Source organism: Chenopodium album, chromosome 18, assembly GCF_948465745.1.
Source record: "Chenopodium album chromosome 18, dcCheAlbu1.1, whole genome shotgun sequence".
Lineage (NCBI taxonomy): Eukaryota > Viridiplantae > Streptophyta > Magnoliopsida > Caryophyllales > Amaranthaceae > Chenopodium > Chenopodium album.
Genome location: NC_137851.1, coordinates 11,425,197 through 11,497,285, shown reverse-complemented (window position 1 = coordinate 11,497,285; position 72,089 = coordinate 11,425,197). Strand labels below are relative to the sequence as shown.

Sequence of the window (72,089 nt, the reverse complement as noted above, 5' to 3'; positions counted from 1 at the left end):
ACTAATACGGAGTAGGTTATTGGGAAGATAAAACTTTATTAGAGTTGAGTATTAATTTGGTGTAAACTAACTTTGTGGTTGCCTCTAAAATACGTTAATATCCAGTGTTAACTGTTAAGTTGCATCAACATGTACTTTACTACTTAATTGGTAAGCTAATTTCAATACATTATGTTGTTGTACACTTGCACATATGCCAAATGTTAAGGTGAAAAGTATCACGAAATTGTATATTAATATGATACTCCGTATGAATCATATGATGTAGACGAGTTTTAATATATGGATAATGCAAAATTGCAAACAATGAGATTATCATGTTTGAATAGCATTCAAAACTAACTATAATTTGTTTCTGTTTCAATATGCAATTTCCACATTTTAGTTATCATTATAAACCCTATTTGGGATTTTCAAACAATGTGCGGCTTTAATATGTACGTAATAGGAAGACATCTTACATCAGCTCGTGTTCACCTAAATCTTTTCTCTAATCTAACCCTTTGTTTAATTTGTTTTATAAATCAAACAAGATGATTATTATTTAATGCGAGTAATTCAGGGCAAAGTGCATGCATTTTTCAAGATCTTGTGTATAATCTTAGCTCATACACATGCAATTAGAGAAATTTGGATAAAACAAAGCTTGTTTATATGAACATAGCTTACATTAGTTTGGTACCAATTGCAGATTTGCAGTATAGTGGTTTTGAAGCTCTCTAATTCTATGATATCTCATGATTCTCATTGTGATGGCATCTTTTTCTGAATAATAATAAATAAGTAAATGTCACGAATTAAGCCTGCCACTTGCTTATTTGACCCATTGCCAAAACTCATGGCCCTTTATCATTCTAGCGTTGGCCCAAATACTTTTTGTGTAATAGCCAGCCTGGTCGAAAAAATAAAAAAATAAAAAATAATTGATGGTAATATTAAGAAACAAATTTATGAACAAGGTGCATCTTATTTTTAGGGAACTCGTACGCTAAGATTATACTTGTACTTCTTATGTATGGTTCGTAAATTCCCTTTTTTTTTGCTAAATTGGAAGATGTCGAAAATTTACTTTGGAGAAGGCACTTAGTTTATAAATAAAAGTAAATAAATAAAGTAAAATGCTTGTTTTAAGGATTGAACCGAAGATCAAAGGCAAGATAAGAGCATTACTAGTGAACCAAAGCATGTTTAATGTCCTATATTACATTGAAATTGTAATTAAATTATTGAATTGCACCTTACATAAATAAAATAAAATAAAATAAAATATACTGATTTTAGTGGCACCTAGGGCTTGTGCCACTTAGGCCCCACTATAGATCTATCTTTGCTTCTAATAACTCGCAAAAGTGGTTGAATCACTTGTACGATGGTAATGCGGTTTTAATAAGAGTTAGTATTACAAATTTACAATACCATATCTCATTTGCGAATGGTGGGTCCGATATTGCGATAATAATAGAAAATAAATAACTTTACACTTTATAATTTTGAATTATATAAAGAAGAATAATGACATTAGAAAATTAGGATCCATTGAAAACAATAAATAGTTGTCATTATATGATGTGGCATTCATTCGATGGTGCCATATTAGCCTAATTCATAAATTTTATTCACCATAATATTCAATATATCTTATATATAATTGTAGAGTTGTTTTTCCAACTTTCATTCACAGCCCTCCAAATTCTCATCCTTGCAATTCTAGCCCTTTTATTTATTATTATTTTTTTTTTGAAAAAAATAACCAATAACCACCATTTTTACTCATAACTACCCATATCACTCAATTAAAATCTAGCCCTCTATTTTTTCCTTAAAAAAGAGAAAAAAAAAAAAAAAAAAAAAAAAAAAAAAAAAAAAAAAAAACCAATAGCCACCCTTTAATAACTATCACTTCTACCATTTTTTTCTCTTAAATATATATACTACATATATCACGTGCATGAGCACGGGTACACTCTAGTTTTCTACTTCTTCCGTCCCCTATTGATGGTCACTTCTCAAAATGTTAGTCACATTTGCTTTTTTCAAGTACCATTAATATTATTTTTTTACCAAAGTTCTCTAACATTTGCAAAAATATTTGTGGAAATTTAACTTTCCCATGTAAATTTTACTTTCCCATGTACTTTAATTACTTTCTCTCTTTACTTTTTTGCATACCCAATGTAAATTTACTTTTTCAATGTACTTTCTTTATTTCTCCTTAATTCCCTTGATTTTTTAGCAAAAGTGACCATCAATAAGGGACGGAGGGAGTACAATACTAGAGTTCATTTGGTATGGTTGTGGGTTTTTTCACATTTTTTTTCCTCTTCTCAAAATCATGTGTATAAATTTTATATGATGAATCAAAAATTGGTCAAACTTATTAAAATCATGATAATTTTGAAAACTGACAATTAAAAAGTGAAAACACCTTTCTTTTTTTTTTATTTCTTTTTTTTTGGTTTTTTTGTTTTCAAAGAATCAGAAAACTGAAAACCAAAAATAGTGTCAAACAAGTCCTAGATTACATATTTGAGAATTAAAATGATACTCCCTACTCTGTACTCCGTATTAAAGATCAGGGGAAAAAAACCTTGTGAAAAAGATATATTTTCTTGTATCAATCATTGAAAAGATAGGAAAGTAATGAATTCTTCAATTACAAGGAAAATTAAACTAAAATTCCCAATAATGCCTTTATAATTCTATATTTTCAAATATATTTTCCTATCTTTCCTAAGGCTTTTAGTTTTGTTGCATAGATTAGGAATCACTAAAAAAAAAAAAAAATTCATTCTAAAAACCTTATCCTACTTTATCAAATCAATTGGTATTCATATAATATAATTGACGCAATAATCAATCCAATACAATCAGAATGTCTTTTCTAAGAGTGTATTTGTATACAACATGTCTAATTATCCTCTCGATTATCATAGCTTCGATTCCAAACCACATAACACTACACCATTCCCTAAACACCAAAAAAGAAAAAACAGCAATGTCTAATAACTTTCAAAAGAAGGGATAAGAAAATGAATGAAAGCCAAAAAGAAGAGGTAGGAAAGAGACCTAATAGTTTAGAAGCAAATAACGAATATGCGATAGTTAGTTGAATAGTTCCTTAGTCTTTGGGACAGGTGGCTGCTTCTTTTGTTCATGTCTTTCCAAAATGTTTACATCGACAATTACCATTTTATCAATTATCATCAATAATACAAAGGGACCACCTCAATCATGATTAATCCCATTTACTTTATCCTTTCAACCTTTTTACTTTTTTTTTAAAAAAATAAATAAATAATTTTTTTATATTTTATTTGTTGGTGTCTATCTTAGTTTAGGATAACAAAGAATAGGATTGTAAAATTTGTAAGACAGAAAATACATATATATGAAGGGGAAAAGAAAAAAAAAGGAAATGTATATTGGCATCCCATGCAAGAAGACAAGAAGAGCATTAAAAAAAAAAATACTATCTTAATGGGTGTACCAAAATCAATTTTTAATGTGTTAAAATTAATTTTAAAAAAGAATGATACTATGCAAGACCATTATTATGTTTACAAGTGTAATAACTAAATATTTTGCGTATCCGTGTTATAGTGCGAACATTTAAAAAAATCATATATAAAGTGTAAATTGATGAATGAGATCAAGTGTCCATCTTATAAGTCTAAGGAGATTCACCAACGTCCACCTCAAAAACATACAACAAAGAAGAAAGTAGCTTCATAGCCTTATTAAGTTAATACAATTGTCTCTATTCTTTGATGTGGGAATTGGGATACATATGTTAATACTCACTCTTATTTTTATACGCAATTAATATGGGATAATACTTCCACTCATATGTGGATTTGTTCATGAATTCAACATAAATTCATATGTTATGACTTACAAGTAACAATTTTTAATTCGTGTCGACATGCCTAATCAAAGTAGGACATTCAATATATACATACATATATATATATATATACATATATATATATATATACATATATATATATATATATATATATATATATATATATATACGAGTAGTATAAATTCCTTTACAATGGAAAGTTTTTCATCTCGGCATACAAAGACTAAAGCCACAATGAATTATTCTTTTCTGATAAAATTTAATGCATACCAATATAAAGGGATAGGGTTTTTTTTAGTTTAATAGTCTTATTTTATTTTAGAGAAAATAGTTGAATATAATTAGTAGTCATATATACTTCTTAAATCTTAGGGCCTGTTCATATTTACTTAATTTCAGTTCAGTTCATTTCAGTTCAGCTCCAATCAGTTCAGTTCAGTTCAGTTCAGTTCCAATCAGTTCAGTTCAGTTCAGCTCTTAATTTCCCTCTCACATAAAATATTCATTTCAGCTCAATTCAGTTCAGTTCAGTTCAGTTCAGTTCAGTTCAGTTCCAATCAGTTCAGTTCAGTTCAGTTCAGCTCCAATTAGTTCAGTTCAGTTCAGTTCAGCTCAGTTTAGTAAATATGAACAGGCCCTTAATCACGTTGTACCTTTATAAAACAATTATTTTATTTATACATTATTAAATTTATATAGGAAGTATGATTGGATGCATGACTGCATAGTGCATACGGATGGGCGGAAGCCATTGGTTTCAGTGATTTGTAAAAAGTTGATTGATCCTTATTATGAAAAAAAAAAAAAAAAAAAAGAAATCACTACATACAATATAATCTGTTACAAAAAAAAAAAAAAAAAAAAAAAAAAGTGGCAACAAATTATGGATCCCTACAGCACTTGCATTTAACAAACCTTAAAAGAACATTAGTAATAGAAAGGCTACAAAATTAAAAATTAAAATTAGCTTGAATTATATGTACAATAATCCGTTAAAATTTAAATAACTCTCTCCACTCTCTTAAAGTATAGCCTGTAATGTTGTACTCCGTAATTTGGAGGGGTTTCAATCAAATTTTATTGGCGAAAAGTCCCAATCTTTGTTTTGCTTGCACATTTTCTCTTTAATTTTATTTATATAATTCTAATTACGGAGGATAAAATAAAATCATTATTCCTCAACTTGAATTTCATTAGATGCAAATTAAATACAAAAATGTAAGAGATCGAGTTGGAATTTGAAAGGTTAAGGAAGATAGATGAACTAAGAATTGAAGGAAGACAACAAGAATCACATAATTAATAAGGGTGTGTTCTATTCACCTGATTTTTACTTATCTAAACTTAACTGAACTTATCTGAGTTTATCAACCCTTATCTGAACTTATTACACCTTATTAACACATATTTTTCACTTATTTGACCTTATTAAACCTTATTAACACTTGTAAGACTTTATTAGACATTATTTGTCATTCTTGAAACATATTGTGTAACATATTGGTAATATAATATGAGTATATATATAACAATATATTAAAATAAAAGCAATAAAATATGAAAATATGAGCATTTTTATAATTTCAAATATTAAAAAAAAATAAACACTGAAACAATCAAAAGTGTATGTCGCAATAACACCAAATAAAATTTTAATCTTCTAATGCTTCATCATCATCATTCTCATCATTTCCTTCTTCTGTATCATCCTCTACGGCACTTCCAACCGACTTCCATATATCATTTGTTATTTTATCTCGAATACGGTTCATAGCTTTTTTCCTTTGGATATCATACATATTATAATCTGCTCTAGTCTCCATTTCTTCAACCTCTTGAAATATTGGTATCCCTAATTCGTATAGACGGATAAAATTGTGAAGCGTAAATGTTGCAACAATGATAGACAATTGAAATGCTTCATCCATCGGTGGCATCATCTTTAAGATTTTCCATTTTTTCTTTAATACGCCGAAACATCTTTCAATTGTTGAATGTAAAGAGGAATGTCGATAATAATAATGCTCTAAGTTTCCAATAGGTGGACCCCTTTCTTCAAAATCTGGCAAATGATACCTCAAGTCTTTGCCCATATGTGGGCTTAGATATCCAAGAGTATTTGGATATGCTGAGTCAACTAAAAAGTATTTTTCTATTCATTCAGAAGAAAATATTAGTATACACTAAAAATAAGGTAGCATATTTATGTAAGTAACAACAAATTTTAACTTTAAATAGTACCTGAAGGTGGATGGGGGAATTTCTTGGTTACATTACCTAAACAATGTGTCCAAACTATCGTGTCATGTGCACTTCCTTGGAAGCCCACATTAAGAAAAGTAAATAACATGTTAAACGAACGCGCATCCATGACATTCCATGTATTGTTTCCTTTACGTCCTCCATATGGCTTACCACCAACATCATCAACAACTGCTTCTATATGGGTACCATCTAATGCTCCGACACAATCCTAAGAATGATTTTTTGTTATTAATATTAGAATGAAAAAATGTAGCATGTTAGGATAAACATTTTTACTAACTAAATACATTAGAATTATTACCTTGAAAAATGGCCAGTATAATGAATTGTTTTTAATTTTGGTGGTGATTCATTGAAACTCTGATATGGTCGAATAATATCACAAGATAATGAAACCAAAGCTTTCAACACTACTCTGAAGTAGATAGAAATGGTTGATATCGAATGTTGAAATCTCTCCGCAGCATCACGATATGAATCAGCTTTAGCCATCATGAATAGACATATGCCGACTTGCTCTTCCACGAAATCGACCATCAGATAATAGTTCTTTCCCTCTTAATACATCAACAAGCTTTATGAAGATATCTTTGTCAACCTTATTTGCTCTTTGCACAAATTAGGATGTCCAGTCAATAACCTATGTATCCACTCACTTCCAGGTTCACCCCCTACATGTAGAGGCATTCGTTCTATTTGAGTAAGTAATCTCTTCAACTCGTGCAAGGCAATATACATCATACAATTTTGGTGCAATGTTTCGTCCATTCTACAAATCAAAATAAAAGTTAATTTCTCAAAAAAAAAAAAAAAAATCAACGAATACGTAATTAATAATATGCGACTCTTCTTACTTGTCATTGAAACATAATAAAATAAAGTTTCACATATCACAATAAAAACACATTAGTTACCAAAATTTAACTTATTCCATATTGGAAAAAATGAAACTTACACACCCAAACTTTAAAATAACAAGTGCTAAGCATCTTAGACGACTTATGATAGTTTAATAATCATTATCCAAGTTATCATCGAAGCTAGGCCTATAGCAATCATCTGGGAATGAGATTTTTGTCTTCAAATACAAGATTCTAAACTCATTACCCGGAAGAGAAAAAAACAAATCACTTTCATCTGGATCACGTAAGAACTCCAACACTTGAAGAATGAAAGACTTTCCGTAATTGCTAATGCCGGCATTCCTTCCAATATTGAAATCATTTTTTCATATTTTGATGGAGATGGTCTAGGTTGTGTCTTAGAGGAACCAAGTTGCATGTTTCTTCTTAAATAATCCATGCAAGTTTCAATGTCATCCTTCACACTCTTTCTACTAGAGGTAGCACCGCAATCTGAACTCTTACGTTTGTTAGAAGATATGCTCTTGGGAGGGGACCTGCTTTCGTAAGATGACCTTTCAGTATCTTCCATATCATCATCTTTGTTCTAAGTTCTTCATCAGAATCCCCAGCTCCTTCCTTAGAATCATCTTGAACAAGAATCATGGGTTGTTTGTGTTTGGTTTGTATGGTCGGTCCTCCAACGGTGGGAGACCAAGATTTGTTACTTGTCGCATACGTCCCAACAAATATATCATACAACTTATCCTCAAACATCAAGGGTTTCTTTAGAAAGCTTGAAGAGTTCTTATGTTTCTATAAAGCAATACAATAAAAAAAATATTATTGATATTATTCCCGGTAATAATAACAAAAATATAAGTAGGAAAAGCAAAATTCATAACCTAAATACCTTTATAAATGTCTTCTACTTCTCATCTTTTGGATCAATCACAGGGCAACCCGTTTCCTCATTCCAACCAATTCCTATCCAACTTTTAAGTTCGTTCCAAGTTTTAAATTTTCCTCTAATGTCACTATAAAAGTTTTTCAATTGTTTCTTTTCGAACTCTTTCCCTGTTTGTGCATTCAAAAGTAATAGAATTGTGTCTCAATTATACTTGCCACCTCTTGACTTTTTGTTTTCTTTAATTAAATCCAAAAATATCGCAGTATCCTCATTGTTCCATGATGTCCTTTCCTTAGAAGCCATTGTAGTTTTGCTAATAAATAAAATTTTTCAAAGCATTATTAACTATATGAAGTCAATAAGATACTAATATGGGTGATGTTGGGACTTACAAATATAGGTGCTAAGATCAAAAATGCACAAAACAACAAACACTCTAAAGCAATAGTTTAAAAACCAAGGTACACGTACTACTCAATTCCGAAATTCGTATAAGTTAGCAAATCATGTCCTTGTATATGAAATAATAAATATTGTCAACGATAATGTAAGATAGTATAACATATTTCAAATTTAGTAGCTAATATAGACTTACGTATGTAGCTTGTTTGTCGATCAAGTACACTTTTTTATTGAAACTACCTCCGCAAAACCTGAAAAATATTGTATGAAAATAGTATATTAGTATCAAAATAATGAAGTTATCTACAATACTCATAAACAAGCTCTCGTACCTTCTTGGTGTTTTGTGAAGAAACACCTAATTAGTTGTTGAATAAGAAAAAGTATGTGCGTGTATATATATATATATTAGTAATGGTAACTAATCTCATGCATGAAGAAACTAAAACCACTATTTTATAGCTTAGAAATAGTGTGTACTTGACTTTTAACAACATGAAATTAATCACTATTCTATAGCTTATGAATAGTAAAAAGTTAACGGCTAACAACACTACTATTTTATAGTTTAGAAATAGTAAAAATTTTCCTTTGGTTTTGTTGTTGATCTGACTTTCATTCTCATTAATTTCCCTTTGTTTTTTTCACAAAAATAATAAACTTGTTTATTTGCTTGACTTTTATTTAAGCAAAATTTATGTGATTGACATGTTAGTCTTACCATAACTTATGAGTATAACGTTACTTTAATTATATTTTTTATGCAAATGTTACTTTATTCTTATATGAAATAATGATAATAAAACATATAAAATTTTACAAAAAAAAAGTGAAAAGCAATCTTGATTAGTAATAACTCTATATAAATATAATAAGTGGAAAAAAGGTGAGGAGAACGCTAATTTAGATCTTATTAACCCTGAACTTATTAAACTTGAAATAAGTGAAAATAAGGTGAACAGAACAGACCCTTACACAATCCAAAAAAAAAAAAAATGGCATGTGGTAGGGTGACATAAGAAATTCATCGTATAAAATACTTTGTATTACTCTCTCCATCCTATAAATTTCAATAATATAATGCTAATTTCTTTGACTATTAACATCTTCAATTACTCCCTACATATATTAACACAAACTCTAAATTATTGATATTATAAATCTACACATTAAAACATATATCTTACAAAATCTAATATACTTTTTTGTTATTATTAGTATTATTTTGTAATGTATTAAAGAGAATTTATGATTAAGAATTTTTAAGCTTTTTTTTCATTTTGATGGCAAGAATTTTTAAGCTTTGATGACCATAAATTTAAATAGAAATAGACACTATACTATATATTCTAACACAAAGGGTGTAGCATATAAATGATTTTTTTTTATAAAACATTAATATATATTTAAAACAATAAATAAATAAGTTCTAAAAATGCAGGGTGCGTTTTATTCACCTGATTTTTACTTATCTGAACTTATTTGATCTTATCTGAACTTATTAGCCCTTATTAGAGCTAATTTTATTTATAAATTGAATTTGAGTAGCCCTGATTAATCCGTATCACAACTAATTTGAACTTTCCTGAACTTATTTCTCCTGAAATAAGTGAAAATAAGGTGAACAGAACATGGCCTAAGGGCCTGTTCTCTTTAGCTTATTTTCAGTTCTGTTCAGTTCAGTTCAGCTTCAATAAGTTTAGTTTAGTTCAGTACAGTTCTATTCAGTTCTTATCTTAATTTCCTTCAATCAATCAGAAAAGGCCCTAAGTCAATTTAAAACTTAAAAGAATTTGTGGTGGTAGTTGGACACAAATTTGTTGTAATAGTCTACTTCAATTAGTACCAACATTTTTTTATGAAAGCCTCATTAACATTCTTAGCATGTTAGGTAACACCCTAGAAATTCCTTTCTTATAAAATACCTGTTTTGCCCTGTTTAAAACTTAAAATAGGAACATCTAAGTGTAGGGAATATTTCAAGCCATTAACCCCAAGCTTGAACCCCACTGTGATCATACACTTAAGCATGGTGGCGTTCAAAGGGAAGGAAGAGAGAGAAAAAGAGTCGCCAACAAGTTTTAGGAACTTGTAAACCGTTCACAAGGTGAAGATTACACCCCTTAACGATCCATGAGACCGTCAACTCTAAAAGGTCTTGAACCAAATAGGGTTCGGGGATGAAGGTACAAATCCAACCTAAAAGAGATTGAACCTGCCCTAAATAGGCCTCTACTTCATTCTTCTCGTATTCATGTGCGCTTTCTGACTAACATGCAATCAATAGGTTAACCCTAAACCTGTTTATCTATGTTGGTTGAATTTAATGCACAGACAAAACTATTATTGGTGATCACTTGAATTATAATCATATTAACCCTAAACAAGATTATTAATTATCTTATTAAGCGTGATTACAAGTACAAATTCCCTTTAAACATGCATAAAAGGCGTGATCAAGCAATAACGATGAATATCAAGCAACATAATAATCATAAATCATAATAATTATAATCATCATCATAATAACAATCATAATAATCATAATTATCATAATCATGTTAAAGCATAATATTAATAGCAAGATCCTAGGCATGATACTAACAAGATTAATAACAAACCATAGTATGTCACTAAACAATAAAAATCAAGGCTTTAGCCCTAGCATGATACTAACATGATATTGATATGATACTAGAAAGCATAGGAAGCACCCTAAACATGATACTAGAAAGCAATAATAACATCCTAACATGACACTAGGAATTAAACAAATTTAAACATGCTTTCTACAAGAATAGAGCAATGAGACTACATACTTTGATGCCTCGTATCTCTTTCTAATAACAAAATACACGCGTTAGTAACTTCAAGGAAAATATGAAATCAAACAATTAAATCAAATAATTGAAATAGAGATTAGGGACCAAACCCTCAGAAATTATAACCTTTCACGTCTAGGGCGAAGGCAACTTCGAACTTGGCTAGGTGTTTCTAGAACTCGTGAATGCGGAATTTTGTTTGAGAAAAGCTAGATAGATATGAGAGCATAGAGAGAATAGATGATTGATTGATGATTGTGAATGATTGATGAGAATTGATGATTGTGAATGATTGATGAGAATTGATGATTGTGAATTGTAGATGAATAAAAACGAAGGTTCATGACCCTATTTATAAGAAAACAGTCCGGAAATAGGTAGAATTTGATAAGGAATAAAACTCCACTCTGTCGCCGCAAAACCGACTTTGTCGCTTGGCGACAAGCTCTGTCGCGTAGCGACAGTCCTGTCGTTTGGCGATAAGCTCTGTCGCGTGGCGACAGGCCTGTCGTTTGGCGACAGCCTGGATTCCTACGCGCTTTCAAACATGGAGTCCATTTATCAATCAAAATTGACTTGTAAAGTCCGTATGAAAACTGAAATCGTATTTTTCATAAAATAATATTTTATTCCAAATAAAACTTATCAAAATCTAATTATTAATTCTAATTCTATTAGGACTTAAAAGAACCTTCTAGAGAATTCTAGAAGACTATAATTAATTCTAAATAACTTTAGGAATAATAATTATCATTGGGCCATCCCCTAGATCATTAGGCCGCATGTAAAGATCAAACCGGACCCAGTTTAGTATTTTGGCCATAACTTCCTCATTATTCATCGGAATTGAGCTTATAATATTTCGTTGGAAAGCTCTTTGCAAACCCCATCCAACTACACTATTATTGGACCCTTGTCGTGGACCAAACTAAACTGGATTGGCTGTTTTCATAAAATAGAGTTGTTTTCAAAGACAGAAAGAAAGAATTTTTAATAAAACTAACCGCAACACTTGACCTTTCACACTTTGACCTCGTTCGATAATCATTCGACGCAAAAGGTATTCATCACTGGGTTTGGTTTTGGGGAGACACAAATGGGTGTCTACAGAAGCCCCCACTTTGACTGAGTTTGGAGAAACGCAAGTCCCGAAAAACGAAAGTCAAAGTAGCGATAAGGACGGAGAATGATTCAGAACGTTCTGCGATCCTAAATCATTCTTGTAACGCCGATACCTGCAAACTAGCGTTAGTTAAACAGATAAAAGAGTTAAGAAACGCGTATCTTGCACCGTCGAGCACACGTCTCTGAAAGTCACCGGTTTGTTGCATTTGTTAAAGACCGCTCTGCTTGTAGCTGCCTCCTATTTCATCGAAGATGACTCTGCTTGTAGTCATTCTTCGCCGCTTGTGACCATCTTCCACATCCTAGGGAACACGATCAAAGATAACTCTGCTTGTAGCCATCTTCAGTTGTTTGTGACAACCCTCCACAAGCTAGGGAACGCTGTCGAAGATATCTTCGCCTGAAGTCATCCTCATTTGTTGCGACAATACTCCAAAGAATATCACCGATGACCAATGCCTGATGATCCTTTAAAGTTCGCTTGAACTTTGCTTCCGCTGTGCCAGTACGTCGGTGCTTTTGCTGCTTGTGAACCAGTGTGTTGGTGCTTCTGCTGTTTATGAACCAGTATGTCGGTGCCTTTGTTATTTATGAACTATTATGTCGGTGCCTTTGTAATGAGCCTATGTTCAGGCACTTTAAGCGAAGTGAGACAATCTTAAAATAATTATTTACATTCAATAATCCCTCACAAATAATCCATGCTTCATAATTCAATCACCAACATCAACCAAATAATAAATTCCAACCAAAACTATCATAATTTTATTTGAAATCTATTATTCAAAGCCTAGCATGATCCTATATCACCAAATAAATACCAAGTACGCGAACATACCTTGAATACGATCTTAAAATCGCCACGACTAATAGAAATCACTCACTTCAAAGTCTCCTACAATTCAAAATCATAATATGACATTAAAATCTATTCCACACAAATTTCCAGCAATATATACTCTTATTAAACCAATCATAATTTAATTAAAACAAGCTGAAAATTAATTTAAAACCTCATACTTTAATCCCAATTAATGGGTAGTCAAAATCCCTTCAAGAAACTTAATTTTTCTTATTAACAAAAATTCCACCAATATTAATTCATGAAAAATTGATGTAATTATACTTTAAAACCCTCAAATTAAAGGTTTAAACCACCCTAAATCATATTCCTTCAATAATCAATTATTTATAAATTTAGGGTTGTAAAAATTGGGGCTTTTTAATTAAATTTAAAATCTGAAAATTATTTCACATCGTACTTAAAATCAATCATCATAAAACCATCACAAAACTCATAATTTATAATTAGATCTAGAGTAAACAAAAGAAAAATAATAAAGAATATATATATATATTCTTCCGAAAGAGGGTGGCCGGACAGCAGCAACCACCAAGGCACGACTGGGCTGCTGCCAGTGCCGTCGCGGCTGCTGGCCGTTGCGCCGGTGGCTGTGGTGGCGGCCGGTGGTGTGTGGTGGTGGCCGACCGTGCAAAAACAGGAAGGGGAATAGAAAGAAAAAGAAAAATAAATAAAGGAGAAGGGAGAGAAAGTTTACCTTGAGTATTCTCCACTCTGGGCAAAGTTTAATTTGCCCAAGTGTTGAATATTTATACCCCTTTTCTCTAGAAACCCTTCTTACCTAAACTTTCCTTTTTTAATCTTTCCTAATAAAACTTTACTAAAATAAAACTTTCCTAAATTAAATCCCAACTTAATAAAATAATTAATTAAATAAAACTTTCCCTTTATAAAATATTTCCAACCTTATTTGAAATAAATAATTAAAATGCCATAAATAATTTATTTCAAATTATTTAAATATCTCACAAAATACTTATTTAAAATAAAATACGTATAAAAATACGGGGTATTACAGTTTTACTTTGGGTTGACTTTACTTTCATTTGGTTGACTTTTTAAGTTGAATTGTTTTTAAAGATAGTCTTCCGCTGTGTGTCTTTGATAGTTGCCTTAGCCATTTTCATGGTGGCGGTAATATCTTAGATTTTCCTATTTTAATTCTCTAAAAGAGCAAAACAGGTATTTCAAAGGAAAGAAATTTCTAGGGTGTTACACTATTCACTTCACCTTATTTTTGCTGATTGAAATTATTTTTATTAAGGTCCTATTTGGCAAAAGTAGCAGTAACGGGTAGCTTTTAGCAGTCGAGTAGCGGGTAGCTGTTAAGATAGCGAGTAGCTGTCAATTAGTAGTGGGTAGAGGTTAGCTGTCAAAGTAACGGTTGATAATACGAGTGTTTGGTAAAAAGCAGCGGTTGTAATAATAAAATATATCAAAATTCATATAAATATTGTTTAAAAAGTAATAAAAATTTGCCAAACGCTATCCGCTACTTCTAAACGTTGCTATTTTTAACGTTTAAAAAAAACTACCTAAACGCTACCTCTATCGCTATTTGCTACTGGGATCGCTACCTTGCCAAACTCTCAAATTTTCTCAAGTATTGTTTTGACTAGTCAAAACGCTAACCGCTACCTCAAACACTACCACTTGCTGACTGAATTATTTTCACTAAGGTCCTGTTTGACAAAAGTAGCGGTAGCGGGTAGCTTTTAGCGGTCGAGTAGCAGGTAGCTGTTAACGAGCGTGTTCGGCGCTAGTGTTGGAGTAGCTTTTACGTAGCTTGTAATGATTTGACTTGTTCAAACCACTAATAACAAATAAATTTGAAATTAAATTTTGCTAAACGTAAATAATTTTTACTAAATTGAAATTATTTTTTCTGAAGTGAAATTATTTTTATTGATTCTCTATTATATTTTTTTAAAGTTACTTATTTTTACTAAATTGAAATTTTTACTAAATTGGAATTATTTTTTTGCTAAACTATAATTATTGGTAATGAATATTGTTTTTGAAAGGTGAAGTAAACAGGCCCTTGTTCGTCTTAAATTTTTTTATACTTTGGATGAAACAAGATAAAATAAGTTCAAATATGATGAAAAAAAGACCCTAATTAAAAATTATCAATATAAGACCCTGTTTACTTCACCTTAGAAAAAATAATATTAAGTAAAAATAAAATCAATTCAGTAAAAATAAGTTCAGTTCAGTAAAATTAATTTCAGTTCAGTAAAAATAAGTTCAGTTCAGTAAATTAAGTTATCATAAAGAAGAATTATAATAGAAAATCATTAAAAATCATTTCAATTCAGCAAAAATAATTTAAGTTCACTAAAATTAATTTAAGTTCAGTAAAAATAATATAAGTTCTGCAAATATAATTTTGTTACAGTAAAAATAATTTCAGTTCAGCAATAGTAAAGTGAAGTGAACGAGGCCTAACTTTGATTATATGTGAACCATCATATTTTTCCATAAATTTAGGAGTTGATATTTTTGGAATCAAATCAATAATCTATAATACGGAGTAACTTTCAAATCCATAATAATTTCCATATTTCACCTAGGATTATCAGTTAATTATGTACTCTATAGTCAATACTCGTATAATATAAACAAGTCAATCCAAAATTCTAAATTATATACGGATATAATAATCGTGTCGATAATATAATTTCAATAAGATATGTTAAGAAATAATCCTAATTGCTTGAGACAATTTCCAAAAATAAAATTAAAACACGACTCGATGTGTCTAATGACTCATCAATCAATCATCCTAAACCTAACATTTAATCCACCAAATCAACAATTCAAAAAAAAAAAAAAAAAAAAAAAAAATCATTAATTTATTCCCGTCTAACATGGGGCAAGCAAGTGGATAAGTCTAATGGATAAGAACACCACATCGTGTCCTTTTTCTTTTTTTATGTGCAAAATGCACGGGATATATAAGAAAAGATATATTTAAAATATGGGAAAATTAATTTTGATGTTGTAATTTAGACTTGAGCTGTAATGGTCGGTTTTGGACTGGTCGGCTCTGTTGAACCCTAATTAGATTTTGGACTGGTCGGCTCTGTTGAACCCTAATTAGCTCTATTGTACTGAGTATTAATAATCGTATTAATAATGTGCTGATACTTGTTCTGTTGTGCTGACACCTGCTCTGCTCTGCTGAAATATGTTATTCTACGCTTTGCTTAGAAACTCAATAAACATGGTCTTAATCTTTTAAGTCGGTGGCCACGCAATGCTATTATGGGGTTTACTTTGTCAAAGTTATAAAGGTTACCAGTTCAGTGTTATAAGGGTTACTCGTGTTACTCGGTTAGTGTCATATGGGTTAGTGTCTTGCTCTAGGAGTTAGATACTTTGTTCTGTTGCAAGTAAAGTAGTTATTCACTGAGGCCAATTGCACAAAAACGTGTTGTACATTTTTTTTTTGTTTTTGATGATTAGAGTAGTGGAAATTGTTCAGAGGGTAGTCCCTAAAAAAATGCATATAATTGAAGGGTTTGGGATGTAGAGTACTATAGTGAATTGTTGATAAAGGAACCGTATACTCGTGCTAATGCATGACATATATTATACGAAGTACTATATATCAAAAAAAAAAATACTTGTAAAACAAAGTGAAATGTTAGTACGTAGTGCTTAAATAAAAAGTGAAATGTTGGGGATTTTGAGTGCTATAGTGAATTGTTGATAAAGGAATTGTATACTCGTGCTAATGCATGTCATATGTTATAATATGTACCGTAAAAATAAAAATAAAAATAAAAAAAAAAAATAAAAAAAAAAACCACAAAGTGAAATGTTAGTAGTAGTCCATTAAAAAAAACAAAAAGGATATAGTGGATGGGTAGTGGGATTGGTAGTTATTTTATTCTTAAAAAAAAAATAAAAAAAAATGCATGAGAGTGTATCCGTGCTAGCGCACGGAATATACGTATGTCGTGTACTTGTATGTATATATAAAAGAAAAGGAATTATGCGGAAGTTATACTGTTATTGTTTTTTTTTTCTTAAAAAATATAAAAATAAGAGAAGTTGAAGTGATATGGTTAAAGTAATGGAAGTTCGAGAGGAAGTTATCATTAAACAAAAAATAAAAATTTTTAAAAAAAAAAAAAAAAAAAAAAAGTAGAATGCATAGAATTGCTCCATTCACAAATTAGAGTGTTGTGGTTAAAAGAAATAAGAGAAGTTGAAGTGATATGGTTAAAGTAATGGAAGTTCGAGAGGAAGTTATCATTAAACAAAAAATAAAAATTTAAAAAAAAAAAAAAAAAAAAAAAAAAAGTAGAATGCATAGAATTGCTCCATTCACAAATTAGAGTGTTGTGGTTAAAAGTTGAAAAAATGACTCTTAAATTATAATATAGATTGCAATTAATATTCATTTCTACCATTTTTATTTTCTTTTACATAAATCTTTTGGATTTTTATCTCACACCCTATCTTTATCCTCAAATTATCCCACATTTCTCCTCTCTTTCTCTTTCTCTCTCTTAAAAATAAAATTATGTTAGTAAACTTTTCTTCTTTACTCTTCTTCTTCAACATTTCCTCCAAAATATAATAAAAAATCCCAACTTTATTATATTTTCCAAAATTATTTTAATTATTATTTCATTATTATCTATAAATTATCCAAAAAAATCATGTCAATTGCTCTGGGTAATAATCGGGTTGAACAGATTTCAAGTGGGTATTTACGGCGGAATAACAAAATGTCTCCGCCGTATAATCTGCCGTCGATTTTAGATTCCGGCGATCGGACGGCGATAAGGGTGGTTGTGAAAGAGGAGGAGAGAGAAAATGGGTATTCAGATCCATGCAGTTCTTCATCTTCTTCGATTGGAATGAATAGTGATGATGAAGAAATTGATGAAGAAAATGAAGTTGAAAGTAAATTAAATAATACTTCGTTTGATTCTGCTGTTGATGCTTTAGAACAAGCTTTACCCATCAGGTTTTTTTCTTAAATTTTTGATTTTTTTGGTTGATTTTGATTTTTTTTTTGATTTGGGGTTTTGTTAAAAATTTGATCTCGCTTGTTTATTACAGTATTTTTTTTCATTTTTTAATTAATTTATTGTATTGAATGAAGTTTGTCCTGTAAAATTTGAACTGATTTTTTTTTTCCTGGGTATTTTGGAATTAAAGATAAATTTTTGTGATTTGCTTTGATTTGATTTTGTTAGATTTGTTTGGTTTGATTGATTGTCTTGATGAGTTTTGTCCTTTTATATTTTCCAATTAGTTCTTAATTTGGTTGCTGGTCTGAATCTGAAATGGGGCTGAATTGTTTTAATTGTCGTGTTAAATTTTTTTAGATTTTGTTAGGTTTAATTAGAAAATTTGAGTGTTAATTTTGTGAAATTGGAGTTAAATTTTGATAGAATTGAAGGGTTACTAATTTTGTTGGTTGAAGTTAGAATTTTGCTGATTTAGAACAAGATGAACTGATAGTTGATTTTGTGGTTGTGAATGGCAGAAATTTTACCAATTTGATAACAATAGTCAAAATAAAGGTGACAACTTTATTACATGTTCAATTAATTGATGTTTAGTAAGAAGGTACTAAGTTGTTCAATCTATACCCCAGAATTTGGACTGGGAATTCACAATCAAATTGAGATCTTTGAAGTGATAATGTCCTTGATTTTGATTCTTTTTTGTGCATTTGAAAATGAAAATTACTAGGAATCCTTCTAAATGATTCTGATTCGACGGCGGCGAAGAGATTTAGTAAATTTTCATATTGGGTATTCTTTAATCCATTGATTCTGACCATTTATGGTCTAAATGGTCACTACTAATTTGAAGAGCATCCATCAAAATGCTTGAAGGAATGATGCCTTTTTAAGAAAAGGTCATCAAAGAATATTATTTTTGAGGAAAAGAACTTTCAATGCCTCATTTTAGGCTCTATTATTGCTCAAATTTGATGTGTTTTGTTCTTTTTTGTTTTAAATAACGTTGCCTGTTGTTGAATGGTATATATTCTTTGAATATTCTCTTAACATGTTTGAAATTATTTTTCCAATTTTGCAGGAGAGGAATATCCAATTTCTACAATGGTAAATCGAAGTCATTTGCAAGTTTAGGCGATGCAGCTTGTACGTCTATCAAAGAGATTACGAAACCAGAGAATGCTTACTCACGGAAACGTAAAAACCTTCTTGCATATAATCTTCTCTGTGACAATGGCAGGACATCGTTGTTGAAAGGAGGTTCCGGGTTTGGAGGTGGCATAGCGAAAAGACCAACCAACTCTAGCCGAAGCACACTAGCAATTGCAGTTGCTATGAAAAATTGTGAATCTCATGCCAATGAAGATGGTCCCGTTACTGAAACGAATGGGAGGAGCGAGGCGAGAAACACTTCCCCCTCCTCACCGTTATCTCCTCTGCCTCCTGCGCCTTGGCGGTCGTTTTCCCTTGCTGATTTGCAGCATTGTGCTGTTAGTGCTAGTGTTGTGAACTCTAACTTATCTTCACCTTTAATTGGTAAAAGGAATAAACATGATGAAGTATCTTGACAGATAAATGTAGGCTTTTGTTAATGACTATTAACAATCATATATAGTAGGCAGTGTTCAACCTGCATGTTGACTTTTATGCACAATAGTATTAGTATTCGAGGCAAAATCATCTGTTGAAACTTGAAAGTGCTTATTTAGCTTGATAAAGGGTTAAATATTTGACAAATTATCTAATTCTAGGATTACTACTTGTAGAACTAGTTCAAGTTCTATCAACCTGATTAACCGTTCAAAATTTGAAATCATATTATATAGTGCTTGAGATGCTTGTATTTTAATGCTTGATTATAATGCATATTTCAACTATCAATACTTTGAAGTTTTGATAAGCTCTTTAATTATAAATCACCATATCATATAATATATAATGAAAAAAGTGTGAAGATTGTGCTAAAACTCAAATTGTTACAACTTTTAAGACATGAAGCAAGTATTACAAGATGATATGGAGTTGAGACGTGAGAGCAATTATCATAGACATTTTTATGGGCATATCTTACCAAAATAATGTTGGGGGCAAATAATTGTTTTTTTTTTTTTTTTTTTTTTTTTTGAATAAGGGCAAATAATTGTTTCAATCAGATGACAAGGTAATTGGTCTAATTCTATTTACAATATATAAGTTTAGGATAATAAAATTTTGATGAGCCTCCAAGTTCAAATTAGTTTAAAAGTCTAATAAGTTTAGATAAAATAAGTTTAGATAAGTGAAAATAGAGTGAATAAAACACACTTTAAATAGAGATTTCAAATTCAGACTTACAATAATTGTTGGGAGAACTTTTACTTTATTTAGGGTTGGCCCGATCTTGTTCAATCAAAGTCCATATATTCTAAATTACCAATTAGATATACTTAAAAAGCAAATCATAAACGAGGAACGTTAGGTTTTAGTTACTTTGCTACTTGTTGCTTTCTTATTCCCAACTCATATCAAACAGGGAAGAATATTTAATCATATCATCCTTCTCTCTTACAATAATTTCTTATCCTTATCTCACCATTATCTCCTTAATCCATACTCCGTATTTTTCATACCAAGCGTCACATCATGACAATCATTTTGCATGTTACTAGAACAAACATATGCCATGTTACATGCATACATCCAGGTGTATATGGACTTTTTACCTATATAATCAAAGACTTGAAGGTGAAGATCACAAAGTTCATCAAGTTAACTATTCTTGCTATGCATAGATAAACTAAATTGATGGACTCATACTAGAATAGTTCTATAACAAGTTGCCTCAAGGATTGAAATGTGAACCTAACACGACATCAGACAAGTAAAGTGCTTTTTAGGCTACTTTCCTATTTGGGGCCCGTTCTCATTAGATTAATTTAGTTCAATTCAGTTTAGTTAATTTCAGCTCTATTAAGTTCAGTTTAGTTTAGTTCAGTTCAGTTAATTTTAGCTCTATTAAGTTCAGTTTAGTTTAGTTTAGTTCAGTTCAGTTCATATCTAATGATATAAAGCCAAATTTCATACTATTAAGCTTACATTACAACAATGACAATAATAATAATAATAATAATAATAATAATAATAATAATAATAATAATAATAATAATAATAATAATAATAATAACAACAACAACAACAATAAAACAACAATAATAATAATAATAATGACTATTATACGGTTAAACTATATTTCACTTAATGACTATTATACCATATTTCATTATTTGACGAGATAGGAGTTATTATTATACGGTTATACCATATTTCATTTAATGACTATTATACCATATTTCATTATTTGACGAGTTAGGAGTAAAAATAGGATCAAGTTAGTTTTTAAATAAGACCGGTCCAACTCTTTGTTGTTTTTTATTTATTTATATTTTTTTTTCATTTTGAGAATTTTTTAAAAAGTGTTTTGTGTTCTTTTGTCATTTTAATATTTTATTTTTTTAATTATATAGTATATGTTTTTAAAATGTTTTGGGATTCCATGTTTTTAATATATTTTTCATAAATATTTTAATTATATAGTATATTTTTCATAAATATTTTAATTATATAGTATATTTTTCTTAAATATTTTAATATGTATATTTGTATATACACATATATATAATAATAAAAAATAATCAAAGATCATTAATTAGTAGTTAAAAATCACTAATTAATAAGTTCAGTTCAATTCAGCTCTAATAAGTTCACTTCAGTTCAGTTCAGCTCAGCTCATCTCATTTCAATCAATGAGAACAGGCACTTAGTGGCTTATCTAGTATCAAATGTCTTCTTATCTTGTATATTTATCCTACAAATTAACTATTTTAGTAATTTATAAAGGTTACTTGATAAAAGAAGAAACCAAATGTATTCTTTTTCACATTTTTTGGTAGCCAAATCGAACCAAAAAATAGGTTATTCATGTTTGAACTGATAATCTCTTGTGTTCCACACTTCTTTTAGTTAAACTAAACTCAACCTATTCGCGTTAAATCAAATCAAACACAATCGTAGCAATTGTACTGGTAATAAGGTTAAATTAGATGAAAAGCATATGCTAAATGTTAGATAAAATGCTAACAAAAATTTCCCCTCAGATGGAGAAACCAGATTTTTTTTATCAAATGACTTATTTCAAACAAGCTAGTGAACGAAGAACCGAGAACAGATAGATTTTTGGTACAAAACAATTTCAAATAATGCTAACAAAGCATCATCAACCTTAGTTGTCAGCTTCTAGAATTTTTATCACAGTAGATTATGTGGACAAACAGGTGTTTTACTGAACAAGTTACAAGTTCAGAGACCAAAAAATGGTATAAATGAAAGAATGCGAGTAAGATCCTATTTGATACAAGCTAGTGAGGTTTAATAATGCCTTATATTCATCAGGAGCTGAAATGAAGCTTCATTAGCACCAAGCTTATCCGGATTTCCCTGATATTGAATATGCCAATATTTACATTAGAATCATACACCTATTCTTCTACAAAGTAATGCCACTGCAATACCTACGTATATGTACAGACAAATGACAAGTAAATTACAGATCTGATGTATGAACACTAGATATTACATCATTTATAAGGCCAGCCATGATAAAAACTACGGTCAACCTTAATTTTCACGATGTAGAACTGAAATAAACCTCACAATATTGACAATTCCCAACACATATTTACTTCGCCCAAACCTGCAAACCCTTTTCCTCTTTACCAAATAGGACTTTGCTATGGGAGATCACAGAAGAAAGGATTTGCCAATGATGTACCATTATCTTGTTATGATTTATCCAGAATAAGTGTCTTCCCTGTTGTCTTCCATGTACAAAGTTGTACAAGAATAGGTATCGTGAGCTCTGCATACAGAGCTAGATCATACCTCTGAAAGTAACGCTGTTGACTCAAACAGCAGCAAGAGGTGTCAAACAAGTTTCTGTAGTACCATCGAGTAAGAACTTAGCAGCAGGAACATTTGATAGGCAGGCTGGGATTTTGACATCCATTGGATCTGTAGCTGGGATGGCTTTTGATATATCTTCGGTAGAAAAGGGTATGCTGCAGAAGAAATCAGAAATAAACACAAGGTCAATCGGCAGCAATACATAATTTCATATCAGATCAGCAAGGAAGTTCACAAGAAGTTAATCATAATGCCAAAAAGATTTCGGTTAATTCAATATGGTATGCGACTTATGGTTTACTGTAAGGTTGATTTACTGTTAATTCAATACTATGATGCCAGAAAGTTTATGCATTTGGAATTTTGGATTAACAAAGGTATAATAGGGCCGACCTTACACTATGAAATTCATCAAGGGTTTAATGATCAGAAAGAGAGTGCTTTAGTAAACTCTAAATTTGCAGTCAATGCTTCCAGAGTTAGGACTGTTCTATTCAACTTGTTTCAGATACTTATTACTTATTCCTTAATAAATTCATATCAGATCAAACCAGACCAAAAACATTCAGATTAGATCAGCACTTTTAATTATCATTTACTTATTGCTAAATATCGTTAATTGCGTCTTAAAAAAAATTATGAAAATTACATATTTTAAAAGTTTATAATGAGATGAATCTAACAAGATCTATTTTGATAATGTTTTTTTTTTTTTTTTTTTTTTTTTTTTTTTTTTTTTTTTATATAGATTAGTATTAAAATTAAAATGCGGTCAAAGTTTAGTCAAATCATTGATCAGATTAGATCAAATCAAATCAGAAAAATTCAGATCAGACCAAACCTTAATAAAATCAGCCTAAATCTCCTTGTTTCAGGTGAAGAGAACAAGTCCTTGTTCAAAGACTTGGTACAGGAATCGCCTATAGGTGGTAGCCTACAGAACAACTTAAGGCACTTGGCCTTCACCCTTGAAGACCAAAAGCCAAATCGATGTCTAACAATATAGTGACTCGATTCAAAATGGGAAGATTATTTAGGATTGCGGGAGTAGTGCCTCAGTTATCCCAAGCTCTACTCACTTTCCGTTTTCATCTATTTTAATTGAGTTTTGCTATATCCCCTTAATCATAAAATATTTATTCGGATCATCTCCTACAGGGCCATACATGTGAGACCCTACAACGTAAAAAAGTTCCTCCTCTCACAAGAGTGGTACATTAATCCATCTTAAAGTTTCTCATCCCGAAGGTTAAAGCACCCACATAAGTGGTGCATTGTTCCTGTTACTACAATTTGTCCCAATTAAATTGGCTAACTATTCACATACGTTTATCTCAATATTATTTTCACACTTTTATGAACTGGATCCCCTTACAATTTATCATTTCTCTTTTCCCAGTATGAAAGTCAGGATATTAATTGATTTGGAATGGTAGTATAAAAGAATTGTATTTTCAGTGACAGAAATTGGCATTGTGGTGTGTTACTGTTCAACCTATGTAGCTAGCCAATTGAAGAAGCTTAGAATGGATAATGTTTTTGGTGATCATATTGAAGTCACCGAAGGAAGGACCAGGCTTCAATGAATGACATAAAAAGATATGACAGTTTAATTTGTTAGATCATAAGAGAGGGGGGGGGGGGGGGGGGGGGGGGGTTCAACTGGGACATAATATACCCAGCACTCCAGCAGCTCAACTATAACAACGTTCAGAGTGAATTAAACTGCAACAAACGCATATACCTTAAATCATCATCCAGCAAGAATGAGTTTGTGGCTAGATTCTGGTTATCTTTATTCAACATCTCCCTCATTTGAGCCACCACCTGACAGCCAAAGCCAATTTAATAAGCCCACAATACTTTAGTTTTACATATTCGGTACACAAAACTATTGCCAAGCTCATGTACATTTTCAAAAGAAAATCTTTAGACAACATGCCAGGCAACAAGTCAGATGATATAACATTTACAATATTAATCCATTTGTTGTAGCCAAAACATGGGCAGTATCATTTAAACAGAAAGAACCAGGAATGCAGCTAACCTCATTGGAAACACTTTGGGTGCCATATTTATCATCCCAGTACATAGTGCCTATTCTATAGATTTGTCTTACAGTTAAGGCCTGAAAAAGGGTAAACAAATATTTTTCCACCAAAATCCAATGTCAAAATGAATAGTGAAGCAAGACCCGGTTAAAAACGGAAAATAAAACTATAAGAGGAAAAGATCTGAATATAAGTCTAAAAGGGTAAAGGATCATACTGGGCATAAATCATGCTTAATCTCTTCCAAAGACTTCTTCCTCTTTTGATGTATCACCTAAAGATTATTAATGAGTATTCCACAAGTCAATACATTAGAAATCTTAATAGATCCAGATGCAAAACAAAAACATACTGCTACTACTACACAAAACATACCAGGAAACCAACAGCTTGTCTGATATAGTTAAGCTCATGCCAGGCTGTCCCAGCAAACTACAATACCATCAGTAAAGAAGTTTCAGTATGACATAACCACTCTATTAAGTAAAGATCAAAAATTGAAAGGAAGAGCCAAAAGGGGGCCTTTACCTCATCTGTCACACTTGCAATCCATTTCTCTAGTTCAGCCAAACCAGATTTTACATATTCACCATTCGAAAAAGTGCAGCATTCACGTCGCAGTAGTAGACTGCAAAACATTTTCTTTAGCATAAAAAGCAGAACTACGTCTGTAACAGCCAAAGACAAACCTATAAAAGTACGTACCTATTGAAGAGATTAATGTTGATAAAAGAGAAAACCTGGGTAATGAGCTTGCGGATAAAAAAGGAGGGTACCTAAAACAAGTTCCAAGATCAGCATAAACATTTAGCAGACGATTGCATCTCCCCCCCCCCCACACACACACACACAGACACACACGCAAACACACATGCACGTGCATGCACTCTTCCTCCATTTCATTTTAGTTGACACATTTCTTTTAGACATGGTATCCAACACACAACTTCATGTATTAATATCTTAATTATGTATAAGCAAAAAATATAATAGTTTTACAATTGGAAAATAGACATTAAAATAATGAAACTATGAATCTAAGAAGACCCCACATGACTTTTGTTTTTTTAAGAATAAACCGCCAATAGAAGTCAAAGTAACTATTGTGAAAAGTGCCAAAAGTAAAAATTGTGTCAACTAAAAAGATAATAGAGGGACATGCATCATCTCTCTTCAATTATCAATTATGCATTGGGAATGTCATTGATGTCAGTCTTATTCCATTTTAAACAGCATAAAGTTGATTTTTATGTAAATGAATCATGAGGGATATTAGCAATAAGGATAAGGACAACAATCTCCACATACATGATTTTTATGTAAATGACTCATGAGGGAATCCAAGAATTGGATGATGCTATCCCATTGATTATTCGTCAGCTGCTGTGGTACACCACCAGGTGATCTGGATGACTTTCCACCTCGTGCAGTTTTTGGAGCCTACAAAAAATACTTCAGTAAATTACCAATCAACAATCAATAAAGAAGACTTATATGCTGTCTTAGGACCACAACTACAGAGGGGCATATACACACATGTATGCAAACTCCTAACAAAGGAGATATTTCTTTCTTCAAATTATCACGAATCAAGCCAAATATCTTCTCAACAGACGCAGTCAACTGTTGCTTAAACAGGATTGCTGGATATCTTGCTTCAATGTGCGATACACCATCATCAAACCCAATAAGCTTCAGGGGAGTCTTCATACCCTATCATATAAAAATTGAGCATAAATACAAGAAACTTGAATATAGATAACTATTACTTCGTATTATTCATAATTCTAATTATCCTCTTCGTATTCAAATAATGTGCCTATTCAAATTCTATATAGGATAAATCATAGTTTCCCTCCTAATATGATCTTAAGGCTTTCATGAACAGGCTCAATAAATGGAAGGGATCTGCAACTCCCATTCTAAATAAACATCCCACAAACTTGAAAAACAATAATTCTTTCCAGATAGATGCCTCAAATTTGAAAAGTACAGAAAGTAAATTCCCTTTGTAGCATATTTTTTCCCACATACCTATCTGGGAACAGCATTGAATAGGAAAAGTTGAGTCACAAAAGATTCATTTAAAAAAGTCATTAAAAAACTAGTTACCAACAATGCACTTACTTGTGCAAACCTTCCACTTATACCAGCAGATCCAGCAGCTCGATTGGAAGCTGAATTCAAGAAACTATTTGACCTTAAACACCTCTGAAGGATGCATAAAAGTGCAGATACATTAGATAGCCAATAGGGTAATGTGTCATTCTCATCCCCAACCTGAAAGCATTATGTGAAAGAGGAATCAATCAACAACATGCAGAGAAAACCAATTTCAGGTATCATCTAGAATTAGGTAAAAGATGAGACAAATCCCAGAAATATTACCTTCAAGGCATTATTGATGCCCTCAATAATATGGTCAAATATGGTTGTCCTCTCTGATTCAAAGGCGTGCCAGTGAAGAAGACATTTATAGATGACACAAGCAGCCACAGGTTTATTATCTTGAAATCCCATATTTTCTTTGATGCATTTCGAGAGGAATTCATAATTTTCCTGCAAAACAAGACAGTAATTTAAAGCACTAACATGATTAGAAGAATATGTTCTGCTTTACCACTTTGGCTATGAAATGTTCACTCGTGGAAAACAAAAACTTTAATCATGACTAACATCAACCTGGTGCTTTTCAACAGTTTGTTTTGACCAACGTGATTCTGATAGTCCTTGAGTAACTGAAATATGTTTTGTTGGTGGGGGTGTCTCCTGTTCAAATCAACCCTTAAGCATAAACACATGTACCTATATCAGAAAGCTTCAAATTGAAAAGGCAGCTACAGTAGAACTTACATAGATGGGTTTCTTTTCCTGATATGGAAGACTCAATGCACTTGAGTACATCTGGGGAAACAACAAAGTGGCGAAAACATCTCAACATAAAGCATGTAAAATCTACAAGACAGTATATGAAAGCAGCATGAAGGGGACAAACAGCTGAAAAATGGTATGGTCGCCACAATACAATTATACACAAAAACGATAATTTAGTGCAAACTTTCAAAATATTGTTGAGTATACTGTGCAAACGATAGTAGTAGACCTGAAACAAAAGTTCCATAATTCGGTTTTGCTTACACAACACAACTAGAAATATGATTTTTCCGAATACAATGTTAAACATTTTAAAATGCATAAAAAGCTGAGAGCCTATACTTACATCAGAAAAGGATTTCACAAAACCTGGTCGATTTCTCTTCGGGGACATGTTCAGTGCTTTTTGCCGCAACACAAGATTTTCATTCTCCAAATTTGACACCTTGTCCTCCATACTACAGCAGAGAAATTCATTGTATTTGTCAGCACTAATTAAAACAATATAGAGTACATGATACCAAACAGAAAGAAGCCTGAATTAAGTGGGTGAGAGAGTAATAAACCAATACAGCAGCCGACAAGGTACCACCACTACCCACCAAACGAGATTTGGGAAGCTTTAATAAAAGACAAGAGGAAAAATCAATTTAATATAAAAATGTATTGTATTCAGAGGCGGCTAGGCATCATTTACCAAAATTCCAAAGATACTAAACAAACTTAATCATATAGTCTTTCTTCAATCTCGTCAACTAAAAAAAATTGATGCGCAAATAAATAAGCATCCAGATCTTTAAATAATCAATAACAAACAACATAAATATATAAAATGCTAACAAGATGATTTAGTGTGCCAGATAATTTTCATATTGTTCCCGGAACTATTTCTTTAACAAAACAAAAAACTACCTCTGTTTTATAATTTTCATAACATGTTCCGTTTTTGCCAGTTTCATAAATCATAATGTTATTTAACAGAAGAAGGGGGGGGGGGGGGAACATTTGATGTTGAGACTAACAACTAACAAACAAATAGTCTGATTTAATAGCTTTCTGCCTACAGTTTTAATATATTGTATATATAATTAAATATAGCAAGAAGGGTTAAAACAAAACTGAATTTGTAAACGATATGCTATGCAACCAAGATATGTAAAGCATCTCAATAGTATACTTTCAAATACCAAAGTCACAATATGGACCTTCGCAAGTTTTGTTGCAGTTGTTCACACTTTTGTTCAACATCACGCAACTTTTGCATTGTATGACTATTCTCTTTCTGAGCACTAGCCAGCTGAGTCTCCAATAATAAATTCTTCTTTTCCAAATTTTCAAAAGAGCTCTGCAAAATGTTTAAATCATAATATTTAACAACAGGTACTTGAAACTAAGATGATATAATTAAAAATTAAAGGCAATGAAAGGCAAACATGTAATGTTTAGAATTACGGAGGCATGCCTGTGTACAAAAAGGTAAAACGCATTATTCACAACTATTAAGTTTTTCTAACATAAGTTCCAAAAGAAATAAACATGAAATATTTTAAGAAAGTAATGAAAATATAAAAAAAAATTAATAAATTAAAAAAATAATAATAAATTAAAAAAAAACCATCTGCAATGTCTTTGGTCTACTCACTTCTTCCCTCATCCAAGAACCTACTGTTTTACTCACCTCTTGCTCACAAAAATAACATGGGACCTCTTATCACATTATACAAATTAGAGAAAATTATACTCTTGGTTTTTTTAGCTCCTATTCTATTAGGAATGTTAAATTTTTTTTTTAGATATTACCAGAAAGTTTGAAACAATAGTTTGGGTATAGTAAGGAAATACTTGATCATTTCTCAATTCATGATATATATGAGTATTACGCTTGGAATGTTTTACAATACATGCATCATTTCTATAAAGAAAAATCTCTTAGGTGAACTTGATTTACTACAGTACTACCCATTATTTGAGAGGTCTTAAGGTGTGCCTGGTGGTATTAATAAATAAATAAAAATAAATAAAAAAATAAAAACAAAAAACCATTTTAAGCGCAGCTATTGTGTAGAGCTACTTTTAATAGATGACCCAGACGTTAAAGAGGCATTTATGGGCCACGTCCTCCACAGCTGTGTACTACTATACCCCCACATAATGTGTTGAAAGTGCTTTGCTCTTTTTAAAGAATGCAAAAAGTGCTAGATAAATAATAGGCAATTTAATGAACATTTGCATCCAAGATAGCTTTATTTACATCACCCAAAATAATTTTGTCTTTTTGACATTTCACTATCATAGTGCTGTATTATTCATCAGATATATGCAACAAAGATACTGACCCGCAAAATTGCATTTTCCTTCTTGAAATCTTCCATGTCCTGAAGTTGCTTTTGCAGCTCATATTTTTCTTTCATTGAAAATTCCAAGTCACTTTGACGCTGCGCATTTTTACTACCCTGTTTAACGGTCTGTGACTTAGCTTCCTCTAACTCAAGATTTAAAGCTTCTATAACCCTCTGCTGTTTTGTTATTTCAGCCACCTTTGCCTCTTCAACTGAAACCTGTATTTTGGGTAATTTGATTTGGTTACAAATGGCCATTATGAACAAACATTCCTCTGACACACACGGTTACAAACGAGCAATATATACAAACTACAAATATTCCTCCAACATTGACACTATTTACTATCAACGGACACCATTGATTAAAAAGGATACAATAATCATTTTGGTATGTAAAAGCCACCTAAGAACTCTGCAAATTCAACACCAATGCTATGAAATAGTTTTCCTAGATATTGCTACAGATACGTTTAAATTAAAAAGCAAAATGACTTAAAATAAATAAACAAATAAAAACAGGTGTGTGATCCTGAGATGCTGAGAAGCAAAAATAGGCACCGAAAAGAGAAAAACAGAAAAAGCCAACAAAACTAGGCACAAATCAAGCCACACAATGAAACCCTCACCATGTCCCCATTGGCCCATCAATGAAATTAATTTCCAAGAATCATGCTCAACTGTATGAATTTGAAGGTGCCAGTGTTTGATAAGAAGAGAAGCAGTATATAGTTGAGAATGCAATACCCGTAGTCTCTTCTCCAAATGCAACCTCAGGGTAAGATCTTCAAGTTGCTTTTCAAGTTTAGTCTTTGCCTTGCGCAAGGCACCAGCTTCATTGGCCTCCTGAAAAATTAACAGTTAGATTTAACTTGTTTATACAGGTAAAATGGATATCTAAATGCTAATCAAAGAAATTATTCCTCACCTGCAATTAAAATTGACCAATAGTAACATCATTTACACCCTCTATCCCACAAAATCTTAGCCTATATATATATATATATATATATATATATATATATATATATATATATATATATATATATATATATATATATATCGTCATATTAATCAACGTCTCCTTTGCCCCTTCCCCCACCAACCTAACTTTCCAAATTATTTTCTTAAGATAAGAAAACGTAGTTAGACAAGGAAAAGAAAAAAAAGAAAGTGAGACACAAGAAAATGAATCCAGAAGTACACCAAACTAAAGTAATACGACATATAAGATCTCCAATGTCCAATCAAGCATTAAACCTACATCCAAAAGAGCCACCCCAACAGAGCCGACAGTGTAAGCCTATCAATGAAGACACTTAACCCCAGCAGCTTTTACTGTTTCACAAAATAAAACGTACCCTACAACTTCCAATCTTCCGATACAAAAAAAAAAAAAAAAAAAAAAAAAAAAAAAACGCTGTACCACAGCACAACAATGTGGTTTCCCATATCTCCATTAGCTAAAATAGAAAAGAATTACAGTATCAAGTTTTTTGCTAATAGCATATTAGCAACCATGTGAGGCTTTGACCCAATTCAAAACCCACTTTGAAACAATAGTCTTTCTAATTAAGGTAGCCATAAAAGAATGCTGCGAGTTAGGAATATCATAGGTATCTCTAACAAGACAACTGAAAAAGAAGCTTGACGAATACTAAGTTGACAAAGCAACAAAACAAAAGATTAACTATGTCAAACAAGTTTATACTCAGCCCTACTCCCACACAAGAGGGTTTCCTTTATATTTAAAAGAATCAAGGCAATTGTCCCACTCCCCACCAAGCAATAATAAGAGTACAATGAACTCCTTTTAAAAAAAGAGTATAACAAACAGTAGACAAGCTATTACAGTGAGGGAGAAATACTTTGAGGTTGCTACTTCACCAAAGAATCCACTACAACAGCAATGTGCTCTCAGTTACAATACTTGTAAAAAAATTTATAGGGAGAAAGAGTCCGGCTACCGCATCTCATTCATTTATTTATTACTGTACCAACTACCGATCACCCTAAAAGCCATTTCCTTCTTGAGAGGAACATCACAACCATACCAATACCCATTCTTCCTCAGAATCATCTACCCTTTTCACCAAAGTCAATTCTACTCAGAAAATTCTCCCCTAATTGATGTAGGTAGAGATCATACAATCCACCATAGAATTTTTAATAATAAACATTTACATAACCTGAATCCTAACGCTTATAGAATAGAAATTCCCATAGAGCTTTAAAGACCCTAAGGACTTCAACCATCAACAGAAAACCAGCCCCCTCATATCACTCAACTTCAAACTTTAGTATGAAAATGAAAAAAAAAATTGAAAATCTTCCCCAATTATGCTGAGAATCCTTCACCCACTAATTCACCATCATCAGCACACCTAGTTCATACATGACCAAGGTAAAAAGGAAAACGTAACCACATGAGATCAAAACCAAATAAATAAAATAAAGGCACTGTCCAATACACCTTTCTGGCTGTTGATGATTATGAGGTTATTTTTACGTAAAATTCTAGTAACGTTGATTGGGTTGCAGTGCAAAAGACACGGAAGAGAAATTGAACGATAAAATTGTCAAACAACACCTGAAAAACAGTTAGACATACTTGCTTGAGCCTTCTAAGCATATGCCTTGCCATTTTACGCCTCCAAAGACTCTGTACTACAACAATTGATTTCTGATGTTGACAGAAAGCTGATCGGACCTTGAACATTCTCCATCGCGCCTAAAGAACAGATATATAGACACACAAAAGAATGCTGTTTCAGTAACACAGTCGAATATACAGACAAAACAGAAATTAAATCCATAACAAATTCAAAAAATGAAGCTTTTACACTGCTCATTCACCTTTAAGTATCACCTCTTTTTCCAAGGTAAAAGAAACATATAGAAACATATATCCCCCAACTCCAGAACATATTAAGCATTGACCACATGTTCCATATAAGTTAAGAAGAATACTACTCCCTCTGTTCCACAACATTCACTATACCAGCTATTTAAAACCATATCTACCGCTAAGCCCACTATACATTCACAATGCAAATAAATTACCAATTTGTCACTAAAAAGCACCAATGAAATATAACAAGTCAATTAGGTAGCTACCAGATCTGTAATTAATTTACATAACGTAAACAATAAGACAATATGAAAGGGAGGGAATAATATTCAAGAGTTACTATGACTACTATAAATCTAATGTATGACAAACCCATTACAGGAAATTCGCACAAAAATCTGCCAGCAATGCCTTTTAGATAGCAAAGCATGTTGTCGATTAAAACATCGATAATCAGAATAATTTTACCCACAATGTGAGGCCATAACAGAAAGACAAATCTACCACTCGATGGATCATCAAGGGGCCATTCATATGGAGTGAAGGAAAAGGTAAGAATTGAAGATGATATCAAATATGGATCATCTAAGGGGCCATTCGTTTGGAGTTGGGAAGTAAAAATGACAATTACTTCCATTCTCTATGTTTAGATGTTTAGTTTGTAGTTGGTAGATTAACAAAACCTTATGATCCTCGAATCACCCAAGCTTTCCCAACTCATCTATCACAGTGCTCCTCCACAATAGCCTTTCTTCTTTCATCATCGTCGCCATTAATCACAAGGACTCCAGCATCTATCTCATTCAGGTGCTGTCTTTAAAAGGGCTAAATCTAGGCTTATGGTGCTCAGTAATCCGACCACCCAAAAACATCTAGGTCAACCAACACTAAAGGAGACACAAACTCCTGCAGATGATTTTTATTTTCAGGTATCCTTTTTTTCTCGTTATTTGACAATTGGAATCAATGCTTCATCATAAGCATCATATGCCTTTTCCCGAACTCACAGAAATTTACCAAATCAGTACCTTGCGTAGAAGCTAAGTAGTCCCTATCACAGTTTGTATACTTGAGATAGCATTCATTAATCATGCAACTTAGCGAAGTAACAATAATAAATTCACAAATATGAATAATCACAGGAATTGCATGGATAATCAGATATGTGAACACGGATGAGTTAGGTAGCAATTTAAAATTAAGGCCTCATTTTGTTCAGGAGCAAGGAAATTCAAGTTCTGTATATAAACAGACATTAACAAAGAAAATTGGTTACACTAGCCACTAGGAAGACGAGTTAAGTAAGACTTTGATTAAGATTTAAGATAGTAGCCTATTAGCATGTACTGCTCTGAATTACTGATCTAATACCAAAAAAAAAAGAAAAATTTTGCCGAGGAAGGAGGTCTTAGCAAACAAATGCAAATTATTAAACATCTCTAACAGGCATATAATGTGAATTAATAGAGTTCTTGATGCAGAGAGAACAACAATTTATAACAGACAGACCATGATTTGAAAGATGCTGACCTGAATGAGGATTGCAGCTCTATGTTCCTTCCCTAACATAAATCTTTGTCGAGCTGAAAGCCCACGTATGCAAGATTGAAGCACGATAGCCGAGCTGTACAGCTGTAAGTAGGCGATTCTTGATAGCCAGCCACGCACATATTTCTGCAAATAGATAGCAGCAAGTGTCTCCCGTTTTTCAGCATACATTCTTCTCACAAGACAGCCTACAGATACATCAAAAGGTGAGTACAAAAGCCAAGTGAGACGTTATCAAAAGATGCATCACATATAATCCCCAATTAAGCTTGAGTAGAATAACAAAGGGTAATGTACAAATTAATTAAATAATAGAAACAGATGAATAGATGACCATATGCCACAGTGAAACAATAAAGCATATGATACAAAGCATTAAACAGAGATTACATTTTAAAGCTAATAAACCTAAGAAAGTTCAGTGCACACTAATATGATTTCAAAGGCTATCAATACTTCAGGAGCAAACATTAATTTAATCATAAAACAGTTAAAATTCTTTAAATATTTCAGGAGTCAACATTAATTTAGTCATAAATCATATAAGGTGTCTTGTAAGAGGCACAAATTGTAAAACTATTCATTTCCATAAACCAAACAACCAACAATTATTTAAGGCCAGAACTTTCATCGTCAAAAGTAATGTGGTCAATTGTATTTAAAGCATCAAGCTAACGGAGCACAAGTAAAGATATTATATAACCTCTGCAATATGCTTGGACAGATAATGCGGCAGCTCGAGTGGAAATGAAATCTTTGTGTGCTATGTACATTTTAAAACGACCCTGTACAAGCCTGGCAGCAGAATCTAAGACCTCAGTCCTTCGAGCATCTAGTACACCAATCTGACCTGCTCGAAGAAAAACTTTTGACTTCCCCAGCTGTCAAGAAAACAGACAGAGATCATGGGGTAAATACGGAAAACCATGCATCCTAAGCAAACAGAAAAGAAAATAAATCATTTAACAAAACCTGTGAGAACAAGAGAGAAAAAGGATAAAGAAATGGAGATCAACGATGTTTCATAATACTTTTAACAGAACCAAAAATACCAAAGTTTTTGAGTCTGGTATTCAGAAAAGTAGAAGATATTTGGTTCCAAAATTTAAAATTGATTTTCCATAAATATTAAATATTATTAACAAAATAATTGAAAACATATACTACCTCCATTTTTTACCAACTCACTTTTGTGGAAGTCAGCCTTTTCTACTCATTACTCCTTTATTCCATTTTTGGCAACTCCTTACATCTTACCCCATAAAATTTACACCTTTCCACACTTTCTTTGCTACTTTATTGTTATGGATCGGATCTATAGCCCAAGCCAACCTTTGTTGGTGTACACAAGGCGCAAAAAAGGGAGCAACAAGGGTCAACAACAAAGGATGACAGCAGCAAGCATTTCTATGCAACAAGACAAATTCAATTATGAGGAAATGAAGGAAGAAAAGCAACCAGCTTCAGCAATGTCTACTTAGGGTTTTCTAAATTAGTAAAGAAGTCACATGTATTCTCCCTTAGTCAGCCTTGACCATTAGAGTCTAGAGTATAAGTATTGTAGTATGTGTAACAAGAAAGACATCCAGAAAATTGAGTGAACTCTTGTGAGATTAGTAGCCTCAAGCTACCTTGAGATATATAGCCTAAAGCTATACTTATCCCTCTTAGTTTGTAATCCAATTCCTAATCAATTAATACTCAAGCTTTTACCTTCTAAATTATATGCAATTAGCTTAATTAGAATTGAGTGAAATCTGATACATAACATTTATCAACCTCTTTCTAAGGTCCACCTTTTCAACATTTTTTTACTCTTACGTATGAAGTTGCAATATATGCCAACCATTCTTATAACGTGATATAGTTATAAGAAGTATAAACTTCAAGAAAAGAGCACGGCAAAATTATGAATTCATGTTTTGTAAGAGCATTTAACAGTTTTCGACAAACACAAGTCCTATGCACCAACATGATACAATGGCAAAACATCCTGCAAATACATTAACATATATGCTAGAACATATTACAAAGCTAGATGCTGATTAAACAGCATACAATTTACCTGAAAGTATAAAATATAACACAAATTAACAAACTTCAAATGTTATTGGATACGTAATATGTGAAATAAATTGCCAAGTTACATATCTATAACTATAGACACACAAGAACTTACTTGGAAATTTTCAAGCTTCAATTTCTGAAGGATTTTGAGGGATATGGTCTTTTCATCATAGCTGCAGCACATTAAAGGAGATACATCAACAGAGTAACAGCATAAATTACATCTCTAAATTGTGAATACCAAGTATTTTAAAATAAAATGGGAAAAGTGAAACAAAATAGAACACTTACTTCATATTCAAAAATCAAGTTACAATAATTTTTTAATGATATCTATGAACCATCATACTAAAATTATTTCTAGTTTCTCATTCTACATGTTTATAGTAGTGCTTAAGAAAAACAACAGCAGGTCAGAACCCCTATAAGCAGAGCCGAAGCACACCATAACCATTAATATTATAATTGTAAACAAAGCCCTGCAGCTATGTTTCAGAATTATTACACTTCCTCCATTTCAATCAAATCACACCACATTACTTCTTCGGAAACTTCATTAGTGAATAGTTGCACCATTACTTGTTAGTATAATTTTAATGATAAGAGTCATGAGACCAAGTTGCACTTCCTAGTTTGATTACCTAACCTTCCACTCCCCTCTTTACATTTAACTCTCTTCACCTCTCCATTCCCCTTTTCCATGGCTGCCACCGACATCACCACCAGCCCCCCTCACCCCAGTCCCCAGCTACACTACCACCAGCCCCCTTTCACCCCAGAAAGCATCAACACCACCTCCAGCACTGTAAAAAAAACTGCCACTACCGCCAGCCCCCTTCACGCCAAAAGCAACGTCACTACTTCCAACCACCACCTTCAGCCCTGCCATTGCGCCCCCTGGTCACGCCAAAAGCAACGTCAATAACACCAACTCCCCTTCACCTCAAAGCACCAACAAGCCGCCGCCATGAACTTCAAACTTCCTCGAATTCCTTCATAATTCAATTCCTTTGATTTCGAATTCCGCACATTCAATCCGTTTCAATATCAGATCTGAGCCATTCGATTAAGGGGGAGAAGTTGTCAAAAAGATTTATGGACAAGGAATCGTCTCAGTTGCTACATGTAAATGTCCACCTTTTAACCCAAAAAAGAAAGGTCACAGCAGCAGTTTAAAGGTAATAGTGGCTGGGTTGAGTTAATGAGTGTAGTAGAGCAGATTGAGCTGGAATTGTAATGGTGGTTAGATGTTGTATAAGATGGTGGGGGATCACTATTTACGAAGGGCTGGCAGCCTATTTTGTGGTGAGTTGGTTGGTCAAGGATGGAGTTGTCATCTAACATCCCCTGTCCTCCTTATAAAATGTGCCATTAAAAAGATGCAATTATTTTGTGATGGAGGAAGTATATCCCAACGTAGAAAAACTAATTAGTCAATGACACAAATTGACTCGTATTTTTGTCATAAATTCCCTGTTTAATATACCATTTTAAGATATGTATTAGTCCCTAGGTTAATTAGCATCTGCCTCCTTGACAAGCTTAATAATGATCCATATATAACATAATGTGCCCCTTAATATGCCTCGTTTGGTTGACATGAAAATTAAATTCCTCTAGGATGTTGTAATTCATGGGAAATAATTCCTAGAAATTTCCTTAAATTGTTTGGTTTTGACAATGGAAAGTTGAAATTCCGAGGAATTTTGATTGACCAAGTGAGACCTTGGTAATTTACGTCTTATGTTTTGTAGGAAGTTGAAATTCCCATGAATTCTCCCTTCCTCCCATCATTTTTGCTTTTTTGTGTAAATCAAACAACTATACAAATTAACAATTCCCATGATTCTCCACTTCCCCATTTTATTTTGTCAATCAAACAAGTCCTTAAAGTACCTTATTGATTGAGAATTACCATGGAGTAATATTCCCCCTTTGGCCGAGTTATGAAGCGGTTGGTTACAAACATGACTAGAAGATTTTAATGATTTCTATTATTAGTATTCCACAAACGAAAAAATGTTGTCACATATTAGGGGAAAGCATGTTTAACAAACCATTCATTCACAGCATAGAGCAAGTCCTAGTATGACAAAAAACAAAACTGAGGAAGTAATACTTAGCGTAATCAGTACCCTCCATTTCTTTTTGACCATTCTACTTGGAATCTTTATAGATTATCATGCAAATGGAACCTAATACTCTCAATAGACATACAATGAAAATTGTATTCATGTGAGATCTTGTTTGCTTCATCTCAATGTGGTTGCAAAATATAAACTTCCTTTTATGATTATAATACATAATTGAAGAAACTTGTTCCTTTTTTTTTAGTGTTACCCGTACCAAATGAGGCCGTTTTTTTAAAGTGTTGTACTTCCATTTTAGGCAAACTACTAAATTTTAGTATTATACATCTCTCCTCTCATGATCCCCACCCAAACCTACTGCTACATTTTTATTATTTCTTTTTCTTGCACATATCTTAATTTACAATAAATATTAACCCCACTATTTTTTCTTATGATTTTTTAATACGCCAACTGCCATACATACTTCTTAATTCTTATTATATTAAAGTCAATAAAATTACCTAAAATTATGTGTCGATTAAAGTGTAATACTTAAAAAAACGGAGGGAGTAATTTTATTTGAATTTGTGTATTGAAAATTGTGCAAAAACAGAAATAACAAAATAAAAAAGAAACATAAGGAATACCATTTATCTCTAAACAGATTGTTTAATCATACATTATTTTAGATAAAAACTAAACTACAATCAATAAGAAAATAAAACATAATATTATCTTTGTATTTTTTTTATTTAAATTTTTTTGGTTTTAATCACTTCTACCTAATTCAAATTTTAGCAAAGCTCCTTACTATCTAACACCAGTTACCCCCACAATATTTACGCCTTTCCAGTCAATCTCTCTTACTTTATCTGCCTTTTTATTAAACTCACCGACCTTTATACTCCATCTCTCTTACTTTATCCACTTCTTTCAGAATTTTAAGAAATTTCTGGACCTATGTATATACAGCAATTGAGTAGAACAAAAATATTGGAGGTAGTATAGCACAGAACAATTTATTTTAATTAAACTTAATGGCAAAACAATGTAGAATAATATAAGACAAGAATATAAATAACAGGGTAGAAAATATAAATATCAAAGAGCAAGATGCTAGCATTATTAGTACAAGTACATAAAAATTTTAGTTAAGGGTATAAAACTTTAAGGTTTCAGTACTTAAAACAGTTAAATGATATAAAACAACAATACTCAAAAACTACAGAAAAGTGTGCATAAGATATAAGGACTTTCAAGAAAGAAAATCGTCAACAGACAGAAAAAAAAATGCCAAATTAGAGAACCAGAGGAACTTTATTAGCTCACCTTACAAAAATAAACATACAAAAATAAATGAAAAGGTAATGAGACAATACTTATCAAGTGAAGAAACAGCTGATTTCATACTCTTGCTATTAGCCTACTAGTATTATGAAAAAATATGGAAAGCATGATTTCATCACATTCAATTTGAGAAAGAAATAGAATGGAAACAAAATAAAGTGATAGTCAAACCTTCCATCCATAACTTCCGGAACTAGAAGACCAAAGCGATCAACAAACTCAGCATAAGTCCTTCGAGTTGGATAACCAGCAAGACTTATCCGCACTGCTTCCAAGACACCCTGCATATAATTAATGCATTAAGCCACTTCAAACATGATATACAAGCGGAATGTGAAGTTAGACCTAATATGGAACCTAAGGGGTTCCACAGTTTTTGAGGCAACACTAAGCTTTCTCTAATTTAAAACATAGATGTCAAAACGTAAGTGACCACTAAGCTTTCCCTAATTGAAAACATAGACATCAAAAAGTAAGTGACAGGAAAATTAACCATGGGAGAAAAAAAAGAAAAAAAAAAACTGTCACCATTCTAGGACATTGAGGAGCCTGATTTGCTTGATGTGACAGCCGAATGTGAGTACAGAGTTAAAGCCAAACATGGTAAAAACAGATATTTTGCAGAATATCGGATGCGATGAAAAAATAACTACAAGCAAAGTAAGCATGCTACTTTTTTCGACTATTGTAACATTTGGTGAAATATGAGCTGCAACATAATTTCGAAACAGAATAAACAAAGATATTCCATTATATTGCTCCTACGACAGCTCTTTCCCATCCAAACGACATTCTGACAGCAACAGTTCCTCCTCACTCATAAAAGGAGGGGGTGTTCTACCATAATTGAGTTCTGGCACGATGCAAATAAATTCACTTTAAGCAGTAGTTCGATATCTCTAGCAACATTCCCTAAGACAATTTCAGGAGCTTTTCTTTGACTATCTTACAGTTAGATTAGCATATTCAATTTAGCTAATCCCACTCTTTAAATATGCTTTAAGGGAGAGGTTCTCAGTGAATTTAAAGGCTTTTCTTACGCTTTAAAGCTCTTAAAGCTGTTAAAGAAACAGTGCGACAGCATAAGAATATCAATTGGATATGGAGTTCGCGATCATTTAAAACAAAGCAAAAAGACTAGTCGACAACGAAAATCTACTCCCTCAGTCCCACATTTGACTTCTACACCAGCTTTTACAGAGCTTTAAAAGATAAATTGTGGTTAGCATACTTATCGTTATTTTAATAGAGTACTAGCTATGATAGTTATAGAAAAGTATTTTATATCATAGGAATAGCATGTGGACCACTTTTGTAAATAGATAGTGTGTTTCACAAGGAAGGTGGGTATCGAAACATTATGGTGTGCCAATGTCAATAAAAAAAAAATAAAAAATAAAAAAATTATTGAAAAAAAAAAAGAAAAAAAAACAGTTATAATATTAGTGGGCCAAAAAGAGATGTGGAAAGTAAGTTGGGATGTGCGTGTAAAAGAAAGGGTAGCGTTCATATTGGGACAGAGGAAGTAATATACAAAGTGAAAAAAATATGGAGCAGTTGTCTTAACTCCCCAAAAGCACAAGGCAGATCAAAATAGTTGTAAAAGCTAAAAACTTTGAAGGATATATTTCATATAATAAAAATAAATTTAAAAAAAAAACAAGTTTATTGGAGTATAACAGCATGAGTGTATTTCTCATTTATACACATTAGGTACGCATTGCATCGAAAATATCATTCAAAGCTGTAAGTTGCTTCTTGAGACTCACCCCACAGCGCAATTGGTGTAATATACTCCGATTCTCAAATATACTGGGTCGATTTAACGAGTTTGGCTTGATACAACGGACATAGTGAGGTTCCGTACAGTTTAAAGTCTCCATCAGCGCTTGAAGTTGTTGCTACACAGAAAAGAGAAATAAGACATGATTGCCAAAACAAATGATTTGGATGGTCATAGAGGTAAATCATCATGCAAATGTGTCAATCATAAAAGAAAATGCCATAAACCTCTTATCTATAATCAGAGGCAATCAGATAAAAAAGCTCAATTTAATTAACATATTAATTAACTGCATTAGAAGACAACATTCCTGCACCTACCAAGGCAGCAAATTTCAGTCAGACAAAGCAACTATACATTAGAATTTAGAGACCTCTTCTTTCACCCTCTGGATCCATCAGAAAAACTCTTAAAAGCTAATTCCCCGCCTGATTCCCTGAACCTAAAATTCAGTTTATTGATTTCCCGGACATTTAAATTATAAATCAATCGCCACATCTAAAGTTTGTTTTCATTTATGCAACAGGTAATTTAGAAAATCATATAGATTGCAACCAATAAAAACTGTTTAGTCTGACTGATTCAATACCAACTCAATAAAATGATCATTAAGCCTTCCAGCAATTATAGATAAAGTATTTCTTTGAAAAAAAATTCCTGTAGATAACATGGACATAATTATCAAATTCACACTCAACATTCGAGAAGTGATCTAATATGTCATACCTTAAATCTCGAGGATACAGAAGAAAACTTGTATGATGAACGTGTTGTCTCCTCGGATATAGAAGGAAAAAGACCAGCAATCAATTGACACTTTGAGGAGGATAAAACATGACAGTGCTCCACAACCACATAGTCACGATTTTTGTCAATAAATTTTTCAGTTTGATACGTAACCTACAAAGAGCCAGATATTTAGGAAAATATATATATAAAATTAAAGCAAAGTTTATACGAACAAGACTGAAAAGATTAAAACAAACTTGAGAACAAAAATTAATAAACAATAGAATCACGGACATACCTTGCCAGCATAATGAGAGACGGTAAAATCCGTACGTGAGAACTTTGCCTTCTCCAACCTTGGGTGTGACTGGAAATTTTGGAATAGCTTGGTGGTAAATGTATCATGTGTTGATTTAGGAAACATGCTGCAAATTGAGAACCAGGAAAATGACCCCCAAAAAAAAAACGAGCAAAATTCCTTCAAGAAATGTATAACCATAATCAAGTAGGAAACGAAATTTTACCAAGCTTCATCCATAAGAGCAATTATCCCAATTGGTTTCTGCAAATTAGATACATACAATAATTCATAAGCAAATGAAGCAACACTATATGCACTACGCAGATCAGTACTATGCAGAAAATTATTTTATCACCAAAAATGGTACACAAAACCTTCAGCGTCAAGCCTGGTCAAAGCATAGGCCCTTATATTATAAGTTTATAACTAGTCTAAAAGCTCATAAAGTGATGTTTCAAATAACATATCAGGTTATAGATAAGCTCATAAGTCATAACATCAGAGTATGAATTACATAACTTTATGAGGAAATTACATAAAGGATAAATTGGGACAACAAAAGAATATGGAACAATGTAACAACCAAAAAACCCACACCTTCCTAAAAAAGAAAAATTTATTAAAAACAGGCAAACAGAAAGGAGAAAAAAGTGTGGGAAGATAAACCTTCTCAATTAAGTCAAGAACATCCTGATTATCAACAAACTCAATGTAGCTCCAATCAATCTCTTCTCTATTATACTCTTCCTGCTCCATCTTAAATACATGCTGGAAAAGAGAAAAGCAGTTAAAATATTTAATGGAAAGAAGTATATCATTAACAGATGGGCCATAGAGAATTCAAGTTAACATCACCACAGACCTCATTAAAATGTTGTTGGAGCTTTTCGTTTGCAAAATTGATACAGAACTGCTCAAAACTGCAGAATTAAAGTATTGGTGATCTAAGATTGTGCAAAAACAGATTAAGCCACACAAACTTGAAAAAGGAAATAAAATAAAATTAAAAAAAAAAAAAAAAAAAAAACTAAGTCTTTGTTTAACACAGCACAAAACCAAGGACAAATTAGATAAAATAACATGAAAAGCATACAATCAGAACGCAGAATTGCAGACACTCACAAAATACAAACACGGCACAAAATTCTAATTGAAAAACAAAAACAAGATTGTACAAAAAAAATTCTAGCATATCAAAACCGAAATATTCAAGGTTGTTTAAGAGAATAAAAATCCAATAAAACGAGTCACAAGCTTGAAAGCAATGGATGTTCTCCCATTTTCTGTACCTAGCTCCCGGCTTTGTCACTCATGGGGTTGGGGGGAAGGTTGGCAGTCCTAATTTCAGCCCTGAAAGGACATGCTTACATTCTCATCTTATAAAGGCCTTAAAACATGTTAAAATGTAAACTAGGTGCCGGAAGTGCAAATTTTCATTTTTGTTGAATTATATCATAAATACGAAGTAATCAATAAGGTTATGTGTTCCCTACATTCTGCAACAATAGTAAATCGTACCTTTATTTTCTTTACAAAATCAATGGATGATTGATTGATATATTCATTATTGCTCTTCTTCTCACTTCTTAAAACCACAGAGTAAAGTGTAGCTCATACAAAAGTACAGAGTATTATATATAGTTAGCCTTGTTTTTTCCAAAATTTATGAGCTTTTTAAGTCCAAGTGCTACAATCTAAGGTTTTAATGGCGATAGTATGTCATGAAATTGATGGTACATGTACATGGGTATTTGTGGATCAAAATAGAAACTGCCTTCGTCTAAATACACAAAAGAAGATTACTCCCCCGCCAATCATACATGCCTTTGGGCAATAAAACAAAAACTAAAAAGTATGACAGCACATCTAGGAAAGATAACAACCTCTGCTATATCAGTTGCAAAATATTAAAACGAAATCAGCTACCTGTTATGCTTAAAACATTCAAAGCCATAAATATCCAAAAGTCCAATTTGTATACGAGAACTCGAATCTTGCCCAATAGAACTATTAATCTTCTCAACAAGCCTGAACAAGTCCCACAAAACATAAGTTTCAATCACCATTTCTCCAATCATCTTTCCACTACTTCAAAATGGAAAGCATACCAATCAAACAAACGAGAATAAACAGTCTTAGCCAAAGCATCACGACTAGCCAAAGCAGCATTACAATCCAAGGCTTTGATAATGGTTCCCTCACGAGTTTGAATCGATCGTGTACAAAGTGATGACAGCAAAAGATTAACATCACACCTGTAAGAGCCATTGCTATTCATTAGAATCAACTGAAAAACATTGCACTGCAATCAAAACAAGACAGGAAACCTATTTCTTAAGATGGGTACATAAAGTTTATCTTTTTTAACTAAAGGTTTTTTTTACAGCAGGCTTAATTTTTGAAAACTAACTGCAGATGCAATAATAATTTTTTTTAACAGAATCTCAGTTTTCAGGTTCATCTGGTTTGCACAAAAGGTTCATATTTTTTGTTACTTGATATTTAGCTATAAAAGATTCTAACATCTTTTTTATTTAGGCAGTATTTTGGAGGAAAGTGTTTTCCACTCTTTTCCAACTTTCCTTTTTTGGTTTAAACCGGATGAAAAAAAAACAAAGGAAACCAATTAGGAGGAATGCCACTTTTTTGTCAAGATTGCTGCATCTTGCTTACCGACTCAATGAGATGGAATTGTTTTTAGAATACGTTTTTCTTTGAAAATTGTTTTCAGTTGCAAATATTTTCCGTCCAAACAAACAGAGTCATAAAGACCGACTCCATTCTTTTTAACTAGAAACCAATTATCAGGTCACCTTTTTAAACTAAAGGACCAATTTTTTGCTCAATCATGTTTTCAGACAGATCAGGATTTAAAACTAACCAAGTTCAGTTCTTTAAAACTAAAGGAACTTTTAAAAGCTGAATGTTAATGTACAAATAATAGATCTTATACTTGTTTTAAGAGATGTACTCACACATAGCTCGGCAAAAAGAACTTACTGAAAGAGGTCAGCAGCCATCTGAAGATGGAAGCTAGATGTCTGGTCCTTTATTATTGAAGAGTCGTGCTCTTTTCCAGGAGAAAACTCTACATTACCCAAATGCAGAATAGCAGCCAATGCACGAAATATTGCTTCCTGTACAAATAACAGTTTATCAAGCAAACTGAAGAGCAAATAATGCAAAGATTGCAAACTAAAAAAAACCATTATAACCTGTTCATCCTCGCTTATGCCAACAATGGTCATTGCCCTTCGCGTTTTCATGTATTCATCTCTATTGCTAACCCCCTCTAGCTCATATATTTTACTTTGATTTAAATAGTGAAATTGCCTTGGATCTTCCAGCTTGTACTTCTCAGAATCCTGCTTACAGATCACATTAAATGCTTCAACTAAAAATGGAAAAAGAATTCACCCACATAGAAATGACTTGAGGCACATAAAAATGCAATGTCATAGTGATATTAAGGGAATCAAAAGTCTTCCTCAATCCTTAATGAACAATTACTTTGAATCAATATATGTGAGCTAAAATAAAAGACAGCATACATAGGTCGTATCACTTAAATGATCACTCATTTAGACATAGATAACAAGGCTTATTGGTGAACAACAGACCAACCACAAGCAACCCACACCAGATGAATGATCTAAAAGGCTTGTGAATTTGAAGGATTCTAGTTCTACCAACCAAAGACAGCAAACTCGAGAAAGTATGTCATGCAGCATCCTACTACACCTGGCACTAACACATTAAACAGCGACTTAAGTATGGAGAAGCTATGAGCACTAGCTCCATAAGGTTTTAACTTCGTCATAGAAGGAAATAAGCTCCATCCAGCCATCTTGACAAATATAGGCAGGCATACACTTAATCCCAATCATACTGACTCAATTTTTTGCTTCTCCAAAGCTCTTTGCTTCAGGATTTTTCTGGAATGTTCTTTATACAGTATGTAGTGCAATCACTATCCAACTTTTTTCCTTTTTTAAAGTCAGCTTTCATGCCTAGAACTCCAGTCCCTAAATTTGTTGTCCATTGACTCCATTCAGCAAGTCATTAACAAATTTAACAGTGGAGAAAGAGCAACAGGAGAAGATGAAAGCAGAGTAGTAAAGAAATCAACAATCTGTCACAGAGAAGATAACCGCAACATTTTTCACCCCCACTCAGATGAATAGAGCAATAAATATAAACTTGTTGATCCAATAATAATATACATGCTACATTAAGACAACAGGATATTGGCACTTAAAATCTTGAACATACCATTTTAGAAAATCTTCTATTTCATATACAGTTCTTTCTCCTTCACGCAAGTACAACAAACTGGTATCACAAACAATGGAGTGTAATGCTTTATCACCACTTCCACTTCACTACTCCTATAAGTATTCCCACAAACCAAGTAGCGATTCACTAGCAATGACAAATGAACAGAGCAACTAGACCCTCTAAGACTAACATAAAGCTCATTGAATCATCATCTCTGTACAGAAAACTGTAGATGTTAGCTATCTCATCTGTGACACCATGACCTCTTGTCTACCCAACACACCCAAGAGATGAAGAATAGCTACCTAAATAACCTTCCTCCTTGCAAAATCAGCAGTTGCAAGGAAGAATTGAAGGAAGAGGTATCAAGGGCTTAAACTAGCAACTTTTTCCCACATAAAAAGCCAAGTCTTGATCAGAACAAAGCATTATAACATAAGGAGAAAAAAATCCAATATTATTCTAAGCATGGGACAAACAACATTCAGATGAGAAATGATATGGCAACCATTTGTATCAAACAATTCAAACAAGGGAAGGAGGCAAAAAGTATACAAGTAAAAAAGATAACCGGGAAAAGAGAGAAAAGTAGAAAAGATGGAAAGCTCGCAGAACTACAAGTATATTACAAACAAATAAATAAGAATATTAATCGTACAAAATCTAGCTATTTTGCCATCCAAAGCACCATTTATGTTTATTCACTTTTCCTTCATTTTATTGGCATAGGAAGGGTTCTCTAGCAACAATAAATGATTGGGAATTAACACAAGGCATGTGACAAACATAATCACAACTCAGAAGATAATACATCACAGCGTGACAAACAGAACCAAAACTCAGAAGGTAGTACATTACGGAATGACGAACCTACTAGATTCAAGAAACCTTCAGCAATTGCTAATAGACCTTCACAGTCATCAATGTCAATGAAAAGTCTCAAAATTACCTCTTTAGATGCACAAAGTTGGTAAAAGCAGTGATAATTCCTTTCAGGATCTGTAATTTGAACAACACGAGACCGCTCTAAAAGATAGGTTCTAATTGCAGCACCAGATATTCTACCATTATCATCAAATTGTATCTCAACAAATTTGCCAAAACGACTGCAAAAACCAATGGAGAAGAATAACCAACTTCCGGTAAGATAAAGGAAAACAAGATAATAAACCGGAAATAGAAACACAATTAGAGGAAAAAAAAAACACCCACACACACACACACCAAAAAAAAAAAAAGGAAAAAACGCCAAATCACTGTTGCTTTTTAGAGGACCAGAAGTTCTAATACTAAATTCTCAACAGATTTGTTTCGGTCACATGGCACGGCCAACAATAGGTCTCTAATAACCCAATCAGCTAAGGTTAAACATAAGAAATTTTCACTGCTGCACAACTAATTACTGTGTAGTGGCATATTCAAAAACAACCCCTTACATAACCATGATATACCTAACAAAAGTTTACTGCTTCCAAAGAAAGACCAATCATAAAAACCCTCCATTCACTGAAAAATTCATAATGATGGTTAAGTATACAAGAAAACAATGCGCAAAGCCTCATATTCCAAGATACAAATTAATTACAATCAGCATGATGTCTGTTAGTATTTACATGAAAAACCTAGCAAAATGAAAAGAAAAAAATATATAAATATTCAATTTCATATAAGATTAAATCAAGTAAAGTTGAATCCTGAAATTAAATCTGCAGAGTGAGCAGCTAGCTCAAGTACAAAGCATTAAGTCCAAATAACATTTCTTAGAAGAGCCATAAATACAACAACCACATGTAACTACCAAGAATACGGTGTTGCCTGTCTTATCAGTTAGTGGCCTGTCCACAAGCATAAAAATCAAATAATCCAAGATTTAGTAAGCTCCCAAAACTTGACAAAGTTGTTTAAATAATGAGGAATAACACAACCCTAATTCCAGGTAAGATTAGAAAAGCACTATCAACAAAGGGGGAGAATTCAAGTATGTGGCTTCAGTCATATTTTGATCAGTAATCAAAACCTATCGCAGCATAAAGCTCCACTGATGGCGCAAATCCATTATTTCAGGAAAAAGAACCAACATTAAAAATTCCTATTTCTTAGATATTACTATATTAGGATGCTAAAGAAAAGGCCGAGTTACAGTCAAATGTCAATTGCTAGTAGGCATTCAGTAGCATCTAGTTCAACCAAATAACATCAATTATTTTTTCACTTATGTAAACGTGGATACCAAGTATAATACAGCAAAAATCGCCTACCAATTACTATAGTGAAAATCTAATCATCAGGTAATTCAGGTTTACACTCTATATGCCAATTTGCATTTAAGGTCATAGCTAAGTAAACACCCATCAATGTTTTAAGCATAAACCCAATTTTTTTGTTTTCTATGCAAAATCAATATTAAATATTGAACATCAACCAACTGTCAAAAATTGCAATAAATATCTCTGCGGCAAAGGGATAGACCCATTCATGCACATATATATAGCCAAACCCATTTAGCCTACTCCCTTCAACAATTTACACCAACTGCCGAATTAGTACAAGGTTGAAAATTGAAGGAACGGTAACAACTAACAAGTATATGTGGAAAGTTGCATACAATGTCCTAGAGGACAGAGATTCTCGACCAGGATCATCCACATAAGAGATTAAATACTCCCTCTGTCCCTAACTATTTGCCGCATTTGATTTTTTGCGGTCCCTGAGATATGCTTGAAACATAAATATCTCTGATTTTATATGCGCAAAAATTGTACAAATTTGATATTCTTAAAGGGACGTTGTAACGAATCTAACAAGACCCCTCTTAAAAATATATCTAATAGATTAGTGAGTGAGTATTTGTGATCAAAGTTTTCAGACTTTTTGACGTCAAAAAAACAAAACAGGGGCAAAACAATAGGGACGGAAGGAATGCTCATCATCACTAACTAAATTTGCAACTCCCTATCATTACTCCCTTTGTCCCTATTTTTTGTCCCCATTACAAATTATTGGGTCAAACTTTAAATACTTTGACCGCAAATTCTCATTATTCTATAAGAGATAATATTGAGTCTTGTTGAAGTTGTCTCATTGTATATTTTATTAAAATCAAGTTTTAATAATTTTTAAGCATATAGAAAAGGAGTTATATATGTTTTAAAACATATCTTGGAGACCGTGAAAAGCCAAATGGGGTAAAAAGATAGGGACAGAGAGAGTAGGTTATAAAGGTGCTCACATAATTACCATAATATCCTTTCTAAAAATATAAAATTAATGATAGCAAGGAAAGATTCCAACTTTTAACTATTCACCTTAGCATGAAAAAATAGGGAGAATAAGTTCCAACTCAAATAAACACTACACTGTTCACGAGTAATTATTCTCTCTCATCTCTCCTCCTCTCTTCTAGGGTTTTCTAAAATATTGGCCGTTTAGGCCGAAAATAGTCTAATTTTTTTCCCTTAATTTTCTTTAGTTTTGTAATTTAGATTTCAATAAATCTACATTAGTAGTGAAGATATTCGTCCGTCTCCCTATGGTGGAGTCGTTAGTTTTTTGTAGTTTAGTTGTTTGTTTATGTTTAGGGTTTGCTTGCGTATTAGGGTTTATCAAAAAGGTAATCATCTTTTGCCCTATTGTCAATTTGTTGGTAAAGATTTGTTCGAGATAACAACGGTTGTCAAGTTTTCAAATGCGTTCAAGCGAATCAGATGAAAATCATCCTTACGGCTACAACAAATCGTTAGACCGTCTCTCCGAATATGTTGTATATTCCACCGATGTGTGCGAGAGATGTACCACAGTGCAAGATATTTTCAACGATCGTAGCTTTGATGAAGAAACCTTAGTTTGATTCAATTTTATGTATTTGTTAATATAGATTTCATTTGTAAATGTCGGATGACTTTTTATTAATGAATTGACTTGTTTCAAAAAAAAACACTGTTTAATACAAGAAAGTCCAAAACGGCAGATAAATTCTAAGAACATCAATTAACTTCCGTTAAAGTTAAAGATGTGCAATGCATGGATATAGAGATAATAAGTTGAATTCACATTAAAAATAAAAATTTAAAAATTTAAAAATAAAAAATAAATAAATAAATAAATAAAAATACTGTAGGAAAACCACATATATGACACAAAATATAATAGAAATATACAACAAAAAAAGTTACCAAAGCACAATGTGCACACAGACCTTGAGTTATCATTTCTCACAGTCCTTGCATTACCAAATGCCTCCAAGAGTGGATTTGACTAAACACACACACCCAAAAAAAACATAAGTTAGCAATTTGAACATATTAAGTGAGACATGCAATACATCAAGCAAACCTCCAGCTAACAAAGGAATACCACTTGAAAAGCTGACTTAATGGCTAGAAGTGCGTGGGAGTAGCTACAAGAGCTCCTAAAAGTCCCAGTATCTCAACTACTTTACACGAATGCAAAAGGAATACAAAAATGAACATCATTGAATTCATATTTCATATTTTCAGAGTCCTCCCTAAGTGAAACAGAGGATCAAATAAACATAAATTTACTGCCAAGAGGGTTGAGTGCTTTTATTTCCTTTCAAAACAGGAATCATACAGAAAATATTAACAATTAACACCCTAAAAGATGGAAATTCATAACATTAAAAGAAGACTAGTTGAAGACATACTTCTAGAACTTGCTGCTCAACTGATCTTTCACCATTAGAAGCACGGCCACCCATATAAGCAAGATACTGCATGATTAGTTTTGTCGTCTCCGTTTTCCCAGCCCCGCTTTCTCCACTGACCAATATAGACTGGCTCCTATGCTCATTAATCATTGCTCTGCATCATGAAGGCCATTCCAAAATCCAAGTACATCATTCTCTGAAGTAATTTACAAGTTAATCTGTCTATGAGGGCCAATCCAAGCACCAATCATCTGATTCTTATAGGTAAACTTTCACAAATGAGCATGTCTAATATCTATGTTTTATTAGAGGATACCTATATGCTGCATCAGCCACTGCAAAGACATGGGGATCCAGCTCACCAAACGGCGCTCCTTTATATTGTTCCATCATGTGCACATTATAAAGATGTGGAAGTTTAGTGAAAGGATTCACGGCAATCAAAATGCTTCCAGTGTAAGTCTGAGACAAACAAAAAAAGAAAATGTCAACAACAGGACAAAATTGCATGGGAGGTTATCCCAAAAATACTGAATTTATCCATAAACCCATACCCCCCCCCCCCCAAATACATGTCTCTTTATCCTCACTAATAAAGAAGTCAATCATATATTGTAATGTTGCACATAAATCTACTTTTATACGACAATAAGAACAGAAACATTTCAGATTTTATATATTGAATCAAACCTCCCATATAAAGATATAGAGGATTCGATATAAAGGATCTTTCTGATGCGCTAAAGGTCTGAATTATTATATTCAAGCAACCAGCTAAGAAGCAAAGTAAAATAGACCCACAAGCAATCCGTCGAATTATTTATGCTGTGGTCACCATTTTGTCACATTTCAGATTTCAAAACAGCTATAATATCCTTCTAAATGTCCACTGAGTTTATCATTCCAAATCCAGCCTCCTCAAATTTCCCATCACAATCAAATTATTAATTATGCTACATACTTCAAGAATACAGATAAGGTTTGTAACTATGGCAAAAGAATTTACAATCTTATATAATCTCCAAATGGCCCTTATTTAATGAGTTGCCCCCTGGAATATATCATTATTTTAGTCACATTTCATGGAAGGAAATAGGAGTGAAAGTAAGCAAATAAAACAATTTAATACAATCTGATGACATAATAATTAATGCCTCCTTATTTACAAGTAATCTTTCAAGGGAAAAAGAGTATATAATAGGAACTACAAGAGTATGTCATTCAGATAATATTTATTTCAGATACAATTACAGAAGTATAAGAAAAGACCAAGAAATACAATTAACTTACATATATGGTGTCTAATGCATATCTTCTCTCTAGATTATATAGAACTCCAGGCTCATTCAAGTACGTCAATTTGGTCATGTCATCAACTCCACCAAGATCAGCATCTGGATCCCTTAAAAGTAACTTTTCTGGAGAAGATAGAACCTGACAAACAAAACCAAACTCGCTAAAACTTGGAGGGAAAATACAGATAAATGTCCACCGTAGAAGTGTAAAAACAAATATTCAAGACTTGAAATTAAAGACAGACAGTAAATTGTTAGTCTACTTATTAATTTTCAAATTTCCAGTTAGCACTTAGGAATCTTTCTTATTTCAGGCACTTAGGATTTTTCTTATTGATAATATAAACTTGCCAATTTGTCTTTTCCATTGAATGATAGAACCACGTACATAAAGGGAGGGTCTACAAACAATTCAAAAAATTTATAATATATGCAACTTAAGTTCCACATCAAACAAGGGCATTCCAGGAAAACTGCATGAGCATGGGACCGAAGTATATTTAGACACACCACTTACTTAACAAAGAAAATTTGGGTAGAAAACAAACCATATCATTCCTCTTCAACTATATTACCAGATGACAGCCAAAGTAGACTGCCACGTAACTTTCCACCATTCAAGATTTCTAGAACTGACATTAAGGCTATAAGTAATCCAAAGATACCGGGACAAACCCACTCCATTGGTACCATGAGTTCATAGCCAGCTTGCAATAAGACAACAAATGGCTGACTATCTCACTGTTAAGAAGACGTGTGATGCACTTCAATTGCATTAAATCCTTACTGGCTTAGTACTAATACTGAAATGGCAATTTAATTACCATGTTGGTTCATCTCGATTGCATCAATGACTTACGTAGCTATAGGAACCTCACAGCCCTACTAATAAGCAGTGCTTAAGTAACTCTTGTAAATCTAAATTCTTTGTAGGTAACCACAAGAGCACCTCCTCGCTTCATACAACACATGCAGGTAGCACAATTACCATCGATAAATCAAATCCAAACCTTACACCGTACTTTTTTATCTTAGGATTCACACCAATACGAAATATTAAGGCCACACCACTCATTTGATTGATCGATAAAATAAGTCAACAAGAGCCAATCAACATGATTGGTATTCTACATACGTGCATCAAAGGACAGAATAATTAGTTTCCAATTACACGATATTCTTTCCCGCACAAATTTAAAACACTGCATTATCCCACATTAACTTGTCCGAGGTATAAACTATAAAGTCTAAAAACTGATTCCAATAATACGAAGTTTGTTGCCTGTTGTGCTTTAACAGAAATGTACGTTGTACTTTTTACTGATTGCACTCGAAATGTGGTCCACTAAATTCATCAAAATCAATATTCGAGTTCAATAACGACTAAACCACGAACCATTAACTATATCACACCAAATGCGTCGCAATTCGCAAAGTTAATCAGTTCAACTTAAAATCGCCAACCACCAGAAGTCAATTTCAGCTCTCCAACTAATTTTCACTTTTGACATAATCATTGATCACAAGATTCACACCACAAAACACAATTATATTAACTTTTTATGCATAAATTATACCAGAAATCAACTTTAACTTTTTAAGAAAATCAGAAAATTCAAAGACAAAAAGTAATTCACCTTCTTTCCAGAAGAAGTAAGAACTTGAACATCCTTTCCAATAAAATCAATGACTTCAGCTGGAATCCAAGCCAAATCCTTATCTTCAACCCAGACATTTGCACCTTTTCGAATACTACTCATTCTTAATCCTTAAATTTCAACAAAATACTTCACAATTTCCTCAAAACATCAAAAACCCTAGAATTCGACAGTTTTCCAGTAGAATTGCAAGTTAAATTGGGGGAAATTGGAAGTTGAATAAACCCTAGAGGGGAGAGAAAGGGGGTTAAATTAGGGGCAAAGTTGTGTGAAGTTCCCGCCCTCAAACACAAAACAAATGGGCAAAGACATACGAAACGGAAGACGTAGAGAGAGAAAATAAAAAAAAAAAAAAAAAAAAAAATTTAGAGAATTGTTCGTGTGAGACACGTCAACATTTTTGAAAGTTGATTGAAATATTCTGCAAATCTTGCTGCCCGTTTTGTTTAGACTTTGATTAAAGGATGATGTGGTCGGTAGCACTGTATTAAAATACGGAGTTATTACACACGATATCGTACTCCAATAAATAAGTAAATGTCGACTCGTGACGGGTTTCGATCCAATAATATCCTTCATCTCACCTATCAAATCTATAATCTATAAATAAACCATATAAAAGTTCAAGAGGGAAGTTACTGTTCTTATGAATAGTAACTTCTGGCGCTATTACCCTCTTGCCCCCAACATTAATGTATTGCCAGATTTGCCCTTGCTTGCTTTGACTGGGTTTTCTTAAGTAGGTGGTTTTCCCATGGTCGGTTCCTGGTTTTCCTCCCTGCCTTTCGTTTTGCCGCTTCTTCCCGAATCCCCTCAAAACAGTCAACTTTCTGGCTTTCTCTCTCCTTACCTCCATTTTCTCTCCTCCCTCCATTTTACATTTTCTGAGCAAGAATGGAGCAGCAGCGGTGAAATCAAGGGCGGCGGCTCAAATACCACCACCAATTTTCCCTCCGTCACTGCTTTTCGGTAACTTAAAAATAAATTTCTGATTATTATTGTTGTTCATTTGATGGTTAATTACCCAACATTTTGAGTTACTTTTGTTGATTGTGAAATGGGGTAATGTGAATCTTTGTGGGTATTTGAAAATTTGAGTTTTTTGTGGTTTAATTTAAGTTTGTAATTGAATTTTTCTATGTATCCTCTCTTTAATTTGAAGCGATGAAGAGTTCTACCATCACCACAACCTACGCCGCCGCGACTATCGATAGATGCAAACTACAATCACCACATCCATGGTTTACGGCTAGCCTATCTCAAATGGATTGATGAACTTGAACATCCTTCATTGTCAAAAAACTCCTGACCTTGTTCTCAAGGTTCGCAAACTCTAATCCTTAACTCTCAATGATTTTATTGCTTTCTTGCTGTGATTGAATTCGTCTTTCATCTTATGATAGCATCGGTTTGGTTTGATTCGGGATTAAATGTGTCAAATTATCAAGGTTTCCTCGAAATCTCTACTCTTGCATGTTTGAATTGGGTTTTTTTTTTATTTATTTTATTTACTTTTTTTGTGGCCTGCTAATACTTCTTTCAGTTCTTTGCATAATTTGTGTGTAAATTTTTTACCTGTATTATGAGAATTGTAAGTGGAGATTAATTTTGCTATTTTTGGTTATTACTTCATCGAAATTTGATGTTATTGTAATCAAAGGATCCTTGTTCAATGTAACTTGATTAAGGATATATGGCGGGACTACGGGAGTTTTCTGATGAGTTGTTTGTTTTAGATGCTCACAACCAGTATGTTAAGTCCTTTGAAGTTCAAGACAAAATTATGCTGCCCACTATGATTGTTGTTGTCATTGACGGCCGGAATTTTCAAAGGTGAGTCTCTATTTTTTGCTTTAAAAAGATGGTCTTCCTAGATGACTCTTGTATCATGATTATAATAGCCGCTTATTTGAGTATATATCCTTGTTTGCTTGATTATTATAGCCACTTATTTATCAGCTTATTAAATAACTTGGCATTGCCAATAATCATTTTACCAAGATTCACACTCATTCCATTGTTAGAGTTCAACTAGAGTATTCACACAACATTAGGGGGTGTTGTTGATTAAATTGATTCAATCATTATTCTTAAAAATAATCAAAGTAGTAAAGCATGAATATAAAATTGAGATATCAACAACAAAAACCAATACAAAGAAGCAAGTATTAAAGAATCCAAGTGATGTAAACATAAATTAAAAAATCAATACTCCTTACATCCTCAGATTATTGTTAAGTACACTATTTTGGTCAATTTTCTAATAATTGTAAGTAAGTTAAGAGTACAAAACTTTTCTTTGTTTTGGTTTTTGTTGTTGATTATATCAATTTTATACTCATGCTTTGCTACTTTGATTATTGTTAAGAATAATGAATTGAATCTGATTAATGGGTATAAGTTTATATACCGGAGGACTTGCTTCTATTTAGAGTTTGAACAACTCTTTTTCTTTTGATTTGGTTCTTCGCTAAAATCAAGTTGATAAATTTTCTTGAGTGGTTGAAACGGTATTGATTGTCACAATATGAAAGTTATTTTCATAAGGTATATGGTGAAGTGTTGAAGGCTTATTTTCTTAACTACCCTTCTAAACCTTTTTTCCCTCCTTGTATTGCACGGTTGTCCCCTGTACTTGCTAACTAAGTTTCTCTTACCTGGGTGAACTTGATATGACAGGTTCTCTGAAGTTCATAAATTTGAGAAGCCTCGTGATAGAATAGCCTTGGAGTTGATCATGTGCTGCTGCTGTCATGGAGGAGTATGCTGACATAATATTTTCATATGGATATAGTGATGAATTTAGGTACCTATAGCTCTCATTTACTACTTGCTATATTTTGAAAACTTTAATTTGATGTTTATCAACTGGTTGTTGCTGTTGCTATTGCCCTTGCAGTTTTATATTGAAAAAGGAGTCAAAATTTTACTAGAGACGTGGAAGGTTTGTGGTTGAATTATAATAATTGTATTTGCGATTACTGTTATTAAATTTTTAGAAAATTAAATTATTGGGGAGGTTAGGGAATTTTGATTATTGAGCTGTTTTTTTTGTTGATATAATAATTATTGAACTGTGATGCAAGTAGTATATCTAAAGATTAGTTATTCAGTAATATCTTGATGTGTAGCAGGAATTGTGATAAGCATGGGGGGATTATTGGGGAAAGCGTTGAGCGATTCAATATGGAACAAAATGAATGTGAGGTTATCGAATTGATACTGTTATATCGATTGAGGAACTATAAGCAGTGGGAATAACAATGGGAAGGGCTCTTTATTCATGATGAAGTGGGATAATATAAATAAGTGCAGGAAAGTGGAAAGATTACTATGTTTCTCTCTCTGATTTCTGAGCTAAGGGATGTTTTCTTTGTTCAGTTGATACTTCTTTAGCTTCCATTATGTCAACAAACTGATTAGGTGTGAATAGAGGTCAGTAATCCGTTTATAGCTTTAGCATGTTAGTGCTGACTCATTGTCACAGCAATTAGGATTTGAATCACTAGGAATCCTTTACTTAATTCTTAGGATTAACAAAGTTGCCAATGCAAATGTCTTGAATTTATGCTTTTGTGGCATTTCAATATCAATAGGCCACAGAATAATGAATGCTGTTACACTTTTTTTTCCCCTTTTATTGGTAGGACGTGGGAGCTCATAGCACCATGGACAGGGGTGCAAGTTAAAGTAACTGTTAAGTTCATTTTGGGGGAGCTGGACATAACCTATAGTCTTCCGTACATGATGGATTACTTACACTAGGGTGGTTCAAGAGAGATGTAGCACTTTTGGTTGAGGTTGTTAAAGGGTAAGGAGCTGCTCCACGCCAAAAAAAAAAAAAAAAAAAGAAAAGAAAAGAAACAAGGAGCTGCTTACTTCATCAATCAAGAAAAGTCAGGAGAATTAAGCAACCATATTTTGAAATTCTTTGAAAAGTTTTAATCCTCTGGTATTTCACAAGATGCTTTTTGCTTGCTTGATGCATTTCAATAGTCAACTTTTGTTGTTTTAGAAAGAGCAGAGCTCGCTCTAATTAATTTGTATACATGATTAACAAAGTTGTTGATATGGTGTGTCCCTTGTACAGTGTTCTCCATCTATGGGATCTCCTCCTTTTCCATTGTACAGTGTTAATTATCCCCTGTTGTCTCAGTTGTTGGGATTCAAATAAGTTTTAGTGATTCCGTTGGATTCTTTCACCAATACATCTTTTTCTTGCCACTATGTCTGAAATATCTTGTGTTTTTGAAATCAAGTTTTGTTGAATGGTTTTGTTTCTAAAGCTATCATTGTTATTTCAGGAGCATGCATATTAATTCATTACTTCAATTTACATTATTATAGCTGCAATTATTTATAGTACCTTTTTTCCGTGAGTTAGGATTGCAAGCCTAACAAATCTAACTTGGTAGATTGGCAGGCGTTGTTGAGCCAAGGTTGTGTTCTTGAGAACTTGCTGTGAGAACAAGCTTGCTACGAGGTCCTTTATAAACAGATGTGTTGACCTTGGTATTAGCTGCACATTAGGCCAGGTAGGAAATGTGTTGACATTCTACAAGGTCTTCTTGGCTTGTGTGGAGAGGAAGTTTTTATAGAGAATTTTCCTGATTATCAAATAATAATTAGGAATGTAATATATTATTGTTGTAAGTATTGCAATGAATTTGGTAGTATTAAGGAATAATTAAGATGAAGGTAGTTTTCTTAATTATGTTTTATTTTGTTATGGTACTCCCTGTGAAGAAGTTTTAAGCTAGCTTCTGTCTTGCACTTTTTCTGTATTTAATTTATCTCTTTTCTCCACTCACCTCAGAGTGAGTTGGGATTAGGGCAGCTAAATTACTAAATTATCATTCTATTTGATATATCTACATGCAGATTTAGTGGTTTAATAGTGGTCAACTTCAAGCTTATTTCTATTCTTGGAATTTCATATATATATATATATATATATATATATATATATATATATATATATATATATATATATATATATATATATATATATATATATATATATATATATATATATATATATAGAGAGAGAGAGAGAGAGAGAGAGAGAGAGAGCAAAGGGAGGATGTGAGCGAGTGTGAAATAATAAGGGCCAGGAGAGAGGAGTTAGAAGAATAGAAGAAGAGGGTTAGGAGAGAGAGAAAGGAGAAAGAGGGCTAGGAGATGGAAAAAGGGGTTGAGAGAGGTGTTAGGATAGAAAAACAGAGGGACAGGAAGAAAAAAAAAAGAGAGAGAGAGGAGGCCGAAAGAAAAAGAGAAACAGAGAAAGCTTTCTATGAGAGATATAATGAGGTCGGAGGGAGAAAGAGATGGAAAGGCTAGGGGAGAAAGAGCATGTGTATAATATAATAATAGTTAAAGGAAAAGGATGGGAAGGAAAAAGAGGGAAATGAAAGGGAGGTTGGGGAAGGGAGAAGGTGAGTTTCTATTTTTCCTTCAAAATATCTCCAACAATATAAAGATTTGATTTATTAAATCAAAAGGGAATAGATCTTTCCAATACCCACCCTTTCCTTCCTTGCATTGAATATCCAAACAATGATAATGTTTCCCTCCTTTTCTTTTTCTCTTCCTTTCCGTCCATCTCTCTTTATCTAAACATAGTTTTGGGCCAATAAAGCAAGGAAGAATTGAGTGAGAGGGAAGCAAATGTGACCTTTATTTTTCAAAGAATAAAAAAAAGAGAAACTAGATGGAGCAGGGATGCAAGCTAAGGTCAGACCATTCTTAGTGTTTATTTGTGGAAGAGACTTAGAAGCTATGGGGGAGGAAAATAGAGAAAAAATAGAAATGTGAAATGAAGAAAGAAAAATGGTGAGGGGCTTTGAGGAAATTAAAAGGAACGAGATGAAGAACTTTTTAATGACCATCTTTAGTATGTAATCAAGGAGTACATAAACAATACTTTTTGAAAAGATTTTAGACTTTTTAAACTTACCTATTATTGACTGGAAAAAAATTAGTCAAGTCATTGTAGAGGAGAGAGTTAACCTTGAATAAGATAAAGTGGTTGTTGGGGACGGGGTAACAAATACATACAATATTTGGAAGAGAAAGAAGGACTGGGACAAAAAGAGAGTAAGAGATCAATAGAGAGAGAAGGAATGGGAGAAAAAGAGAGTAAGATAAAGAGAAAGGGACATGGACTAGGGAAAAAACAGAGTAGGAGAGAGAGAGAGAGAGAGAATGGTAGAGAAAGGCCTGAAGAGAAAGAAATAGAGTGAGAGAGAGAGGGGAAAGCTCTTGAAAGTAATAGAGAGATAAAGAGAGAGATGGGTTGAAAGAGATAGATAGGTCGAGAGAGAAAATAGATAGGGAGGTCTGGAAAAAGGAGGAGGTAAAGAAAGCTTAGAGAGATAGAGAATCTAGGGGGGAGAGAGTGAGACAGTAAAAAACCTATGATTTTTAAAGGCTTTTAGAGGATGGACCAAGGATAAGAAGGATTGTGAATGAATAAAAGAAAGAAAGAGCATGACAGAATAAGTTTCACAATGTATGGATAATAATATATAGTGAAGGGAAAGAGAGGAGAAAGAAAAAGAGGAAAGGGGAAAGGAGGTAAGCGGAGGGAGAAGGCCAGGTGAACCTTTTATTTCCTTCCAAATTAGAGAGATTTTTGTTAATTAAAAGTGGAAGAAAAATAAATACTTCTGATTGATGATGCTTCCCTCATTTATTCTTCTTTTTTCACTCAATTTATCTTTACTCGCACATAGTGTTTGGGCTAATAAAGAAAGAAATGAGTGAGAGGGAGTAAATAGAGGAGGAAAGAGGTAAGAAACACTTCAATTCTTAGTATGAGTTTAATTATAAGAGAGACTTAGAACCTATGGGGGAGGAATATGGATAAAAAAAAAATTTTAAAAAAAAGAGGATTGTGAAATGAAGAAAGAAAAATGGTGAGAGGCTTTGAGGAAATGCAACGAGATGAAGAACTCTTTAGATGTCCATCTTTAGTATGTAATCAAGGATTAGGTAAACAACACTTTTTAAAAAGAATTTAAGTTTTGTAAAACCATATGAATAAAGTGTTAAGTTGTAAACAAAGATAGAAAAGGGTTAGAAGGGATATGAGAAGAGGGGGAAGTGATAGCAAGTAGGGATTAACTTTGTAAATTATGCTACACCATTGGATAAGGAAGGAAGGACGGATAAATTAAAGAGAGAGAGAGAAATTAGAGAGAAAAAGAAAGACTGAGATATAGAGAGATTTCGATACAATAGAGGAAGGAAGAGGTTGGAAGCACTTCAAAAAAAACCATTCTTACACTATGTTTAGATAACAATAATAGAGAAAGGGAGGGGAAAGGGAGGTGAGGGAAGGGAAAATTAGTAAATCAGGAGTGAATGATGAGAGGGAGCCATGGAAGCAAACGAAATGAATGATGATGAGGAAAATCAGGAATACTTGGGTCATGAAATAGAGGTAAGGGCAAATATGTAGTTCACTACTTAGTGATGGAGGACATAAGGGGAATTATATAGATTTAGAGAGGGGAGAGAAAGATATAGAGAGAGATTTTGCGGCAATAGAGGAAGGAAGAGGTTTGAAACCCTTCAATAGACCATGTTTTATGTACGATAGTGAAAAAGGTTACGAAGTAGAGAAATGGATAGAAATTAGGAGTATGAAAATGAAAGAAAAAGGATGAGAGGCTTCAACAAAGGAGATCGAAAGAGATAAACATTTTAGAAGGGGTGATAATGAGAGCAAGTGTTAAAAAGCAATAAGTTAATGATCAATATAATTTAATTGCGAGATTAAGAGTGTAAAAATGAAGAAAAACAAAAGAAGAGGATGAAGCAAGTGTTAAATTTTCACTATTGTTTGTCTGTAGTCTATCAGCATGATATTCAAATGGGTTGGTAATAAATAAAAACTAAACAAAGAAGTTGTTTTTAAATATTTCGAGTAAGGATGACCTTAGGTTCAATAATAAGGGTGAAATATGTTGTAAATATTTTGAATATTATCAACTCTAATTTTAAGACAAAAAAAGTACCAAAAGGCTATAAGGAGCCAAAATAAAATCATTCTATGAAAATCGTGTTAGATTCATCCGTAAGTGTTTTTTTACCTGTATTGTTTGTACAATCATAGTAATAGCTAGCTTTAAAAAGAGATGGAGGATGGAGGGACAAGAGTGGAGATGGATCGAAGAAGGGGGAGAAAGAGTGAAAGGAAGAAAAAGGGAGAGGATGGGATAGAGGAGGGAGGAAGGGAGAGAAAAAGTTTCGGGAAAGAGAGAGAGAGATTGAGAGAGAGTGTGTGTGTGTGAGAGAGATAAGGAGCCTAGAAAAAGAAGGGTCAAGACTCTTGTGAGAGAGAAGGCGAGCTGAAAAAGAGTTTGCTAGGAAAGTCTTCTTTCATGTCAATAAGCATACACAAATTCAGCTTTGCTATGGTGCCACAAGATGTAGGACGCTTAAGTTGAAATATTGTATTTCGACTATATGGCAATATTTACAACAGAATAACAAATGAATTCCTACAACGCCACTACTTGCGAATGCAGGATAAGTTGGAAAAATTTGTATCATATTTCTTAAGAGTGAAAGTCCTATTATATAAAAACTAACCTTAAATCCATCCTAAACTGTCTTATATGTACTGTTTAAGTCAAACTTTGGGTTAGATTTTCATTAAACTTTTACTGAACTTCAATATTGTGTAATATAATGTAATCGTGTATCTCAGGATAGTTACATGAATGGAAATGATTAATAAAATCAATGTTATACATGTTTATTAATGTTAATATTTACCTTTGCACCAATAATGATGTTCATATATGTAACATTGTTTAATTTTCTATGCTCATCTCATACTTTAATTTTTTTTTTTTATTTTTTTTTTTTTTTATTTTTTTTTTTTTTTTTTTATTTTTAACGGGCACACATTGATTCATTTGCTACAAGATTGTTTTTAAATCAATGATTTTTTTTTTCTTTTTTGACATCACATATGCGGCACTTAATAATTACTTGCCTTGATATAAAACACAATATACATCACTAATCTACATTCCTACTTCTATATAATTAAGGCATACAATGCAATTAGTCAATATCTTAACGATTCTCAAGATAACAGCACACAAAACACGCACCAATATCCATATCAAGATCATAGTGTTGGGGGGGCGCGCGCATTGCGCGCGCACCAACAACTAGTAAATAAGTAAATGTCCATGAGGTACTAACAAGACATGACATATTTGATTAATAATACATTTAATTAATCCATAATTACATATTATAAGAGTTGATTTTAAAAATTATAGGAAAAATTGTTCAAAAGAATCCGACCTTAGCCTCATTCGCCCAAAATAATCCCACATTTCGATTAGTTTTTAATAATCTGACCTTAATACCCTATCCGCTCAAAATGGTCTCAAGTGACCTGTAACCGGTTGAGTAGGTAATTATTATTTTCATTAAGTTTAATTTACACGTGTGACCACGTGATTGGTCAAAAAATAAGTTTGAATTTTAATTTTGTTTTAAGAAATGATTTTTAGTAATTAACTATTTTAACTTTTTTATCAAAAAATAATAATTATAAAAATTAAAATCAGACCCAGCCCCATTGTGACCCCAGCCACCTCCCCACCCCTACCATCGTCTCAACTTATCGTGACCAGACCTTAGTTGTATGTTTACATTGGCACTAAACCACCACAAGCATCACCAAAGTCAGGGTGCGGGAGGGGGAAAAGTGCCAAAATTGAGGCATGGGAAGGGCATTGGGGCCGAAATCGGGGTGTGGGGACGGGAAGGTCGTTGGAAAAGGGACGAGGGGAGGGGAGGGGAGGGGAGGGGAGTCAGGATCGAAATAGAGAAGGGGTTTTCGAGGGCTAAGGGATGATTCTATCGTCGTCGGTGCTTTTTCAAAACACTACCCTAGAAATCCTTTTCTTTTAAAATACCTATTTTGCTCTTTTTAAAACTCAAATATAGGAAAATCTAAGACATTACTGCCACCGTCAAAACGGCTAAGGCAACTATCAAAGGCACACAACGGAAGACTATCTTTTAAACATTCAAAACAACTCAATTTAAAAAGTCAACCAACAAAAGTAAAGTCAAATCAAAGTAAAACGAAATCAACCTACAACTTGGAACCATTGTAGGCCCTTAACAAAACCGAACCAATTCAAAACCTTTGCGTTAGTCTCACAAACATAACATAATAAAATAATTAAAGCAATAAACACAACATAAACTTATGGAAACTAACATGATTCGCTCTTCACTCATGCCCATCATGAATATGCTTCATCACCTGAAAAGTTTCTCTCTACTTGAGTCCACAACTCTCCATTAAAAATGGGTCATCACAGGCCAAGGTAAAGACAAGGCCATCAAACACATAATCAGCAAAGCTGAGTACATAAGCGTAATTAAACACACTAACATGCTATCACCTATCAACACACAACTTACTTCGTTGCATCTGTTTACAAGCATACAATATACAACATGACTCTCAATTAAAATAACTAATTGATTCATTTAGCATTGATTATGCATCGAACGGGTTTCCCCCTAACCTGCCCCAATAAAGGGGTACTAACACGGGAGTTAACTGTGCCAATATAAAATAACCACTCGTAAATTGTGAAATTCCTGCGCATAATAATAAAAGGAAAATACAGCGTCCTGTACTCCCAGGCCAGCAGAAGTTATGGTCATATATAAAGTCACATAACTCCCCCCATATGTTCATACTCAAGGTATATACGTTCCAAGAGTTTTGGTGCGTAATCTATTTCACTTTACGTTATTTACATATTATTAAACTTGGTGATGACTCTCAAACCATAACACAATCAAACATTATAATTATTCAAACAATTAAACATTCTAATTTAATTCTTGAATAATTAGTGACCACATAAAATTTAATGTTGAACCCTTTTTTAAATTTAACTCGGTATCAAAGACATCTTAAACGCGTAATGCGCCACAATTCCTATCCCCCGCTCAGTGTTAGAAACACCTTAAGTGCACTAAGGCACCAATATATAATTTATTCCTCGTGTACATAAACATTTACATAGCTTTTTTCTCATGCTTATAGCATCAATAAAAATTATATGAACCATAATAAAATTCCTTTTTAATATTCCAAACCAAATTAAACATTTAGTTTAATCAAACATGCTCTCTATCATGCCAGTAATAAAAGTGTGGTTCATATATAACATGTCAAAATAATTATTTCCATTCAATAATCCATCACAAATAATCTATGCTTCATAATTCAATCACCAACATCAACTAAATAATAAATTCCAACAAAAAACTATCATGATACTATTTGGAATCAATTATTCAAAACCTAGCATGTTCCTACATCACCAAATAAATACCAAGTATGCGAACGTACCTTGAATACGATCTTAAAATCGCCACGACTAACAGAAATCACTCACTTGGAAGTCTCCTACAATCCAAAATTATAACATGGCATAAAAATCTACTCCACACAAATTTCCAGCAATATATAGTCTTATTAAATCACTCAAAACTTAATTAAAACAAATTGAAAATTAATTTGAAACCCCTTATTTTAATCCCAATTAATGGGTAGTTAAAATTCCTTCAAGAAACTTAACTTTTAGCTTACTAACAAAATTTCCAGCAATATAAATTCATAAAAACTTGCTGTAAATATACTTTAAAACCCTCAAATTAAAGATTTAAACCACCCTAAATCATATTCCTTCAATGATCAATTATTTACAAATCTAAGGTTTCAAATTTGGGGCTTTTTAATTAAAATTAAAATCTGAAAATTAATTTGCACCATACTTAAAATCAAACATCATAAAATCATCACAAAACCCATAACTAATAATTAGATTTAGGATTAAACAAAAGAAATATATATATATATATATATATATATATATATATATATATATATATATATATATATATATATATATATATATATATATATTGTTCGACAGCCGCAAGTAGTAGCCACCACGACACGGCTGGGCTAGTGCCGCTGCGGCTGCTGGCGCTTGCGCCGGTGGCTGTGGTGGCGGTCGGTGGTGCGTGGTGGTGGTGCCAGCCATGCAAAACAAAGGGGGAGGGGAAAAGAAGAAAAAGAAAATAAAGGAGAAAGGGAGAGAAAGTTTACCTTGGTTATTCTCCACTCTGAGCAAAGTTTAATTTGCTCTTGTGTTGAATATTTATACCCCTTTCTCTAGAAACCCTTCTAACCTTAATTTCTCTTTCTTTCCTTACTAATCCTTTTCCTAATAAAACTTAACTTTTACAAAATTTTCCTTTTTATAAAACTTTCTTAAAATAAATCCCAACTTAATAAAATAATTAATTAAATAAAACTTTTCTTTTATAAAATATTTTCAAACTTATTTAAAATAAATAATTAAAATGCCATAAATAATTCATTTCGAATTATTTAAATACTTCACAAAATACTTATTTAAAATAAAATACGTATAAAAATACGGGGTATTACACGACGTCGGCACTAGGGTTGGGTGTCCGATGGCCAAATCTGCGGGATAAGGGATTAGGCAACAAGGACGGCGACTGGCGCAGCTGGTGAGGTGGTTTTTAAAAAATTAATTTTTTATTTTCATTTTTCTTTAAAAAAATTAACAAAGTGTTAATTTTTTTTTTACCAATCACAAGCCGCCACGTGTCAGGTAACTTGGTATAACAAGTTGCATAACCAGTTGGGACCATTTTTAGCGGATTGGATATAAAAATTGGATAATTAAAAAATAATCGAAAAATGGGATTATTTTGGGCGGATAAGGCAAATGTTGGATTATTCTGGAAAAAAAATTCCAAAATTATAAAATCCTATCTTGTCATTTAAGAGTTGACATAAAAGAATTGATATTTATATATTTTTAGTTCAAAATCCTATCCCAACCCTTTTTTGCCTAGCAAGCCCGATATTATATTGCGATTTTGGGCACAAGACTTCATTCAAAGGCTGGAACCCGATTTTATATCACCTTTAGTTGACACGCATGATAAAATAAACGTGTCAACTAAAAAAAGGGAAACTAATATTTTGTGAAAAAAATGGGTGAGTCGGACTCACGGTGAGTTCAATATATTTGACATTAATAATCTAATATATGATATTAATAAGGAAAAATTAGTAAAAATAATCCCAACTTTCACATATTCGCTTTAAATAATCTCAACTTTCGATTATTATTAAATAATCCTAACTTTGGGGGTTATCCGCTCAAAATAGGTCTAAGTGACCGGTAACCGGTTAAAGAGGTAAAAAAAATATTGGTTTTTTGGTAACACGTGTCATCGTGAGATTAGCTGAAAATTAAAAAAATATATATTTTAAAATAAATCAAAAAAACAAAAAGACTAAAACAAAAAACATCATCCCCAACCCTAACCCACGACAACCACCACCACCAGCCGCATTTCTGGCAGACTTCTCCCAACGACCTGCCGAGACCACCCCTCCCCCACGCCGATGCTGGAGCCGACGCTACCCCCTCCCCATAACCCTAAACCACCAAACCGCCACCACAAAACCTCCTTTGCAATTAACCCTAACAATTTCCCCCAGATCTTGCAGCAATTTCTAGATTAATCTTTGTAGAATCATCAATGGAAGCTTTAACAGAGCGTTGCGACTTGAATAATGCGAAGAATCCAGAGTAATTTAAGGATTTGGTTGGCTTTGTGGTCGTTTTCCTTCATGTGCGTCACCGTCGTCGCTAGCTAGGTTGTGAGGATGCGAGGGTTGTGCTGGAGGCGGTGCGGCAGGCTTCTTGTGGTGGCGATTTGGGTGCAATTGTAACACCCCCAAATCTCCCTCTACGGAAATATCAGTATAATACGTATAATTATACCGTAGAGATAGACTTGGGCGTATTACCGCCGCGTGATTACGCAAGGCTACTCAAACTACTTAACTCAATAACAAAACTTGCAGCGGAAACTCAACTTTCTTTTATTAATACTTATAAAAATAGTAACATTGTTATGAGTACTCAAAATAAAGACGTGACCAACATTCCTAAACTAGGTGAAGCAACTCCCAGGACTCACATATGCTCATTCATGACTCCGCCTGAAAATAGTCAACACTGCTTACCATCACGGTAAACAGGGCGAACCAAAACAAATAAGAAATACGGATTAGCAAACTATGCTAAGTACGATAAGTGCAAGATAATGTAAACTCAATTTATTTGCAAACATGCTTTAAAAATCAATTCCAATAATTAATCCAATAATTTCAAACTCATTATTCCAAAACCGATTCCAATGATTCAATATTCAAAATAATAGTTAATAAAACAATTCCTTTATTAAGAACCAATTTATTTTAATCCAATTTCTCACCCAAGTGTGCACACCCCCCAAGCTAGTCTCCTTATGTTACAAGGCTATTCTTGAAGAAAGACCCGGTCATACAAAGTCCAAGGCCTTATCAATAAACCAAATCCGCATAGTGGGATTACCAACATGCTTATAAAGCATTAATAATAATAATTTAATGGTTCAATAAATCCTTTTAATATCCCATAAATTCCAATATAATTCAAGCTCTATTTCAATAATTCCACATACTTTCAAAATCAAAACCTTTTAAATAGATACTTGAGAATAAAATCTCATATTAATAACTTTTCAAAATCAATAACTCTTCCTTGAAAAACCTTTTATTTAATTCAACAAACCTTTTAAAATCAATTCCTTTATTTAAACATGATAAGTAATTCAAACCATTCAAAACATGATTTAAAAATCAACCATTCAAAATACTTTTATTAAAATCAATACCTTCAAACATAATTTATTTCAAAATCATAATTCAAATCAATTTAATTCAATCATCATAAAATCATTCAAAACATGTTATTCAAACCAATCACTTTTAAAGGTATCTAGCCACCTAAACGTACCTTGATCCTTGCTAGAAAAACCACACAAAAAGAACCTCAAGAATCTTGATTCCGAATATCAATCAATACTTCGCACTTTCAAAGTTCAATCACGAATACACCTTGCAAATAACATAACCATAAGTTTATCACAACATAAACTCAAATCAAATGTGCTTGGACTATAAAACTCTTTTAAAATAATACTTTAATATAAAATTATAGCTTTGAAATAGGTATTTGTATTTTAGAAAACTAACCATGAAGAAGATAAAAGAATAGGATTAAAGAGAATTGAATTTTCGTAGGAAAAAATAGGCAAAACTTGCAGAGGTCATAACTCCTTCAATATAACTCTGAATTGGGTGATTCTTGAGCCTAACCTCAAGGATTTTTCGAGAGGAACAATCTTTTGTGAAACACCAATACCTCAAAAACTGACCAGAAGTGCCCGAAAACTGGCTTCAAAGGTATACGGGATAATATTTGTATGAAAAGAGGAGAAGAAAAGTATGAAAAGGTTTATGGAAAAGAAGAATAATAGAGAAGAAGAGAATTGGGTTTTTGGTGTGAAGAATATGAAAGGTATGAAGGGGTATTTATAGGCTAGCTCATGTAAGAATTATGACAAGAGAATGTGGGAAGAATTATGGTAAAAACAATTAAGGAATTACTTGGAGAAGTGAATAAAAGAATTAAGGAAAGTTTAGATATTAAGGTGATTGTGTATACTTGAATATGGAAGGTATGTATGTCATGAAAAATAATAAGGAAATTAGAATTACTTGGAGAATAATTAAGAAGAATGAATGGCAAGAAAATATGATGATTAGATATTAAAAAGACGTAGAATTAGAATTAAGGAAAATAAGAGATTTTGGGAGATAATTAAAAATATAATTTACCAAAATAAGTCACCCAAAAATCCATCATGGTGGCTTTAGATATTTAGGGAATTAATTTGCTAATTTTAAGGAATTAAAAATAATTGTGTAAATAATATTTATTGTATAAAATAATTAATTAATAAAATTCCAATTATTCACTAAATAAAATAACTAAGAAAATTAGATTTTCTATACATAGAAAATCCGAAAATCATAGTCATTAAATTAGGAATTTTCGGCCATCTTAAATAAATAATAAAACATAATTTTATTTAATTAAAATATCCGGAATATATATAAATAATCCGATTTTTAAATAAAATAAATGAATAATAAATCTTATCCAAAAATAATAATTGAATTTTAAAATACTTTTGGCGCCGAAATTCAAATATCATTTTGGCTCCAAAATTCAAATAGTAAAATAAATTACTAAAATACCCTTTTTAAGAGAATACTAATTAGAAAATACGTTTCAAAAATACGAGGTATTACAACAATTACTACTGAGAGGTTGGGCTGTCGAAGGTTGGGCGGCTGTAGTTTTTTACAGGGTTGCTGCAATGTGGTTTCGCCAGCGAGGATGTCGTTTTTAGGGAATTCGGGGGGTTTTAGGTGGCTGGTTTTGTGGTTTTGGGGGAAGGAGTGTTGGTAATTAAAGGGTCGGGGAGCTTACCGGTGTAGAAGAGGAAGTTCTGGCCGGCGCGTGGGTGGGGAAGAGTGTTCTGGCCGTTGCAATGGTGTTGGTAAAGGTGGTTCTGGGTGGACAGTGCTGAACAGTTTTGTTTTATTAATTTTTTAAGGTTTTCTTTTATTTTCAATTTTTTTTAAATATTTTTATTTTAAACATTTTTTTTAAAATAACTAATCACGTGATGCCACGTGTCCCAAAAACTTGGTATAATAGGTTAGTAACCGGTTAGGGCCTGTTTTGAGCGAATACACCCTAAAGTTGGGATTATTTAATAATAATCGAAAGTTGGGATTATTTAAAGCGAATACGTGAAAGTTGGGATTATTTTTACCAATTTTTCCTATTAATAATCTAATATATGGCATTACTAATCAAATATACTCATGTCATTTAGATGACTATTGTTAGATATTAGATTGCTAATGTTAGATTTATATTGTTATATATTAGATTATTATTGTCATATATTAGATTATTAATGTCAAAAATTAGATTATTAATGCCAGATATTAGATTATTACTGTCAAATATTATACGATTAATATTTGATATATTGGATTCATGGTGAGTCCGATATCACGCAAAACCTTTTCATATTTTGTCTGAACTTAGACTAAATTATTCGAGGAGACGACGATGACAATGAACACGACAATGGTCGATAGCAATGGTGGATGACGACGATGTCGATGACGAT

The 72,089-nt window shown here is 32.6% G+C and overlaps 2 protein-coding genes, 1 long non-coding RNA gene and 1 pseudogene across 4 annotated transcripts; 3 read left to right on the top strand and 1 right to left on the bottom strand.

The window, feature by feature from the left end:
* Positions 1-17,557: 17,557 nt before the first annotated feature.
* LOC145591483 (uncharacterized) lies at positions 17,558-19,728 on the top strand. Its single transcript, XM_081647946.1, has 2 exons — positions 17,558-18,077; positions 19,163-19,728. The coding sequence occupies exons 1-2, from the start codon at positions 17,767-17,769 to the stop codon at positions 19,647-19,649; spliced, it is 798 nt and encodes a 265-aa protein (XP_081504072.1). The 5' UTR covers positions 17,558-17,766; the 3' UTR covers positions 19,650-19,728.
* Positions 19,729-22,510: 2,782 nt separating this feature from the next.
* LOC145591482 (myosin-15-like) lies at positions 22,511-55,348 on the bottom strand. The gene is made up of 38 exons (XM_081647944.1): positions 54,858-55,348; positions 53,216-53,359; positions 52,242-52,387; positions 51,923-52,079; positions 51,455-51,513; positions 48,209-48,365; positions 46,197-46,346; positions 45,982-46,118; positions 45,090-45,236; positions 44,908-45,009; positions 43,844-43,901; positions 43,648-43,749; positions 43,205-43,242; positions 42,979-43,105; positions 42,678-42,851; positions 41,938-42,069; positions 40,340-40,449; positions 36,862-36,922; positions 35,386-35,563; positions 34,665-34,870; positions 32,895-33,014; positions 31,031-31,129; positions 30,281-30,502; positions 29,150-29,289; positions 28,291-28,402; positions 27,924-27,974; positions 27,753-27,839; positions 27,459-27,629; positions 27,198-27,350; positions 26,607-26,783; positions 26,379-26,510; positions 25,776-25,846; positions 25,599-25,698; positions 25,446-25,502; positions 25,288-25,344; positions 25,067-25,147; positions 24,764-24,846; positions 22,511-23,174 (listed from the first exon to the last, which is right to left on the bottom strand). Exons 1-38 carry the CDS (start codon positions 54,978-54,980, stop codon positions 23,021-23,023), a joined length of 4,575 nt encoding a protein of 1,524 aa, XP_081504070.1. The 5' UTR covers positions 54,981-55,348; the 3' UTR covers positions 22,511-23,020.
* Positions 55,349-55,611: 263 nt separating this feature from the next.
* LOC145593087 (uncharacterized) lies at positions 55,612-56,595 on the top strand. The gene is made up of 3 exons (XR_014102546.1): positions 55,612-55,847; positions 56,041-56,200; positions 56,282-56,595. It is a non-coding gene; the product is annotated as an uncharacterized LOC145593087 (long non-coding RNA).
* Positions 56,596-56,610: 15 nt separating this feature from the next.
* Positions 56,611-59,744, top strand: LOC145591811 (tRNA(His) guanylyltransferase 1 pseudogene; annotated as a pseudogene). The gene is made up of 3 exons (XR_014102348.1): positions 56,611-56,711; positions 57,558-57,684; positions 57,778-59,744. The product of XR_014102348.1 is annotated as a tRNA(His) guanylyltransferase 1 pseudogene (transcript).
* The last annotated feature ends 12,345 nt before the right edge of the window (positions 59,745-72,089 follow it).

Coding starts and splice junctions, on each gene's coding strand:
- LOC145591482 (XM_081647944.1), bottom strand. CDS start 54,980: ATGAGTAGTATTCGAAAAGGTGCAAATGTCTGGGTTGAAGATAAGGAT. Junction 46,119..46,196: donor GCATAAGCGAGGATGAACAG/GTTATAATGGTT, acceptor TTATTTGTACAG/GAAGCAATATTTCGTGCATT. Junction 26,511..26,606: donor TGTTAGGAGTTTGCATACAT/GTGTGTATATGC, acceptor TATTTTTTGTAG/GCTCCAAAAACTGCACGAGG.
- LOC145591483 (XM_081647946.1), top strand. CDS start 17,767: ATGTCAATTGCTCTGGGTAATAATCGGGTTGAACAGATTTCAAGTGGG. Junction 18,078..19,162: donor GAACAAGCTTTACCCATCAG/GTTTTTTTCTTA, acceptor CCAATTTTGCAG/GAGAGGAATATCCAATTTCT.